Raw genomic sequence first — 72,089 nt, 5'->3', positions numbered from 1 at the left:
TTCCTAGATACTGGGAAAAGAAAATCTCGCTGACATCTTACAGGAAGCGCAAAGCGCGGGAAACTTCACTAAAATTAAAGATGGCACCCCCGGAAATGAAATTCTTTCAAAGCGCATTGCACGCGTCTTAAATGCACTTTGTTTCATTGAATTTATGAGATTCGTTGAAATAGTACTGATACTAGTCTGTTCAAGAAACGTGTCTGTTTCACGACAAAATAATGTTTTCCAAGATCGTTTCAAAGTATTTAAATGAAATAATGATTTATATATTCCAGTAGATATTTCGAAGAACTTCTTTAAGTATTCTTCAACTCATATAATAGCTGCCTCTTACTACACTGATGAAAGCAGATTAATGAGCATTCCTTGATCTCGCTGTTTGATGTTTGTATAATATTTTGTTTTAAATTTTCATAGTGTAAATTTCATTAGCCTTCGTTTTGAATGAACCTGTTTTCTACATTATGATTTGATTAGATAAAATTCTTTTAACAAACAAACCAAAAAATTACATAAGGAAAATATTTTTGCTTCGCACTTGTTTATGATTTCTAATTCGAACTTTTGTAAAAAAAAAATGGTCCCCCATCAAAATCATTAATTTTTTTCGTTTTCAGGATTTAATTTAATTTAAAAATGCGGTTCTATTTTTGGGTTCACGTGGATAAAATCCAATGTTTCAATAAACTCCGAGTTTGAAATACCTCTTAAAATGTCGCTTGATACATCAAAGGTTTATCGTTTAGCACATCTCAGTAAGGTATGAACTGTTAAGCCTGTTTTTCCTTTCCCGGGATATGACTGAGAGGCACTCGCGACCCGTCACAAGCGATATATCTCTCCATCCACTGAGCCGTGGCAAACCACCCCCCTCCCCCCCTTGTGCTACCCAGTTCACCCGCAAGGGGGTGAGTGTTATTGCAATAGCCTCAACTACAAATACTCGTAGATGTTACAGCACATTTAATTTTCATAATCAAGTTGTATTTTTTGTGGATGTTTAAATTAAATGCACAATTGAAGATTTTGAGAAAAAAAAATACATGGCACATGGAAGAAACGATTGAAAAGAATAAAATTAAAATATTCTACAGTTGTTTGTTACTATTGATTAAAAATGTAAAACAATAAAAATAAAAGATCTTTCACTCTCTTCAAATATATTGAATTAATGACTTCGTTTTTTTTTTTAAATGAGATCATTAAAAATGAGAACATCATGGACTGATTGATAGAACTTGTAGTCTATTAGAAAGGTGTTATATAATATATATAAAGATCAGTTTAAATTAAATTTATTTTCTGAATAGAAAATCAATCCTGTCAGTTTTATGACAGAATGATAATAACACTAATAGAATCGATTTTTTGGTAATATCAACTTCCTGAAAATATGGAACGACAAACTGTTCTAAAACGCCAAAATCAAGATAAATGTTGTGAATAGTAAAATTCATTAAAGTTTTCTTTTATATTTTTAGGAACATCACCTTACATAAGAAATCGATAGCTGAAATGCGGTACAAATGCGTGTCGATGGCTTGAAAATTCACTAAAATACCATATGTGATAATATCCAGTTCATATAAGAAAATAATTTTACTCTTCTCGAATTTGATGATACACAACACGATAACACACTTTAGAATCATATTTCATGCCGCTCTTTCACGCGTACATTTCAAATGTATCTACATACATAAATTTAATACTACCTATAGAATAAAGTCATTATAAATAGATTGAAAATAAATTCTAAATATCTCCCAGCTCAACCCTTTAGTTTTCATCCAACTATTGTTTTACCAAAAGTGTGAATCCCGAGCCTTCATTTGCATCTATTTCTGAAAATCTAGACAGCTAGGAAATATAAAATAGTTGGTAGTTAGTTACGTCCCTGGAGTAAAAAGGATTTAAACTTTCGGGGAGTAACAAGAGACTATCTACCTACTTACTTCCTCCCGACTCTACCCACTCGCTCCCCTCCGCCCGCCGATGGAGCCTCCTACGCCCATCAAAAGCCACTCTTGCCTTTGAGAAGTGGAGACAGAATTAACGTGAGTCGATATCGGCTTTGTCGAACAGGGAAGTATAAATAAAACATTTTTTTCTAATATATATTTTTTTCCAATAGTTAACTTGAGAGGATATTTTAATATCATTCTAAGAGGCTTCATGGCAATTATGTTTAATATTTAATATCGTGAGGCGGCAAAAACTCAATAACTCAAGACAAGTAAATTTTCTACATTCTTGGTCCAATTAATATCGATATTTTTTTTTTTTTTTTGTTTTATTATCGTGTTCAATTTTATCGGTTCTCAAAATGAAATTTTCAGTTTTAGTGTAATAACATTCCAGACGTTTATTAAAATAAAAATAAAATGGTACATCCTCCTACGTTATTCACCGATAGCTTTCAAATTATGACTCAACATTGCATTCAGATAGGCGCGTGTTTTTTTATATTTTTTACCTGTGACGGGTCAAATCATGTTCTCTACAAAATCACATTTTTTGGTCGCAATATCAAACGTCATCTGTTGAACATAACAGTAACACTTCTTCTTCTGCTTGGTATAGGCCTTGTGGCCTATTTTTAAGAGGGATCAGCCTCCTGCGATGCTACATATTTAAAATATAAAATATGCGATACTAACAGTAACACGCGCTATACTAAATATTGCTCAAAGCAATAGCTGCCAAAATATTCAACGCACAAGCATCACATTAGAAATGTATGCTTTCACATTTCAAGTAAGCTAATTACGAAAAGTCCATAATATTAATTTATAGAAACCAGTACCTACATCATTCACTGTGTCAAAAGTCATAATATATGATCATCAAAAACCAAAAAACTTTATTCTTGGTCTGGTGTTAAGTTTGGTGTTATGACTCTATTAAAAATGTATTTTAAAGTACGCTTCAGAGTCCACCCCTGGCAGTCACTGTTAAAAGACCGAAGATCTTTAATGGAGTGAAGGGGTACTAGGAATAAAGTTAAGCACTGATGGCAATATATTGACAAGCGTATTAACCACCGACATTTCTTCTTTATCAAGCCATTTATATGAAAAGACATTTGTGGATAATAACTCTCGCAAATAAATACAGTCGTAATACGTTTTCTTATAAAAAGCCATCGGATTATATTTTTGGTATTTAAACATCACGTATCTGAAAGGTTCTTTTAACGTTTCCATCGAAACAATACAAATGGAAATCATTTATTCAACGTTTTGTTTATACTAACTGAAAAGTAAATAGAGTCAACAATGACTAGCAGTGTTCACTGCGTTACTGTTGGTCATGATGAACTTCTCGTCACGTCACTGCTAATAGAACCGAGAGTTATTGTCCACTGATGTGGACCGTATGATTACGGTTCTCTACACATCAAACGTTTGTCTTGCCATGGCAACGCTTTTTGAATAATTATACCCAAAAAAGTGTACACCGTACCGTCACACCCATCAAAATAACGAAATATTTTAATGCCGGTCATCATTTTTATATCTTGAATTTTATGTCTCTTATTCGATCTTTTATTAAAAACCTGACTCTAATCAACAACAAAAAATCGTCTTCTTTATCCCCTTATCCGCATTTAAATGATGCATAGTCCACCATATCGGATAGACACGAAGTTAACTTGATCGGTATTAAGACGGGATGATCAGTCCTGCACTCCAGATATAAGAGAGGGCTGGAATATATTTGAACTTATGCAGATGACATACACAGGAGCTCAGTGTGAAGTATGTAATTGGTAACTGGTGTATGGAAAAGTAAATAAATGAGGAGTAATAAGTTGGCAAATGATAATAGCAGCAATAGCTAGAGGAGTCAGGGTTACATACTCGTACTCATGCTCAGTTTGTTTCACTTGGACACTGGTGATGTACATGATTGCTTGTGGAAACATATAATGTGATCAAACCTTTAAATAAATAAAAATATATTTTATTTATAAAACATCTACAGATATATCCGAGGAAAACAGATCAATACCTTAATCTAAAAATTTGCAAAACAGCAACATTGTTGTGATTTATATCTGGAGTTTAAAATATTTTATGCTTTCTACCCAAATAAGGGATAAGTTATGATGATATAGGGGAAAATAATAAAATCTCCTTATACTATTAGACGGTCAGCGGTCGTAGGTCACTACGCACTACATTCGACCCAATATAATATGATAATATGCCCTAACTACCCCCTGTCACGAACACGCTGCGAGGGCAGTTTGAGGGTCAGAGTATCACAAAGTGGGATAAATATTCCCTGTTTATGTGCTGTAATATGAAGTTATGGGATTTAGAGGCCAAGATAAAAAAGGATAAAGTGTAGTAAAGTCCTTAAAGTAATGCTAAAATCGTATTACTTCAAAACGTTTTTGTAAGTACCTGAGTACAAACACGAATTAACTAAGACAAAAATACAGACATAACATCCCTCGCTTGGAGCGGTTTATTGGTTCCGTCGAAATTACAAACTGCAAACACAAGTGGGAAAAAATTATTTAAAAATAATAACAATTACCAAACAATGGTTGAAAAAAACATTCTCACTTAATGTTTTGATGGCGATGTCTTTTAAAATTAATAAGATTTAACAACAAAACAGTAAACACTGAAAAATTACTGTAAACAAACATGCCGACGTACATGACAGTTCTCAAAAGAACCACTAAAATATGGATTATCATGGACAATTACAGACTTCTTGATAAAAACTACGGAAAATCATTTAACAATCGAATGATGTCATAAAACGCGTTTTGCTAAATTTCTATTGGAAACGGTCTCTAAGTCTAAATACGTTAAGTAAAATATCTATATACATAAATTCAGATCTTAACGTGTCTCGCATCGTGTCCAATATTAAAATCAATAAATTATGAAAAAAAAAAGTGCAAAGAAATTTTGAATGTAATACCTTATACATATATCCCTTCAAACCCTTATCCACACCCCAATGGTGCATAGGGCACTGCATTATATAAACGTAGTGTTATCTTGATCATTAACACATGAAGGAAAGGGGATAAGCCTTCCGCCTCAGGTACCAGCCCAGGGTAATATTGAAAAAATATTGGAGTGAAAAAATCGCATATATTTATTTGACCCCCCTGGTAATCGAACCCGGGACCTCCAGAACGGTAGCAGAGCGTGCTGACCATTACACTACGGAGGCGGACAGATTTATTGTATATTATATACAATAAATAAAAAATTAATCTCTCTTTGCACTATATTATAAAAAAATTATTGAATGCATGAAATTAGTTATATTACGATACCAAAATGATATTGCATACTTGAATACATATATTAATTTCTACGCGAAGAATAAAGCAGGTAGGTATGTTGTATGATATTTTATTTTGTGGACATCTTTAGCAATGTAGGCTTTATCCCACCCCCGCCCTTATCTGCTTTCTGCGTCCAGAAGAAAATAAAATTCCACGTTACAAGGACTTTCGGCGGAACACGGCATAAGCCGCTATATATTTTGTCGGAAGGAAGTAGGATCTCCGTATTTCCGGTTCGGCGGTTGCCATTTTCTACGGCTGGACTCTTGACAGGAAATACACTGTAACTTTTCTCATTCTACGGTATTTTATAATGCGCGCAGGACGTACTTACAATATTGCTTATTGGAAATTGAAATAAAAGCTATTATTTTAATATAAAAATTTGCATTCTTATCATTCAAACCAATATTCAATTTGTCTAAATGACCCTGCTGCTTGTAAATACAATTTCTTGGTTAAATCCTTTTTTTTCATTATAAATAAAACACAAATATTGTTTTATCAACTTTTATTTTGGGTACTATTATATCAACCTGTTTTGACAATTCGGGTTTTTTCAAAGAAAATTTAGGATGTTTTAATAATAATAAAGTAAATCATAATTGCTTAACACATTTAAAAAATCATTCCTTTAATTAAAAAAGGGTATAAAAATATTGGATTAAAATCAAAATAAAGTACTGGATTAAAATCAAAACTAAGTACTCATTACATAATTTAGAGATTTTCTAAATTTAAAAAAACATTAAACAAAAATTTTAAGATCATTAAAACACCAAGTAAATTTAAGATATAGATAGCCCTGTTTTAAGTATTTTCTCTTTCCGAAGAAAAAAAAAACTCCACCCATCCCACTCCTCTAACATCAAACCTCACTTAATCAACCACTTCATTCTCTCACCTTCTCACCTTACTATTAATATTTCTCTGTTTTAAGTTTAGCACTTATCTATCCCTGAAGAAGGCAAGGTGTTTGTCGAAACCGGTTGGAAAGATAGTTCCAAAAACAAAAGTGGTTAAAAATGAAGTTTTCGTTTTATTTGTTTCATAAAGTTTATAAAATATGCTACAAATTGTTAGCGAAAAACATTTTTTTAATACATTATTTTCATTAGTCCGGTTCTGTAAAGACCCACGAAGGACCTACGACTTGCTCCAAGTCAGTAGAGTCGTATAGTAGTCTGTTTTCTCTAAAGCGGATCTGTCCGAGGGCAGATTATTCGTAAACCTACTACAAATAATGTCGGACATAATACCCAATTTCTAGGAATACATTTTCCATAATAAAATTTCAGCTTTCTATAAGCCGGTCAAAACATGAAAATCTCCAATTCGCAAAAATAAATTGAATTTACAATGGATATTCATAAACGAATTATTATCAATTCAGATGCGTTAGGGACAAAACGGTTTATAATATTTATTATAGTTATATCAGATTTCATATTAGACTTTAATTAAATACATTACCTCAAGGGACTCTCGTACGCATTAGATAATTACCAAAAGCGTGTACGAGTACGGGTTTGCAATCCCGAATGCCCCATTCATTACTTCTTTTCTTCTTTTCCCCACCACTTTTCCTCGTCCATAAGAGTAATATACTCGTACAAGTAATGTCCTTCACTCTGAGCTCCCCTACACTTCCGGGATTCCTACAAAATATATTCCATTCTTACAGAATGTGGAGCGCAGGACTGATCACCTTTCCTTTATATTTTATATGATCTATAATTCAGATAATATAACACCGCTTCGATTCGATACGGTGTCCTATTCACCATTGGGATGCGAATGGGTGTCAAAAAAAAGATTATATTAAACTGACGTCAAAAATAACTATTTAATATATTTTCATCGTGTTCCAGAAGTCACTTTGATATTTTTAATTTATTATTTTTTCTGACAAAAAGCCAAAGTCCTTTGTAAGTTAGTGAAATGTATCAATTTTTTACTGACAACAAAATGGAACAAGAATTTATCTGCTAAGATAGCACCTTTGTAATAGCTGCAGTGCTGAGTAACGGGTCGATGTCTACAAATTGTGTTACTTGGATTTGTTATCTGTATTGCATAAACCATGTTGAAGAAAACATTGCAAGTAAAATTAAGATTTTTATAAACTTATTACACGTATAGATGACCTCGTGACAAAAGGAAAACAAAAGGACATCACCATAGTAAAATGTTAGCAAATTGAGGGCGATGACGAGTACTTACAGGTATTCGCGTACCTGTGCGTGTACTCGTATGTTCATAAATACACATTCATTGTAGATAAACTTATCTACTTTATCTAGTATCTAATAAGATACCGGGATATCAGGGATGGCCCATTCTATGAATACTTATTTATAAATTATATATATATATATATATATATATATATATATATATATATATATATATATATATATATATATATATATATATATATATATATATATATATATATATATATATATATATATATATATATATATATATATATATATATATATATATATATATATATATATATATATATATATATATATATATATATATATATATATATATATATATATATATATATATATATATAAATAGCCTAACTATAAAGGAAGATATGTATACATGACATTGTCTTATGGCTCATAAATATTATAAGAATAAATCAACAAAAAGAAAACTTAATAAGGATAATTTGGATTGTTCCGCATTTTTATTGCATTGATAATACCATTATAGTTCATTAACAAAAGAAAACTTAATAAGGATAATTTGGATTGTTCCGCATTTTTATTGCATTGATAATACCATTATAGTTCATTAACAAAAGAAAACTTAATAAGGATAATTTGGATTGTTCCGCATTTTTATTGCATTGATAATACCATTATAGTTCATTAACAAGTACACTTTTGTTTGAGTACGGAATTAAAATAATTTAGTTGAAGTAATTTACATAAAAAGCTCTTATGTACACAATTTATGCATGCATGACGTTCAAAAACGTATTTAGTTATTAATAAAATGGGTCGTATCGTGGCAGCCCTATCCTTATCTGATATCCGAAGGTTTACGATGATAGGGACTCCGTCGTTTCGTTTTAGTAACACCCGAAATATTACGCTCGTCAAATCCCGAAAACTTTATTATCTTAGTATTCCGCCATGTTCTAAAAATCAAATCAATTTCAAATGTACCAAAATTAACTATAAATTTGGTTCCATCAACACCCGTTTAGTGTAATTTTTGATAAGGAGTAATATTATTTTGTTAAAGTGTGAAGATAAAAATAGATTTGTGATGTGTACGTAATGGCGGCAGTGAAACTCGTAAGAAATTTACTCAAAATATTTTCAATTTATTTTACCTATTATTACCTATTGCTGAAATGGAGTAAAGATTTTCGTAGTGAAATTATTTACAGTATAAAACATTACTTTCATACCTAAATACACCCCGGCAAGGGATTTTCATACTGTTTTGATTGCATATGAAACAAACTTGTGTTTATTTCTAATGAATTGCCAATCTAACTCTCATCTTACTCTTACTCTTACCTAGTTGAGGCAAACGTTAAATCTCCTTTAATGAAATCATATGCAAATATTTCATCGTATTTTGCATAGTATTTCAAGTGTTACTGTACACATATTCGTTCTGATAAGTTCCACCTCTACGAATTTTAGTACGAGTTTATTATGCATTTATTGGTAAAAATGTGACATTATCGCTCTTAGTATCTCTCAACATTACGAACAGGTAGATTAAATATAGATTATGGTTCTAGAATGATTTAAACCTTATGTTTTATAAATTATATGACCATAAAATCATGTGATTTTTTTAGTCATATAATTTATCTTACCCTTCAAATACCTTCAGCATTATTAAAAAATCTACTTTAGTTACACATTATTGTTCTGAATTGAAACAAATTGGACGAATAATTACTGTCGTAAACAACGTAGTTGATGAACTCTTTTATTCTAGAGTTTTGTGTTTAAATGTAGAAATCAAGTTGTGGTAGAGTTCGGTAGAGTTCTAACTCGGAGACCGGGATACTAATCGCGGAACCACAACCCGATTCATATTCTAAAATCTTAATCAATCAACAAAATATATCCTTGTTATTCAACCGTTATGATTATGATTTATTCAACCGTTGAGAGTACTTATTCTTCCCAAAATATTGAAATCGATATCGAATTATAAAATCACAATCTATTGACGGAGAGGTTTAGCAAGATATGGAGTTCTCTTATGAAACTAATAAATTAGTTGAAGGTAATTAATAAATTAATTAAGGAAGAAAAATAATGCAATTAGAAAATAACGATGCGACACGCATCCTTATCATTACTATGGTAGATGGGATAATAAAAGGGAAAGGAAGAAGATGAAGACCAAGAGGCAGCTGTGTAGAATAGTTAAAAGAAGGGAAAACGTCATGTCGTTTAAAGATTTGAATAACTGCTGTATATACTCGTATACTCCAACAGTCATTTTATATTTTAAGCGAAAAATATTTTTAGATTTAATTGAAATAAATGTTTTATAAATATTTTTTCTAAAGACAAGACCATAGAAAATATTATTCAAAATAGAATAAAGTTAGTCAAAATATTATATGTATGTTGAACTATAAGAAATGAAAAATACTGTATTATTAAAAAATGTATATTATTCATATAACCAAAAAAGGAACCAATAAATAAATCTTTAGGCAAGTCTATCGTAGTGTTAATTTCATGTTGCCATATTTAGTTTCTAGATTATATTTACTTGGGACATCAGCATTCAAACTGCCATCAGATCAAAAGTGGCTCCATAATATATCTACTTGCACTGCGGTATTGTTTAACTCGTGTATAATTATTACATCATAAGGACGGATGTTTCAGATGGTCTGATAATGAGGGTCGTGGTGCCTTGGCTGTGGGCGGCGCTGCTGGTGCGCGCGGCGGGTCAGCCCCTCCCCTGCCCCGAGGAGTGCGACTGCTTCCTCAACAGCCAGGCTTTGTACCAAGCCGACTGTTCTTCCAGGGAACTCGTATATCTACCGAATGGGTTGGATCCGCAGGTAACGGTTACTCTAGCTCGACTATAATAATTCGGCAATATATCTCAAAATAAAACTTTTTTATTTTACCCGCAGACGCAGATACTGGACCTTTCGGGAAATCTCTTAGAAACAATCCCGCAAGAAATATCACAAATAACATCTTTAGAAATATTGAACTTTAGCGGCAACCAAATCAAGACTCTCTCCGGCAGCTCTCTACGAAACTTGGACTCGCTAGATATCCTAGATCTCTCTGGAAATCAAATTTCTAAATGGAGAGATATTAATCCCAACACCCTCTTACTTCCCGCCACGAACTTGAGGATTTTAAAATTATCGAGAAATCCTTTAGGGGATTTGGTCAACCTTAAAAACACCGAAGTGTTAATAAGCAAGAGTCTTTTTACTTTAGAACTCAATCATTGCGGAATAACCAACGTCTATGGGAAATCCCCCATTTCCGGATTGACAGAAATACGACATCTCAGTATGAGTCACAATCCACTGAAAAGATTTCAAAATCTCGTGTCACCTACTCTGCGCTCCTTGGATTTGAGTCACTGCGAACTAACTTTCATCGGTTACGACGAATTAAATTATCTCCCTTCTCTGACACACCTCACCATGTCACATAACTACAGGATCGGAGTACAAAACTCCATCGACACCCTGACCTCTGTATCGCTCAAAACGATAGACTTATCGTATTGCAATATGGACAGGGTGGTTCTGGTGGGGTTCCCAAACTTGGAGGAAGCCCATCTGAGAGGCAATATGGTGAGGCATCTCAATTCCGGAGATTTCTCAAATAACTCGCGTATGATAACCTTAGACTTGTCGTCTAACGCGATAGCGTCTATACATAAAAATGCATTAGAAGGACTTACGTCATTGAGATATCTTAATCTCTCAATTAATGTAATTCCTGGAATAAACGATGACGTTTTGATCCGAACACCAAATATTACAAACTTAAACTTGTCTCGGAACTTTATTTCGAGTGTTGGTAAATTAAAATCGCGATCATTACGGTTTCTCGACATGAGCTCCTGCGAAATACAGTATTTTGATTCAAATTCATTAAGCGGTCTGCTATCGCTTTTGGAAATAGATCTTTCGAGAAACCTCATAGGCAACATTCCGGATAATTTGCAATCATCCAGCTTACAAATTATGGATCTAAGCTTCAATCGATTAAGTTCAGTGAACAATAATACATTTCATCTTTTGCCCGAGTTGACTACGTTGTTTCTATGGGAGAACAGGTTTACCGATACTTGGAAGTGGTATTATTTTACCGGAAATCCGAAGTTATCGGAAATATACCTAAAAGATAACACTTGGAGATGTGATTGTTTCGAAAAAGATATGAAGATATTTTTCGATTATTTAACGGATGACCCGTCTAAGGTTCAGAGTATCAACGACTTGATTTGTCAAAGTCCTCCAAATGTGTCAGGCAGAAATTGGCTGGAAGCGTGCTACTTTACATGGAATCCGGGGACAGTTCTAAGTCCTAACCAGCGAGCGTTGACATTTGTGTTCATGGTATTCGCTGGTTTTTTTGTTACGTGTTTTATTATAATGCTAATCCGCCGATTGATGAGAAAGCGACAGCAGGCCGCTCTAGAAGAACAGGAAAGAGTGGCGGAAGAAGCCAGGGATCGACTGAGACAGGCGAGGATACGCAGAGAACAAGAGCAACAACTGAACGCACCAGACCCGAGGGACTTGGTATCTCCGCCCAGTTACGCCGAGGCCCTGTTGATGCCCAAGCTGGATGGGTCATTCCACTCTCTGTCGGGAGTGGGGTTGGGCCAAGAACAAGAGAAAAAGCCCAGGCGGAAAGCGAGAAGGAGGACGAGGTCCAGTGGGGATATTTATGAGGAAGGACAAGGTTTAAACAGGATTCGGAATAGAAGGAGAAATTCCAGAACCCATCCGCATGATGAGCCTGAACCAGAAACGCCGACTGAAAACTCTGGTCTAACTGCTCACCTTTCTGATGGACATATGGATAACTCGTGTGCGGTACAAATTGTAATGCATGAGAGTGATTTGTGAAGGACTATTTTGAAAAAGACATAATTTTAAACAAATATTTGACATCAACAATTAGGTTTAGTAGTTAAATTTTAGGCATTTTTACAATATTGAAATAAATATAATAAAATATGTAAGAACATTAATTCTTACAAAATAAATTATTTTAACGTTGCGGAGTATTTGCGTTGTTACTACTCGTTTATATTTTTTTATAAGAAGGTTCGTTTTAAGGTGGGGACTGACCGGAGACATTTCGTCGTAACGTAACACGTAACGATGGGAGCATTCGTATAGTCAGTACAGCGAGCCGAGTTGCTCGCCGCTCGTATTCTCATTTTAGTTCTTGAAAGTTCTGCCCTTTACTGGAAACTACAGAAACAAACAGCAAACTATCTGTACATAAGGTCCGCTTCCAAAGTGTAGACGTTACCGTATTTGAATAAAGTACTGGAATATCTGGGTTCGATTACCAAGGGGGGTGAAATAAACATTTTTGAATTTTCATATTTGTTTAACCACCCTACTCTCGGGTTATTTTTAGGCATATTTTTTATAAACAAGCAAAAAAATCAACGTTTGTTGTCACAAAATATTGTCAAGTATGAAACTTGACAAAAATTTATCAGTGTATCCGGTACGCATCAAATATTTTTAGAACAGATATCTTTTCTCTCGCGCGTAGGTCATACGGGTTAGCGCGGAATGGTGAAGAAAAACCGCGCGTATCACCTACGCCGTCCGTATGTGAAGGGCGGTTAAGATAAACTTCCATTCACGTAATTAACGTTCAAGATAACTCGACGATTACATGCTGTGCCCTACGCTCCATTTGATGCGGATAAGGTTCAGTTCTCATTATAGGCTTTTTGTTCTAAGTCTTGGGCGTCACAGACAGAATGTTTATAAATGGGTACGTATGATAATACCACTGATATCGCTGCAACATCGATTTTAACATTATTAAATGTCACGTGTATCTGCGACCACAGACAACTAAATATAATTATTACTTGGAAATCTGGCTTTAAGTATATTTTTTTATGTTTCATATGATCGTACCTTTTTAATCTAACAATACTGTTTTGTATTAATTATTTTCTTAATACGAGTAATGGTAGGTACTAATGCTTCGGGACTAATAACTACCGAATCATTAGAAATGTAACATTTCAATTGAAGATAACATCATGCAATTGCACTTTTGCATGAAATAAGGCACAGTTGAAAATTAATACACTTTCTTATAATTGTTATTTTTTACCTTACACTCAAATGACTAATTTAGAAACAGCTGGTAAATCTCTGTTTATCATTTGTCTTCTTGGTGTGACAGTTTATTAAGCTTCGTTGCCTATAAGAATATGTAGAATGAGTCGAAGTTATATTCAATTTTAATTAATTTCGCTGTAATTTCATGAAGTTTTTCATTCGTGATAATCATGAGAATAATATAAAAATTTTATCGTCACCAATTTATATTGGTTCGGTTATTTGTTTCGGTGTTAAAACTGTGGTGTCATTCAATTGTTTGGCAATAAAACGCTAGATGTCGGTAATTCAGCGACAAAACAAAAGAAATACTAATATACATAAAGTGTTTCCGAAAATATCATAGATGTCACTAATGATGAGAGATGATTATTTTAGGTTAGGAATGTAATCTGACGGTATTCGTTTTATTTTCTTTCTACCAGTAGGAAATAAAATTATTAAGGCACCTATTGTGTTAATATTTTAAAATCGGTCTTGAATAAATGATTTCACCAAAGCTCCTCCGATTAGAAAACATTTATAAAATCCTCTTCCTTAGGTTGTAAAAACATCCACTCACTTTTATGTGAGAGCTACGTTTTCAAATTATTTTTTTTTTTTTACTGGAAGAGATAAATAATTTAATATCATATTGATATTATAATTTAATATCATATATTAAATGTAATAAAAATTAACATTGAAAGGTAATTTTTTTTCAATGAATTTTTAATTAGTTCTTCACTTACAATCATTATTTGCTACCACTTAATTTAGAGTTGATGACAAAAAAACTTTCCGCTCTTATGCTTTAAAATGATAATGTTTTATTCTGTAGTTTTTAATTTCATATTCTATAAAATATATGGCAGTAACACGTCCATGATTCAGAGCACTATTTGGAGTTGTTCAGGCGAGATAAAAAAGATTTCTTTCGTCAGTATGTGACAATACTATGTATACGCTACTTCACACCTGAATCAAAAAGATCATCAGCTGAGGGGACAGTAGCTGATGAGTCATCCAAAGCCACCAAAAACTCAATTGTTGATTGGCCAGAGGACCTTTCAAGCTACCGCCCGATTTTCAACCTTCCTGTAATATCGAATATACTTGCCCGTAGACTGACAATGCATAATGCAGAAAACAAATTATTTTCAGAGAGAAAATCAGCATACAGTTGATACTACTTTGCAGAGACATATTCTGCTGGAACCCTTGAGGAAGACTTACGGCATTTGTAAAAAGTACATGCATAGTTTTCCGCTTATCTTCGAGATTGTGAATATTCAGTTATTTAAGAAAAATGATCCTGTCATTCAGTCTCTACTGGTGTACCGCAATCAGTCCTATGTCCTCTTCTATATCTCATCTACAATAAAAATGTAGAAAACCTAATAAAATCATATGGATTATGGTCTCACTGCTATTCGCATGAATTTACTTCTATTATAAACAGATTAACATTGAATGTAATTTATATTTGAAGCACTAACTTAACATTAAACCCATCCGAAACAGAACAACTCTGGATAACACAAGACCCAAACGACAGAATTTAATTGATAACACTACCAGGAGGACCACTCAAATTGCTAGGTCCGTTCTTAGATTCTAATCTTTCTCGAAACCCAAATCAACAAAATAATAAGTACCTACATGGCTTTATCAGCTAAGGCAAATTAATTTAAGAGTAAGCGCTTATATTAAGATTTAAGAGCAATTGTAAGAATTCACCGGTTGATGCTGCCTGTCAATTGATAAATGCATTTGTAATATCTAGAGTTAATTATTATAACAGTACAGTAAGTCCTCTACTTACGCGATAAATTTGTTCCAAAGGTTTTAGTGTAAGTGGAAAAATCATGTAAGATAAATAAAAATATTTATGATTATTTTGATATAAGGTATATAAAATAATATGAGCTAGTTTTAAAGGATTATTCTTCTTCTTCCTAACCCTTATCCGCACCCAATGGTGCATAAGGCACTGCATCATATAGAAGCAGTGTTATCTTGATCGTTAAATACACGAAGGAAAGGTGATCAGTCCTCCGCTTCAGGTACCAGTCCAGGGTCATATTAAATAAATATTAAACTCAAAAATCACAAATATTTATTTTGACCCTCTTGGGAATCGAACCCGGGACCACCAACATGGTAGCCTAGAGGCTGACCATTACATTACGGAGGCGGATAAAGGATATAGTATGTGTATGTGTATATATGTGAAAACAGAATAGATCTGCATGCATATATTTGATCAAACATGATTATTTTTACAAGTTATTTAATCAGATACGTACATAAATCCGGGTCGGGTTATGTAGTCAGGTAAGGCACAAAATGGTCGAAATGAGATTTTTAAGCCACTTGAATAGATTTTTTTTTCTTTTTCAATGTGTTTGGTTCATATAAGTTTGGTTTATTTGGTAAGTCCTAAGATTCAATATAAGAAGTGTGCATAATCAGTCATGACACATTTTTTATCTTATGAGGAGTGTACACAGATACATCCTGTGCGTAATAAGGTAAGTCTTCTCTGGAAGGGACTTACCTTACTACTCGCGACAGTGACAAGAGCTTTCAACGTGCTTTTTTGTGATTTTACGTAGTGTTGTTGATAAACATGACTATTATACTGTTGATAATGGGGCTATAGAACATCCTCATGATTAGACGAAATTAATGTGTGATGCCGTGAAGAAAAATCCATTTAAGGTTACGGAAATGATTTTTTCAACTACTCGGATCTATAAAAAGGGCCATTGCAACTCAAAAAAATATATTCAGATGGAAATAAGTTTGTTCGTAGAGACATAAAGTGACTGCGATTTAACAAGAATGAACCGGAGATTATTGAGTTTAAGACAACTCTCGATAAGACAACTGCTTTAACAAAAATCATATTTACGTCGAGGCAAGATACTGGAAATTAAGCAAACATACGCAAGACCAGTACCGATTACTAAGAAAAAGAAAAAAGATTTGATGGACCTACTACCATACATATCCCCATATTACAGGAATTCTATAAGGCACTTGAGACATCTGAAACAGTAAGGGATATTTTACCCGATACCATCGAAGAACCTCACAATGAAGGTTAACATTTAATTTTTTAAGTAAAATTAAGTATTCTAAAGTAATAAAAAATGAATGTTTTTTTGTTTACAAATAAATAATTATGTGAAAAATGTGTTTTGTTGCTAAGATTTTTATGTATTTAAACTAACAAACTAACCATCACGCTGCTTCTCCACAGGGGAAGGCAGAGAGAATCGAACACCACACCACTCTGTCTTTGCAAACATTCTTCGCCTCTTCTGTAGAAGGATAGCATGGAATGTATTCATGAGGATAGCATGGAATGTATTCCATGCTATCCTCATACATACCCGATGATTATTACGACTCCTGACCCGGCCACTTTCAAGTATTTGACATACCTGATTGTGCCAAGTTTTCCTCGGTCTTCCTCTGATTCTTTTTCCAACTACATTCGCCTCATAAATTTGTTTAACCATTATTTCCTAACTCGTTTGAGTGAGGAAAGAACGGGAACGTATGTTCCACATGTCCAAACCATCTCAACACACCCTTCTTAATTTTATCGATAATGCTTGTCTCAGCCTTGCATTCATTCTTTATTTCATCATTCGAACATCTATCAAACATCATTTGCCACACATTCGTCTGAGGGATTGCATTTCGACTGCATTCAGTCTGCTTTCATCCTTCTTTTGCCAAATCCATGCTTTGCTTCCATACATAAGGGTTGGAACCAGGACTCGTTGTGTACTGCCAGTTTAGGTTTCGCTGATAGACTTTTTTTTGCTAAAACTGATTTTAGTGCACCATTCATTCTGTTCCCAGCATTCGCTCTCCTTTCTATTTCTTTATCAATCTTTCAATCCCTAGAAAACATACTACCCAAATATAAGAAATCATCTACTTGTTCCAAAATCTCCCCATTTACCAATATTTCACACTCAGATCTACATTAATCTCTTTCAAAAACCATGATCTTGGATTTGCTAACATTCATCAATAAATCACTTTCCTTGCACACATTATACACTTTTGTCACCAACGTTTGCAGGTCTTCTCTGCTATCGGCAAGAAGAATAGTGTCGTCAGCACACAAAAGGCAACAAACGGTCAAATTGTTTATTGTACTGGCATCGCAGGTTCCATTCACGACAATTACAAAATAAATTTAGAACGATTTATTTTCAACTGGTCTGGGAGTTTGGGATACGTTTTTCACATTTATCTTCCCTATCTTAACGATCTCTGGTTTCCTCTTATTGCCACTAGCCAGGTCAATATTTTGATCATCACCACCTTTGATTTTTTGGGTACGTAGGATAAAGAAGAGGGTTATATCTTTTTGAATGCAAACTGTGAACTACTCACCGCTTTTCCTTGTGTGCTTATAAAATTTTGTAATGCTCCTGTAGATGATTTTGACTATCGCTCACTCCTTTCAACAACGTCAAATATCAAAAATCGTCAATTTTCAGTTGTGCATGTTTTCGGAATGCCCAGAAAATATACTACACCCCAGAAAATGCGGGCATATTTTAAACTTAACCTGTCCGGGAGTATGGCCGTACATGTACGGCCATACCAAACTTTTCTCAAAGGAGTTTGGACGTACATGTACGGCCGATACAAAATATGATTTATGACACGATTTACATCAAAACATGTTAAAAACATGATTTATCGATATTTCGATAATTTTGATATAAATCATGTTTACTGATGTAAATATCTTGAAAGAGAAAACATGTTGCTTATAGCATCGACTATAATATAAAAATTTAAAAGTAAAAAAAAAACAAAAACAAATTCACTCCTCAGATACAGTTTTGTCCGGAGAAACTCACACCCAGACATGTTAATATTTACCCGCTACTGGGCATAAAGTGTTGTTTTTGCATTTTGAATAAAAGGTATTGTTTAATTATTTTTTTTTAATATACTAAATATTTTTCAAAAAAAGAAAAAACCTTCAGGTTTTACCTTAAAAGATTTGTTGCACAGTAAAAAGTTCAATAAGTGGCTTGATATTTATTTTTAATACATTTCATTTTATTCTTAAACATTAAAAACGATCTCCCGAAAATCCAAGTTTTTTGATATATGACGTAGTTGAAAGGAGTGAGCGAAATGTAATACTGGTAAACCGGTTATCGAAAGTGACATTTCGATTAATTTTTTAAATAGGCTGCGCTAATTTATCTATCTACTACATCAACAAATTGCTATGTGAAAACAAAGGACTATTTAGTCCTTCAGGCTACCTGCGTTAATTTCGAGGTTAACATTAGCATCCACCAGAGCAGCGGTCGTCACACTTTTCTGGTCAAGGGCCACATGGGACAATGTGAGGAATCACTGCGGGCCGCACACTTATGAATTGGGTATTATGTACGATAGCCGACTGTTACATGCTAGGTTCCAGCTCGAAGCTCCTATACATACTCCTAGCCAACCCCTACCCCTACAATACGTATTTTGACAATTTGAGACAAATTCTTCAAAAATAGTTCTTATAAGAGCAAGATTATCTACTCTCTTTCTTTCCAGGCGTGTTGTTACATCATCAAAACGTAAATAGCTTTGTAAAAATAGAAACACGGTGAAGACATGGTCTTTCTCAAAAATTTCACACCAGTGCAATGGCACTGGTGTGAAATTTTTACTTACTTGAGTGACTTATAGCAAGCCGATGGGTTTGCTATAGTGAATTATAAGTCACTCAAATTTTGACAATTAGAACAATTTAGCCCAGCTGCGTATAAAAGCTGAACAAAGCCAATAATTCATCCTATGATGGTCTCTTTTAATACGTAAGCATGTGAAGGTGCTTTGTCAGCTAATTGCCACAGCTTTATCTCTTAGCATTTGTATGGGAAAATATCTGTTCCATCACGCCATCGGTGATAAATAGTCTCCAACATTATATTTCATTATTAGCATCACAAGCAGCTGCCTTTACGCTGGGTTTATCAGCTATTATGTTTTCTGGCCTTGTACAAACCTTGTGACCTTGTTGGTCCGAGAAGGTTGTGAAGTCCATTTATTTACACCGTCTTTGCAGGTGTAATTGCTAGTTTAAAAATTTTGTAATCATAACTGATTGTTGTTTAATTGTTCAAAGTTGCCTCTTCAATAGCACTCGACTTGTTCTGTGTCACTATTTTGACTACGCTCGGAAACATGGTCAACTTGTTACTCATCATCAGAGCTGGACTCTTCATCTTCACCACTTAAGACTTTTCAAACGAGGCTAGAACTCTTTTCTCCTCGCTCTCGTAAGACATTCTGTTGTGATACAGTGAAAAAATGAGGAAATATTTGCCTGAACGAAACAAAAAACAATATGTTAAATTTAATCAATATTACGTGGCCATTGTGGTGGGGTATAACTGACCTGTACGCTATTCACACGCGTGTAACTCTCACAACTGACGCAGCAACACCGATTTGAGCAGTTAACGCGGTCATAGAGGTCAATGACTCCAGCTACTGTGAGCATCCAACCATAGCTCTACGTTATTTTAATGTTAAGAAATTTTAAAAAAATGTTGGGTATCGACTACCCGGCCACAGCACCGGCGCCGAGATAAAAGTAAAGGCTTTGTGGAATAATACGTTTAAAAAAAAAAAAAAAAATTAATTTAAAAAAGAATCTCGAGCGCAACACACATGTAACTTACAAGGAAGAAATCTGAATGACTGAATTCATTAATCGCGTCCTATGGACACTCAGTAAAGACGGAGGGGGGGTGGCAAGGCATGTGCCAGTGCCGTTTCTCTTTCTCTCCCTCACTATCTTTTCCAACACAATAGTTTATGTAAACACCAACAAAAAGAATAATTAAATTGTGCAACTACAAATTCACTTAAGTCGAAATTACGTAAGTAGAGGACTTACTGTATATACGAGGGTTGTCTGAAGAGTTTCCGACCTAACAATATACAAGTCTTTGTTTTTTCAAGTTCATTTTTATAAAAACACACCACTCTGTCTTTGCAAACATTCTTCGCATCTTTTATATTCATGCATCTCCTCATACATACCCGGTGATTATTACGACTCCTGACCCGGCCTGGCCGCTTTCAAGTATTTGACGTGCCGTTTTTTTTTTTTTTTTTCATTATTGTACATAATCTCTTTTTACATATATACACTTCTCCCAGCGAAGCTCCCATCTCTTTAACCCGTCCAACTAGTAGTTGGCATCTTCCCCTGCGAAATAGTAATTTACGAAGGTGATATCCTCCTCATTCCATGAAAATCTCTGTCCTCCGAGCGCAACTTTTAGCTTAGGGAACAAAAAAAGTCCCTCGGGGCTAGATATGGTGAGTAAGGAGGGTCGTCAAGCAGTTCAAACCGTAGTTCGTGAATTTTTGCCATGGCAACCGCTGAGGTGTGAGAAGGTGCATCGTCTCAGTGAAACATACTTTTTTCTTCTGCAAATGTGGTCGTTTTCCCGTAACTTCTGTTTCAACTTATCAAGTAATGATGCGTAATATGCTTCTGTAATAGTTTTTCCCTTTTCTAGGTAATCTATGAAAATAACTCCGTGACTATCACAGAAAACAGTCGCCATCACTTTCTCAGCCGAATAAACAGTTTTTACATTTTTTGGGGCCGATTCCCCCTTTCGCAGTTCGCTGTTTGGACTATATTTTTGTTTCCGGAGTAGCAAGGTGTATCCAAGTTTCATTAGCAGTTATTATATGGAATGCTCTTCCTTCACCTCATCTTATTCTCACTTCTTCATAGAAAAAGTGAGGATAAGATGATCTTTAGAAAAAACTTGTTAGAAAAAAACTAATGTTTTTGCTACTAAATCATTTCCACGATCTCCTTTTCCCCAATTTAATCACAGTGAGGCAACCTAACCCTTTAGCTACCGGGACTTTTGGGGTGACTGTGCCAGAAGTACCGCGATTTTAACATAAATAATTCAAAAGTAAAATGTACTTGATAATTATAAACACTTCGTTAAGTAAAAATTTCACAGCCGGAGTAGTTGTGATACGGGGTTACTAAATGTATGCAACCTCATACAAAATCAATTAACAAATAAATACTGCTCGCTTAATGTCCACCTCATTTTTATGCCATGTGCATAGTACTGAAAATCAAACGACAATATCTGGTATGAGACAGTCCAGTTAACAAAAATAGAGTAGAAGTATGAGTATGAGTCATTATTTGTTTATAGTTGTACAATAATACTATAAAAGAAACATTGTAAATATTAATAATAATAATAATAGATGCACTCATTTTTTACTTGGTATGTTTAATTTTATAATGGGACTGACCGGAGTCATTTCGTCGCAATGTAACACATTACGATGCGAGCATTCGTATAGTCAGTTCAGCGAGTCGAGCTCTTTCCGAGTACTCCATCCCATGTTCGGATGCTCGCCATGAAATGCTCGGGTCAGTACCCACCTTAAAAGGTTCTGTAATACTAATGTTCCTGTAATACCACTTAGAAATAACCCTCCTCTTGTTTTTACTAATTATACACAGAATTCATATTTATGGCAAACTTTCAACAATTTTGATGCAATCTCGAAAACTTTTAACATAGACTTGTTCAAAAATAATCACATTAGTGTGCGACGCTTGCTCTCCGAATAATGGTGAATTTTGCATATGTATGTGTATGTATGTGTATGTATGTGTGTGTGTGCGCGTGTGTGTGTGTGGGTGGGTGTGGGTGGGTGTGGGTGTGTGTGTATATGTGTAGAGTGTGTCCATGTGAGCGTATGTGCATATGTGTGTAGTGTGTCCATGTGAGCGTATGTGCATATGTGTGTAGTGTGTCCATGTGAGCGTATGTGTGTGTGTTTGTTTGCAAATTAATGTTTGTTATATACCATGTATCTATTTGTGAAGACCTATAATTGACTTTGTGTTAATTGTTTTGTTTACTGTCATGTATTTGTAGCTGATGGTTTTCCAAAAAAAAAATACAATTCATATATTTATATATTACACATTCTATAGGTCAATGTTACTTAAGAAAAATTAAAGTCAGTTTTAAATTCAGTGTTAAAATCAATGTTAAATTCAGAGTTGGGCTATTATTTTGATTAAATATTTAGTTACTGCATGTGTCTGACAATAATAGCCTTTGCTATAATTAATATCTTTATATTCTGTGCATATTACAAAAAACATGTACTTAAATAACTCTGTATAGGAACAGAATGGCAATTTGCAAACGCATTAATGTATTAAAACATTACCAGTTGAAATAAATAAAACAATTATAATTTTATAAGAATAATTTAATTCGATAACATTATATTAAAAGAGCAATAACATTATTTATGTAGTCTAGAATCCCATATTATATAAATTTATGTTTATTTTTACAAATACAATTTGGATAAAGGCTGTATGCATGCGCAATAATTAGTCTGAAAACTAATAAATACTTGTTTAGCATTTGAATATTGCTAATTTGTTAAAGTAACACCATTCAAAATATACACATACATATATTTTATTCAAATATGAAGGAAAGATGTTAAACTTTGAATTCTTTACATATATTATAAATTATGTTCATCAATAATATACATTATAGTAAAAATCATTGTTCTTTTATATAGCTATACTGTTTTATTGAAATTTTTGCAAGCACTTTTCAAAACAATAAAATATCTTTTCATGTACTATGTACATGGTTGTGTATTAAAACGTTGATAATTTTGTGGCACAATGAATTATATATATAATATAGATTAAAAGAAATTGAAATTAAAATGTTTTGCAAGTATTTACAACTCCAATATGATTCACCATTAACCAACTTCAATATTGTTCAACTTTTCAGTCATTTTAAAGACAATAAATTATATACTATTTTTGTCAGTCGATTCACTAATTAGAGACAAACATATGGAAATAAGTATATTTATTGTTTTTATATAATTCTTCTAATTTCTTCGTTTACATAATTCTAATAGATTTGTGATTCTGGGTCAACGTTAAAGCAGAATATACCATAATACCAATGCATCGGTATATTATTGCTATAATTCATTGTTATAATGTACTTTCTTCAAAAGAAAAACTAAACTAGTATCTATTAAAGTCATTTTCTAACATAATGCCAAAAAATATACGCATTTAGCTCCTTTGTTCAATATAAAGTAGTCATAGAACCATGATTTCATTACTAAAATTGACTTCATATGGAACTGGCAGAACTAGATTTTAGATGACTAAACAATAAAGAATATCACAATACATATTACAAATTTGAAAAGGAACTTTCCACATTAAACATTCATATAAAAATAGTATTTTCCTTATACATAGTATAACTAACAGGCTAAGAGTCACTGTGCATTCACTTCTTATAAGTACCGAGAGGTGGAATCCCTCTTTCGTGTTCCTTCTCATTGTAAATATTCCTTAAATGGTAATAATTTCACTTATCCATAAAACATAAATAAGAAATGCACCTTCAACTCGAACTGGAAGAATACAGAATAAGCGTTCATGTAAATAGTGTCTCATCAAACTGCTCAGTAACTGTGGATTAATCAATTATATTATATAAAATTTAATATTCTTTAAACAATTCCAAATCTTCATTACAATTTCCTTTCACACGGCAAACAAAACTTCCAAATAAAAAAATGTTCAGGAATATTATTTTCCAATTAATAAAAACTAAGGCACTCATTAATGCCATGGACTACAAACACTTTGGCAGAATAATCAATATACAAAAATATATTATATATAATTGTCCGAAATGACATTCACTATGCATACGGCTGATATGAAATGTTTAAGTCTCTCACTAAAACATTATCACGGCCGATGAAAGCAATAACACAAAGATCTGTGTCGGATTATCAAGTTGTGCTCTTTGCTGGTGATATTGGCTCAGGAGAAGGAGTGATGATGATATCACCGGCATTCGACCGACTTCTTGTGACAAGCACTGGTGTTTTGGGTTTTGGTGTTTCGGTTAGTTTAATTCTGACCCTTCCCGAGTCTTGATTATAAACAGGGATATATTCACTCGGTGGGGGTAACAAGTTGTTATCCGGATATGCGGCACCGTTTGTTACAGGACGATCAAAATCTGAACTGTATGGTAGGTCTTCTACAGTCGATTCATCTACTTGAGGAATACTCTTGTTTTCATTCTGTGTTCCGTATGGTTTGATGTTTGTGTTAGGACTTGGAGCAAATTGTAGTGGAACTTCAGATTTTTTAGTATTTTCATCTATTCCTTTGTTACTATCTAATGTGCCATTTTTGTGAACTATTCGTGGGTCGTGTGTCGGCACTAATTCGTAATTTCCGTTACTCTTCTTTGGAGCTTCAGTCGGAGAGACTACTGGTTTCCCTAAAAGTGACTTATTCATATCTACCATTTCTTTTCCAGCCTTCTCGACATCTTTCTTTTGCTGTCTCATAAGTCTGCGATCACGCCTCTTACGGGATTGTCCTCGGATAATTGTAACTCCTATTAAGCAAATTAGTATAGCGACAATAATCCCAATACAAATGTACGTACCTAATGAGCTCTTCAAGGTTTGTTTAGATTCTTCCTGTAAATCTTCATTTAACGATTCAACGTCACCTTTAGCTAGTTGGATATTGCTTCTTTCTAGGTCATTGTTACTTTCAGACTTGACTATCGTTTCTTCGACTATGGCTCCTTCGGTGCTCGGCTTTTCTGACGGTTCGGCTTCCCAGTCTACACTTCCTTGGAACACGTTGAGTTTATCCGGTATAAAGGGTTCCTCTGAAGTTGAAGAGTTCATCTCGAAGCCAGATTGGAAGAATGGATGAAACAGGCCAGTGATAAATGGCTCCGTAGTAGTTGTACTCGAAGAGTTAACATCTTCAAATCCGCCACTTCCTTCATACTCATCTTCGCCAAATAGATCGGAGGAAGTATCATTATAGAAAACATCGCTTGCGTTCAATCCTGAACCGAAATCTCCGGATCCTGCTTCTTCTGTAGTCGATAAAGACGGATCTACAACTAAAGGAGCCGATAAATCATTGGATTTCTTTACTTCTACTTCTTCACCATTAAAAATGTCAGAATCACCGGAACTTTCAAATATATCCGGTTGTTCAGTAGAAGGCATATTAGAATTTTCAGTGGTCACTCCGAGAAATACTTTATCATCGTCATTTTCTTCTCCTCCTGACCCTTCCCAAACTTCTACGGCATTAAGGTCATTCAAAGAGGTGAGGGGCATTGATTTTCTATTAACCGTATCTTCAGCAATATTTTCAGTTTCTAATGGTTGATCACCCATCATCATATCCTCCAATCGACTATTAAATTTTTCAGAAGAATCTTTCTTTTCTACGCAGATTTCTGAAATTTTTATTTCAGTCCAGCTGAAACCTTTTAAGTATAATGGCTCTATACACTGTACATCGTCGACTGTGACTCCCTTACTTCTAAGGAGATTTAAATCCTCGATATTGCCACAAGTACAATGAAGGGGATTACCCTTCAATACTAAATGCTCTAGATTCTGCAACATAGCCATATTTGTAGGAACATCATGGAGCATATTATGACTAACATCCAGAGAGCTCACGCTGGATGGCAATACGGATGCGCTAAACTTCTTCAGTTTGTTGTTACTCAAGTTAAGGTGAACCAACTTTCTGGACGCTCGAGGTAGTTTCAAATGAGAAATCTTATTTGAAGAAAGATCAATGGATACGACTTCCGTAAACCTGTCGAGTTCGCCACTGATTTTAGTAATTTGAGCATTGGACAGATCGATGATATTGATGTTGCGGTGTTTGTTCCTGAGTGCGTACTTCTGGAGGGTGAGTAGGCTGGAGCAGACCGCCTTGTGGAGGCCCTCGGCGGTGGTGAGGCAGCGGCAGGCAGGGGGGCACGCAGGGGATGCGAGCGCAGGAGATGGATATGCCACCCCCAACATCACCATTAGTAGTAACGACCGCAGGAGCCACATTTTGCGTTCGCCAATCTGAAAATAAATAAAATTAATCATTAAATTGTTATCCACTAGACTTATTTGATAGTAATTCAATGTGATCCTATTATGGTATGTGAAGTTCCATGTGTCCAATTTACAGTAAAAATCTATGTTTTGCCAAAAACATCCATTATTTCATCAACGCTTTTTATTTAATATACCTAAATTTTAAGTTATCTACATTAAGTAGTTAATGTGTTATCTACATTAAGTAGTTAACCGTACATAATCTTGGCTCAGGGTATCAATCATAAAGTGCAGTATATGCGTTAACTCCTTATATAGATAACTTTATCTTTACCTCTCCTGATTAATAATAATATAATATTTTTTTAAATACATAGTAACATGAACTTTCTAACTTAATCTTCAAAATAAAAGTTCGGAAGAAATGTCATAATTGTGAACACTATGCAGTCAACATGTTTGGAATCGATATTCAGCGAGTAAAAATATTACAGAATTAAATTATTACTAAAACTTACAAGAAAACCATCAAATTCGAGCAGCATTATTTTCCAATAAAATTATCACAGTGGTGTACTAATATGCCGATGATCTACAAAAACGCTTATTGAGGAACAATGAGTTAGGATCTATTGATTTAGGTCCCAACATCGGCTGATTAAAAAAGGCAATGGAATTCTCACTTAATCTAAGAAAAATATAGCAACCCATAACACTACGGCAATACGAATCCTTATATCACGGGAATAATTCAAATTATTAGTAAATATGTGATTGTTTTCTTACATTTTTGTTAATAAAATATATTATGTTAATATGATTAGCAATTTATATTTTATTACTTTAAAGTTGTGTTGAAATTTAATGTTGTGCCTGTCGACGCTAACGCCATCTGTTCCGCTGTGTATAAAGTTTTTCGTAAAAGGTGAATTTAAAACCAATGCTGACAAATTCTCGAAAAAGTTTATCTGAAAATTATATCGTACTTACTCTAGCGATAGTAGTAGTAGTGGATAGCAACCAAATTACTCTATGATTTTTGCAAAAAAGAAAAATTAAAACGAGAATATAGGTACATTGAATTGTTGAGGAATAATCGTATTTATTTTTCAAAGACTCGGTATATAATTTACGCTACTTTAGTATGCAACTATGCAAGTTAACATCCGCGCCTATCCGACGCGGTGCCCTATGCACTATTGAGTGCTGATAGAGGTCAGAAGAAGAAATAGTTGGTTTAGAAATCGATAAATATCGAACATTTTCACAACAGACAATAATTGTTGATTTTGGCGCCCATTCGCGATTGCGCCGACGTTAACCAGACAGGCCAGCCTCTCACCCTCTCACCCGCCCGAGAGCCAAATGAAGTGTATCCGTCTCCTAAATAAATAAATGTATCAGTTCCGGTGGGTTTCTAGCTCTTATCAGTTTGTTCGGTTTATTCTGCAGAGATATACTGTAAGGTTTATCTGCGGTCTGCGCGTCTCGCCTCGGTCCTTCCTGGAATACGCGCCGGCCGGCGCCAAAGGCCGCGAGTGGCGGCCACCGGCAACCGGCAACTACTCTACTCCGTGCCACTCTGCGGTCGCTAAACCGCCTAACCACAATATGGCTAGTAACCAGGTACGCTAGTACGCTGGTACGCTGGTACGCCGGTTCCGGGTTTCCACTTCCTTCAGTTGTACAGAAAAGACAATTCGTCGCGGTCAAATACATGTCTGGCAACCGGCGCGCGGCGGTCTAGCTGTCTGCACCAACCAGACAACCTTGGTCGTCCAATCGGCGAGAAGTTCGATTTGCAAATCAATGGAGGATGTCGAACATTCCTTATTGCGATGAATGAACGATGTGAGGTTTTTTCAAACATAATGTTAGTTTTTTTTTTATAATTATAGTATTTTCAATACAACGTCAAAAGTACAAATGTTTTAAAATAGTCGAAACCAAATCTATTCCAGAACAACCAGCACAGCTTTATGCTTGTTCGTGATTATTTGGCCAAAAACAACACCGTGATCATGCCTCAACCACCGTATTCACCAGATTTGGCTCCCTGCTACTTTTTCCTATTCTCGAAACTGAAGAGACCAATAAAAGGAAAGCGTTTTGCCACAATTGATGAGATAAAGAATCGAAGAACGAGCTGATGGCCATAACGAAAAGCGCATTCCAGAAGTGCTTCGAGGATTGGAAAAAGCGCTGGCATATCTGAAAGGGATTTCTGTGAAGGGGAGAAAATGGATATTGACGAAAAGATTAATTCTTTACGAAAAAATTCAAAATTCACCTTTTCTTTTGAACAGACCTCGTATTTCAAAATCACGGTTGGATAATACGTCGATCGGCGACAGTTTTATACTCACAGTGTACCTACTTATTATATTTGTAACTACTTAAAAACAATGGAAAATATATTTAATAATACATCTTACATCCATAGATACATATTTGAAGGCGACACCTTCCTTAACCAGAATCAGTATACGAGTGTTATTTATTAACTTTAAATAGTAAATTTCTGGAAATGTGAGCATGATTGTTATCTACATATCATAGTCTTATAAGACTATAGACTATGTCTACAGACAACTTCTTGTTTTATTATATTTCATTGGTAATGTATGTATGTTCATACTCGTAATGTATTATGGTATGTTAATTTAAAGTATAAAAAATACGAAAATCTCGGAATAGAAAACTATTATTCCCAGAATTGTAATTTGTACCTGTGTGGGGCGCGTGGGCGCGAATAAAGGAAATTATATATTTTTATTCGGTAAATACTTTTAATTCGTAATGTACGGAGAAGGTATTTTTTTTTCATCTACACTAGGTCGTGGAACGCTTCTCAGTGAAAAAAGTGAATAAATCGTACGAGTGAAACAAAAAACCATTTTAAATTAAAATTCATGTTCCTATACAATATTTTTTATCTTTCCTAAAATGGTTCTCGCGGTAAAAATTAGTAAAACCAATGACACTACACAAATTTACATAATCCAGCGGGCGTTAAACAAGGTAATTGACGCAAATGAAAACGTAATATGTAAAAGTTTCATTGTTATTACCTCAGACGTCATTAAAAGATTCACGGCATATCTGCAATTCTCCTCGCCTTGCAGTGAACCTAAACCCACTCTTTTTCCTTGAATAGTCAATTGAGTTTAGATAAATGGGCCGAGACAAATCTTAGCGGAATTAATTTGTCCGCCGGGAAATTTACAGTCAGCGCATTACGCAATATGCCCCTAAAGGTCAAATTACAACGCGGTTAATTACTGGATATAAATATTAACCGCGATATATTGAAGATAAATATAACATAATATAATCGAGTAGATACTTGTTTATAAATTTTACGTACCGGCTTGGATGATTAAAAAGAAATATCGAGTTACGAACAAAAATCCCGACGAAAAATAATCGTGATTTGTGAACAAAATTGCAAGCAAATGGAAATAAAAGCAATTATTGGTATTTAAATATTATAATATAAAATATAATTTACTTATAACCAATAGTAGAGAATTTCATCTAAACAATATTTCACGACCCGAGAATAAAACATGTTACTAATTTTCAGCACATAATATCGTTAGTTAAAATTAAATATTACAACATATGAACATGCAAGAATATGTGACTTATTTATCATTTACTAGATGAAGTGTGTTGAAGCTAATGAGCTGTGTTTTTTTTAATGAAATTTTGACCACAAACAAATAATTAGGGACATATATATGTCTAACTAGATATATTTTATGTTAGTAAAAATAATAAATCATACTTGTGCATAAGGATAATACGATAACCGATGAATCGGAATAACTATGCTACGAGAAGTAATATAACTAATTATACCATATTTATAAATAAGTCACAGGTTAACTCTCTAATGACTCCAAAGATCCCTTATTCAAGGATTTGACTAGGAAAATACGTTGCAAATTAAAATAATTACTTATATTTATTAATATATATAAACATATAAAGTAGCGAGCACTAAAATCTTTCCAGACTGAAGATATCACTTTTTTAAATAATATTTTTTGTTATGATTTCTTGATAGATTTTCAGTCCAAATTATTAAACAACACTATTTAAAGATGATATACTACAAAAATGCGTATTTAGCGACCAAAAATTTTGTTTTTCATAATTTTATAGTTAATTTTATATAATATATTCGTTTTTTTCTTACAAAAATCAAAAATGCTCATATAATTTAAAAACAACCACATATTTATTTCAAATAAAATTATATAGGTACATAACACTCACAATTATCAAAAACCAACAAAACCAGTACCTAATTGTTGATCCTCCTTATTTTATTCCTGCTTCAACCCGTTTTGGCATGGATTTTACCGTTTCCTTGCAGAGGTTCTAAGAAATGGTTTTCTCAGTTGTTTTATCCTTTCTTCTACTTAAATCGATAATCCGATCATTATCAGTGAGAATAATATATTTAGTTTTATTTAACATTCCAAAGACTTTTAGATAAACTAATTGTTGCATAAAAGTAGTATCATCTTAATTTAAGGTATAAAATTTCATTGAAATGAGGAAATAAAAACAAAATATAATAGAAATATATTTATATTTTCAGTCTCGTATTGACGGACTTGGCAACTCGTTAAAATTTTACTACTTAACATGTTTATGTTTTTCCCAGAAACTTAACTATGTAAAAAATTAATATGTACATACATATACATATAATATAATAATACCTAATGTAACGTTCATGTTACTTTTTCCTTATACATGAAATATGACGATACAATATTGCTAGTTTTCCTCTTTTGAGCGTAATATTATTTTTAAATTGTCCAAAGATTAAGATACTTATAAGAGTTTAACAAAAAATATTGATGGCCAAATAAATGTGGACTGAACAAACTGTGGCGTTCCGCCAATTTGTTATCGGTGCTTTTATTCGTCAAAGATTACCAAAGACGTTATAGATTTTTAATAATAAGCGGAATGTGAAAGTTGCACAGGGTATGAAGTAATCACATAAGCCAGCCAATGCCAATTCGTAAACCAGACTTTAATATTCTCTTCGTACTTCGTAAATGATGATTTGTATCTGTTGAGACACCTACATAAACATTATGCATCATCTAAATTTTATTTATTCTATTGAATTAGACAGGTTAACTCTGGACAGGTTGACTGGAGCGAGGGGCTGATCACCCTTCCTTCGCGTGTTAACACGAAGGAAAGGTAACACCGCGTTTATATGATGCAGTGCCCTATGCACCATCGGGTGCGGATAAGGGTTAGAAGATTTTATTTATTTAGATCGTATTTGATTACCTACAATTAGTTGTTGTCAAGTAGAGTGTATATTTCAATAACTGTTCGTTTATGCGTCATATTCATTAATATTAGTATCTAAAAAATAAAGTCTATAAAGTCTTAGTATCTAAAAAATAAAGTCTATAAAAACTGCATTAAATCCTTATGAAGCTGCTTCTTACGAACGGTCTGCACGAAAACGGGAAGTCAATTATAATCTCGGTTGATTCTGCTTTCAGAGACACGATCTGATAAACTCGCTTTGCCAATCAGTCATTTGGCCTTTGCAATCATCTGCCAGCTTCCTCGTCCTGGAGAGAACATTAAATCCCGACATTGACACATATTACCTTGAACATGTCGCATTACTTACTGAACAATGCATTTATGCGGGTGCCGCCCTGAGATCGGGAAACATCTCGAGCAACGGAAAAGGCGTGGACTTCTATATAAAAGGGCTGTTCTATTGAAAAGGTTAATCTTATAACTTCGATGCTATTTTATATATCCGACAATGAACATAATACGCGGTCATCATTCCGAGCACGAAAGTAAAGCTTTACTTCTATTTATTAAAAGTGTTTTTAAAATACCGGATAGGTCATAAAATCAACGTAACATTAATAACATTATCTAATAAACATTCGGATAGTGGAAACAGTTGGCTTAAGATGTACAAACGTAGTTTCACGATGCATTTTAAGATCACATAGCTATTTACTATTAAATTAAAAGTTAGCCGACTGAGTTAGAGTTCTTCAATCTAAGACACTACCAATAATTAAATGTGACTTTGTATCCACTTTTAATTTAAATTAAAATCACTCAGTAAATACCAATATTTCTTAAAAATCTTACGAACCCATCAAAAATATTTCACTCTGATATGTAAGCATACGGAGTTTAGGACTTTGTGAAATTGAAGGGCGAGTTGCACCCTGTCAACCGAGAAACGGCAAACCGCCAAAAGCAATCACGAAATTCGGGAAATAGTGAAATGGCGCACGGAACGGCGCGGGCGGGATGATTCGGAAGGAGTTGCGAAGGTCGCCGGCGGTGACTGGAGCTAGCGGGATATGGAGTACTGCCACTGCTGGAGTCACCGCTAGTACGTAATGCGTCCCATCCGGCAATTGCAGCAATTGCTCCTCCGTGAATCCTGACAGGAAACCTCGGCCATATTGTTACGATGGCGATCATATCGACTTGTAACGACAACAGTATTAAACAAATGGGATCCAATTATATAATGCCTATTTATTAGGTTAATTAATCTGCGTTTGAATCAAATACGAATTTATTAACAGAAGATTAAATATGATTATTTTTACACACAGCATTAACATATTGACATACATTACATTAGGAGATGCGAAGACTATTTGCGAGGACAGATTGACGTGGCGTTCTATTCACTCTGCCTTCCTCCGAGTTACTTAGTTTATGTCCAGACACTTAAGACGAGGAATTCTATACGTATTGTTAACACCGTCGAAATGATTAGTTTGAAGTCGTAAAAACTATATTTATATTTATTTTTGGCAGACGGAATTTCCCGACTGAAAGATTAGTGCAGTAAACGAGAAAAAAATTGCAGTTGTTCATTTTGTGCCAGTATTGTGTATATGTACTGCAGATTGTAGATATTACACCAGCCTCTAGCAGTAAACACGGATAAGAATACCACCTGACAAATTATTTCAATGCCAACTTGAAATTGAGCCAAGTGATCCCACATACTGAATAACTTTTACTAAATCTCACAAAAAAAAATGTGTGCATTTGTTTCTTTAAATCTTTATCGCAATAGTTAATTGATGCTACATTAATGATTTACGTCGGCACAATTATTTTATTATTTAAAATATTAAGAAACCTAATTATAAATGTAAAGGCGAACTTCTTTTATCTGCAGTAATCAGTCGACAATTTCTGACGATGAACGAATGTCATAACATAGCAAGAAGTGAGTACAACACAGTACGGCATAATAACTCACGAAACGGAGCGAAACAGGAAACAGTATGATAATCAAAAACATGTTTTGTCTATCATACTTTATATTTTGTGTAAAAGCATTTTTATGGTAATACATAGATCCGATTTACTTTTCCTATGGGATATCGACCTATTACGTTGAATCGACCGGAAATTTTGGATACTCTTCGCTAGAAAAATTTTAGATCGTATTGGAAAAAAACATTGCAGAAGTCCGATTCCAAAATCTGAAATTCATGTATACTCGTATTTAGCCTTTTACATTTGTCTAAAAATGTTTTACTGTAGCGAAATCCTATGGTGTAATTGAAAACGAAATTGAATATGTAACATAACTGACACGTATGAAAGTGTTATAGTTTTTAAACGAATGAAGACGTGATGAAGATGTAACTATTTCCTGCAAAATTCTATAAAATTAATGATTTTGTCTATTGATTCCTGAATCACATAAAATATAATTTTACTCTAAACTATATACTGTATTCTAATTCTAACAAAGCTTAAACAAATCATGTCACCGATGTAAATACGAGTAAGTGCACAAGTGAATAGGATCAGGTAGCACATCTCGTAAATGGGAAAAATAAATAATAAGAAACGATAACACAAAAGAGTGGTTGTATAACTGAAATGTGAATAAGCCAACACAAAATAGAGGAAGAGAGCTTATAGCATAAAGGAATACTTAAAAGATTTTGGGGTAGGATGGTGAGACACAACGCAGACGGGAAGGACAAAGGAGGACCTGTCTGGGAGGAATAAGCACAGGCATCCCCCGTTATCAATCACTCAATGCCGTGGATGTCGAAATAGCGGATAGGAAGTAACATTGTGATTTCTTTGGGTAACCAACTATTATTATTAATCTTCGTAGTATTATCAAAACATATTCATAAATAGTTAATGTTAGCTTAAAGACCTGATACGATTTAAATTCAAGCTGAACAAACTTAACTAAATTTAAATTCATAATATTTGAAATTACACAAACTTACAACACTGAATATTTGATGAGCGTGAATAATAAATAATCAACGATTCAAAAGTACGTAGACTTACTCCATATGCTTTGTTTTTTAGAGTGAGCGTTTTGTAGCAGGAGACGTGGATAATTAGAAGCGATTTGCTCATGAAAGGGTGAGGGTGGCGAGAAACACCGAGTGAAAAGGGACTATATAGAGAATGATAAAAGATATTCTGTTTTGTGTGAAGAGATTTTTTATCCCAAACATAGAGAGGAAGGGGCTCGTTAGTTAAGCGTATGACCTTGCAGGCGGCTCCCGTAACGTCATTCTTCATTCAGAAAACGCCACGCAATCTTCGCAAATGAGAAGAGTGCTCTTCCCACGTAATATTCTTTAGTAATAGACTCGTGAACCAACAGCACCGCGTAACAATTCATCTATTTATATTAGTTTAATCATTTCACATTTGTGAAATTTGGTATTTACCAATCATAAAATTCACCATAAAATCGTATTAAAACTAGTTTCTTATCGATTGTAAAATATTAGAGTGCTATTTTTTCACTAATATTAGCGCAACGAATATCGTTTTCACTTTTACGAGTGAAGATACCCCGCGAGAACATTCGTCATTTGAAATTGTCATTATCATTTTGCATACTCCTTGTTCATAATAGAACCGGAGACAACGCTGTATTGAATAAAATATAATATAATATAAAAAACGAATCGACGCCTAGTTATGTATAAATGAGTATCGTAGATCTGCTGCGCCCTTTGTGAGGTTATTAGCCCACTATCGTTCAAGGCATACGACCTGTTGACCCTGGACTTGCGTAGGGCGTCATTACGACATTATAAACACACGTTATTTGTATATTAATGAGTACATTTCACATAGAATAAAAAACCTTGTGCGCATTACAATATTTTTTGTTTAATCGATTTATTTTGGTCTTATTGTACGTTCTATGCATACTTTGACACTTTTTTGCTGTTTTGAGATCGCTTTAATTAAACGTCGAGAGTAGATTTGTACAGATCTCAGCGTGTGAACTGAACTGGTACAAAGAACCAAGAGTACGTAGGAAGGAAAATAATAAGCGGACCATTACTCGTCTCTCATCTTAACGAGATTGATGTTTCAACCACTTCTCGTACTGCTAACTATTCACGGAACGTGACAACAAAATGTTTAACGGTGTGATTCGACCTAACGTCACAGAACTTGCCTACTACAATGAGGTGTCAGTTCTAATCCAAATTTTTGGAATTTATAAAAAATATGAATGAATTAATGTAATAAAATATCTTCTTCTTCTTCTTCTTCTTTTTCTAGATAAGGATCTAAGGTCCCAAGGGGGACCCTTAGGAATAAAAAAAAACATGAGGACAAATTCTGGTATGTCAATAAATGAATGGAATTGGCTCGATCGTTTTACAGCTCTATTAGACGAAGTCACAACATTTCAGTATGGCGCCAATATCGCACAAATCAAAATAAAGGTAAAAGAACTGAAAATAACGTTTTAATTCCATTTATGAAGTTTGCCGCCATAGCACCAAATGTAAATACACATATCCTGTTTTTAACAAAGACAATGAAGTTTTGTATTTATGCAGAAACTTCCAGGTACCGGTTTCATCGATTTGTTGTTCTAAGAAACGCGGTTCTGGATTACGAGGAAACTTTAACATCGTAAGAATTGAAAGTTATATTTAAGTAGGTATTCAAACAAAAAATTAAAACAAGCATAAAATAAACAAAGAAAAAAATCAACACTGGATTTGGAGAAACATGACACGATTTATTATTTATATATTTTAAAACTAGTTTCGTATTCCTGTTTCTCCCCCGTTTTCTATCCCATATAGACAAAATGTCCTTCAACCTAACCTCCTTCACTTACATCACATGTTCTCATCAAATCAACATATTCCATTTCTAGATCCAATGAACTGGAGTGCCGAACTGTGACCAGCCGAACGTATAAAAGCGAGGTGACCCTCGCTTTTATACGTTTTATTTTGTGATCTTAAGAAAAAACTTCAACTGTTATATCTTTCCATTAAGTGTGGAGTTATGTTTATTTGTTTCAGTGTTTCAATAATTAAAATGTGTTATACGAGTATGTACACCTCAATTATGGCGTCTAATGTATTTTTTTAAAGAAATAAACCGCAAAGCCTATACCCGTACTTTAAAAGCTTGTCTCATGATAAGATAGTAAAGATAGAGAAGGCAGTATTGAAAAATACGTCACCAATACCCAGACCCATTGAAAACAAATATTTCTTGAATTCATTTAGTTATTAGCGGGATCGAACCCGCGACGCATTTTACACACTCGAGAATCTACCCAACTACGTTGCGGCGTCTGTCGAATTAATGATAGTTACACTCTTTTGATTCGATATGGAGTCCTATGCACCACCTGGATAATTGAAAAAACAAAAATTGATAATTTAAGAATAAATTATATTAATTAGATACTAACCGTTTTTTAGCGAAAATGATGATTAGATCCTTATTGTCACAAAACTATTAATGTTTCACAATTAAACACTGAATTTAATCGAAGATTTAATTAAAACAGTCGTTCGGTTTTCGTTTCGGTTATTTACTAATCTATTCTTATTGTTTAAAATTCAATCAAATTGGAAGAAGTTTAAATTAATAATTAGTAATAATAATGAAAAACGTATTGCGTTTAGTGGATCGACAGTAGAAGGAAGCGGGTATCTACAGTATGCGTAGGTCGACAACAATATTTGACGTTTTTAAACGATAAATGAAAACGTATATTGAGCTTCACATAATACATAATATAAGTTATCTTATTCTTCTTCTTTAATTCTGACATCAAACGACGCAAAACAAATATTATTATTATTACTTTTTTTCATGACTTTCGTTTAGAGTAATTTTCAGTTTATTAGCACGACAAGGTGGTATTAAACTACGTGCTTTTATACGACCCTTTTGATAAATAAATCAGAAATAATATTTACTTATTCCGATTTCTCCAAAATTGACGTTATTGATTTTCATAAAATAACCGAAGCGTATTTATTTCATTATATGGAAGTATTTATATCGTCATAACGACATATAATCGTTGTGAAAATATTGTTAAGTTTTATTTTCAAATTTTGGCAGTGAATTTATTTTTATTTTAATTCAATTCAATTATTTTAATTTTCGAGATAAAATTATCTTATGACGCTAAAGTTTGCAATGATTATGCGATTATAATAGCTTTGACTTATATCATTATCGATAATTATATACCGTTACTAAGTATCTATCTTTGCTTAAAATCAAAGTTCAAATAACAAGATTATCACGAGTTACTATTGTAGGTACAATCATATTGTTTTAAATTTTGGATTACGCATGATATTTCAAATAATGTTTTAATGAGTCATAAAACACACAAGTTTAACATAATTAGTGCAGAGATCTTTTTCTTTTCTGATCTAAATTCTGATCCATTGAATATTTGTATATTTAAAAAAAAAAACAATAATAAATTACAAAAGAAATTCTTAATTAAGAAGGACCTAATTCGAAACGCCTAATAATGTTTTCCCGAAGATAAAACTGTATCTGAAATCCAAAGCTGATCATCGCACTTCGGCTGTCCAAACTTAAAACACAGTAAGGGACATTTTTTGTAGTACGTTTTTTTTGCATTTTTGGAGTAAGTAGAATATACTTAGTCCAAAAATGCAAAAAAAAACGTACTGCAAAAAAATGTCCCTTACTGTGTTTTGAGTTTGGACAGCCGACTTACTGACCTTACTTTTACATACTTTTTTACGGTTTAAAAATTTGCAAATTAAGAACTTATTGATAATTGAAAAATAACATTTCTTCAAACAGGTAGGTATCATAAATTGTTAACATGTAATTACATATCTGTATTTAACGCGTTTGGTTATCGTACTAGTCCAGAAATATATTTTATTTTAACGTAATATTTTTTAAGTTAACGTAAGACACTCGAAGCGTGGATGAATTACCTTCCTTTAGTGAGATTACTGGTCGAGAAACATATGGAGTTGATGTTGTGCCCTGGGCACCATTAGGCGGGGATGAGGGTCAGAAGAAAACGAAGGTTCGGTATTGAGATTTCTTGCCGAAGCTACATTGTCTCGGTTTACACAGTCGGCGTCGTTATATCAGTGTGACTGGTAATCAATAAAGGTAAATTCGTGTCATTTGGCATCGCGAGGTAAGTCAAGCGTAATGTACAAGTATGTAAAAATAACTATGTTCATATTCGTAATATTAATTACACATTGCGATGGTGACAAAGCAGAAACTTGTTACTGTCAGTTAGGTCAAGATTATTATTATAATTGCGTAACTAAACAATACATTGTTTTTAAAAAAATACACCCAAATAGTTGTCTGCCCTAGGGTATTACATGTAGAGCTGCATTTTTTTCAATAGATAAGTATGAAAAATTCAGTGTAAATACATCATTTAAAATATTTTAAAATGATGTATTAACGAGTAAATTGATGAATTAAAAAATACTAACATCATAAACGACACCACACATTAACTATTTGAAAACACTGCACTGTTTTCTTTAAATATCAGAAATAACAGCGCTATATTTAAATTGAAATACATAAATATTAGATAAGTTAAGGTAGGGTCACACAATCGAGCAGAAACGCGATACGGCTAGTCGGCTAGTAGTAGGAACGCGACCGGTATAGATAAGTGTCCGATTACGAATGAACTTCAACTCTGCGATACAACACGAACAATATACGCTCTGTGATTGGACGACGAGAAAATATGTCTTGGCCTAAAAATGTGTGCAGTTTTGCAACTTTTCAACACGCGAATCTGTACTTATGGTAAATCCCAAGATTCATGTCAAACGACGTGACATCCTGTTTTTTTACTGTGTTTTTCTCAGATAGGTACGAATTCATGCATGTGTTATCCCACTATACGTAGTTGGGTAGACGCTCGACTGCGAAACTAGCATCGCATGTTCGAATACCGCCAACTTCAATTTGAATTTTTCTTTTAAATATTTTTTGTCATTTGGTCTGGGTGTTTGTAGATTATTTATATCTAAACATTTTTTTATTCCTTACTGTCTTACTAAGTACAAAGGTATTTATTTTACTATAAACTTTTTTACTTTCGCATGAAATTTGACAAAAATAAATTTGTAGATCCTCCAAAGGGCATAAATGAGCATATACATAGATATGTAGGAATCTCCCATAAAAGTCACAACCCAACTTATATTCATAGCATGTTTTTGAATGAAGTAAATAAGTGAGTTGATAAAAAATAAAAACATGTTTTAGTTGATCGAAATATTACTTGTTTGACTCGCGCTATGTCCCAGTGGCTTATAACTGCATGTCCACAAACCAATACTGGTATGCAAACCCGAGTGCCCTAGTTATTGCTGCCACTCCTCTTCTATTATCTTTCCTGAATACCAGTAATGTCCTTCAAACCCACCGCTCTCTCATAATGATGACATTAAAGGTAAAAATATCAAAAATTAATGTAAAACAATACCATATCTCGATATATTTTTTGGCGTTTGCAAACAAATTGCACCTATGATTATTCTTTTCAATGTTTCATTAGAAATTGAGAACGCACCCATTGGCAAAAACAAAATAATTGAAACAAATTAAAAATAATATATTTATATTACTAAGACTCGCATCCTAAAGCATAGACAAAACCACAAATAACCCAACTAAAAATTAAAATAAAAATGTCACCAAAACGGTGTGAAGAAAAATAACAGTTCGTTTTTGGCTACATGATACGATTTGAATAATTGTATTTGGTTTTTCGCAAGAATTAAAATAAATAATGACTAAATTATTATCATGTGAATATGATGCATGGTGAGTGGGGAGTTAGTTGTAAAGTTCATAGTCCTAGATAACGTACGTACATATTACAATAATGTACCTACTCGGTCTTGTTGTCTATGATGTCATGACATGTGTTCCAAAGATATCAAATATCATTTTAGCATCAATATACTCGATATAAATGTTGACCGGATACTTGGGATGTATGTTTTCTAGGGATGGAAAGACTGATAAAGATATAGAAAGGAGAGTGAATGCTGGGAACAGGGTGAATGGTGCACTGAAATCAGTTATAGCAAATAAAAACCTTTCCCCGAAAGCTAAACTGGCAGTACACAACGGAGTCCTGGTTCCAACCCTAATGTACGGAAGTGAAACATGGAGTTGGCAAAAGAAGGATGAAAGTAGACTGAATGCAGTCGAAATGTGATCTCTCGGAAGAATTTGCGGCAAAAAGGTGTATGATAGATGTTCAAAAATTAAAATAAGGAAGGAATGCAAAGCTGAGATAAGAATTATCGATAAAACTAAGAAAGGTGTGTCGAGATGGTTTGCACATGTGGAACGAATGAGTGAGGAAATAACGGTAAAACAAATTTATGAGGCGAATGTAGTTGGAAAAACGAGCAGAGGAAGAGAGAAAAACTTTGCACTATCAGGTATGCAAATACTTGAAAGTGGTCAGGTTAGGAGTCGAAATAATCGGCGGGTATGTATGAGAAGATGCATAACGTGGAAGAGGCAAAGAATGTTTGCAAAGACAGAGTGGTGTGGTGTGGTGTGTTCTATTCTCTCTACCCACCCTCCGGGGAAGCTGAGTGATGGTAAGTTAGTTAGTTAATTTATGTATAGGTTCTGGGGCAAATATAATTTTTTAAATTAGATTGTACCTACTCTATTATTTGGAGAAAAAAAATGAATTTGATTTTTGATCCACTCACTTTTTTTTATCAAAAACCAACTCGTTTCGGCAACAACCTGTTGCTCTCTTCAGGGTTTGTTTTATAACTAGTAAACTAGTAAACTTATAAATACATAGTTATAAAACAAACCCTGAAGAGGGCAACAGGTTGTTGCCGAAATTAGTAGGTTTTTAATAAAAAATAATAATAATAAGTGTGTATCAAAAAACAAAGTCTTTTTATTTCTCCAAATAATAAATTACAATGATCCACAAAGTTAATGCTTTCAATATTCAAATTATAGATTGTACTCAAACAAACCCGGATCTTCTGCTATCGTGGTAATAAAATGTTCCACAGAATCTGCGAGATGGTAATTTTACAAAAGTTTTTTTACAAATTTATATTTACCTGTGTCTGGTTATTTGAATGCTGATTCGTCTACGTCAATGGACAGATATTGTAGCTTCACTGATGATCGGAACAATCTGGAATTAATAAGAGAAGTTAGTACTTTGTTGCACTTCGAAGAGTCCTCCAATGCGTGTGACTAGCTGCGAAGCCGCGAAGAAGACGTCAGTCTGGGCGAGTTCATGATGGTTAGAAAAGGTGAAAATGAGCAGCGGAAGAAGGCTTTTCCCGTGACTTATAACAGGAAGAACGACGAGAACCGATAAACTAGAGGTTACACAGTCACGAGGGGAAGAGCCAAGAATAAGTCTTCAAAATAATACGTAGGTAAAAGAAAGCAAGTATGCTCGCCACTCCAACCTACATTATTGATGTCACTAAAAACTAAAGCCAATATTGACCTTAAAATCACCTAATAAGTTGAAATGACGAAATATTGGGTAAAGTTTTTGTTCGAATGTCTGGCTTTTGGAACATTTTTGGCTTCGTGCATAATTCTTTCCTAGTGAGACAATTAAATTACTTTGACAATATAATCCGGTACATTACTAATATGAGGTATGCATAATAGTGTATTCGACTCTGTCCGATACCGCAGGCAAATCAACTGTCAAAAGATTACGCAATTCTGGACAAGGTGAACAAATATCGCAGTATTCGTATAACAAAGTGTCTGACGTTTCCGCGAATACGGGTTGTGTATTTAAATAACAAAATTCAACGAATCCAGTGAAAGTATATATCGAATATTAAAGCCAATGGCAAAGGTTAGCGGAAAGTGCTAGTCACCGTTGCTCATTGGGTTTTAACGGTATATTTCGGGGTAAAAATATCACGCGCAAGTTGCAGCATTATTTTGTAAAACGTCTACATGTTTGGATCCGTATCCGTTCCCTGTTGCTTAATGGGTACACGGTCACATGTTATCGTCATAAGAAATTTTCGCTATAACTTAGCATTAAAGTATGGTTACTTGCTAACATAAAATAATAAAACAACTCTATAGTTCACCTGACGAGGCAATAACTATTATTTGGTGAAGAAGAGTTTTTGAATGGAATTACACAAAGTGAACGATGAATGATAAGGAGAGTGTCGAAACAACAACTAAAGTTTTAAAACGAGTCTGATGATGTCGGTAACAACTATGTTATTTTAGATATGAATTAATTAGCTGCGTAAAATAAAATAGAATATTAATTCTAGACGTTATTTTGATAATTTATACTAAGGTGTAATCAATCGTGTAGTGCGAAAATAAATAGAACCGGGGCGCCGTCTATTTCAGTTGACACCAACAAGTTTCACGAATGAAAATTAATAAATTATTTTTATAAAACATTCTCAAATGAATGTAAAACGACATTAAACAGCTGTCCAAATAAGAGCCTTTTCGCAAGTGCTGAACTACACTGAAACGATTCTTTGGTCTTTGATCTAAAATCTGGACTGACGTCTGGTTTTCGGTATAACAAGTGGATTTATCTGGTCAGCACTAAAACAGGACTATGTATTGTTTTAGTCAATTAAATGTTGCGCAGTGGAATACACTATAATCGAATTCATATATGCATTTCAATTTGTTTAATTCAATCTTAATTTGTATATTATTACAATCAGATTAATTGCTCCGCCTCTCAAATGAAAGACTAATCTTTTTTTGTTTTTTCCAAGCGCTGCGATGTGTACCTACCAAAAAATACACATAAGCCAATAACAGTAACCTAGTTACCGTAAAAATGATGGTACCTATTTAAGAAGAAACATACAGTGACAAGTGTCGCGGCAATTTGTTAGCTGATACGCTATAATTGACATATCGCTCACTCCTTTCAAGAACGTCATAAATCAAAAAAGTGATATTTCAGGAGAACGTTTTTAGAGTTTAAAAATATAACACAATGCATTAAAAATAAATATCAAGCCACTTATGTAACTTTTTACTGTGCAACAAATCTTTTTAGGTACAATCTGAAGGTTTTTTCTCCATTTGAAAAATATTTAGTATATTTAAAAAAAATAACTAAACAATACCTTTTCTTCAAAATGCAAAAACAACACTTTCTGCCCTGTAGTGGGTAAATATTAAGTTAAAAATATGCCTCTTTTGCTGGGATATAGTACATTTTCTGGGCATTCCGAAAACATGCACAACTGAAAAATGACGATTTTTGATTTATGACGTTCTTGAAAGGAGTGAGCGATATGTATGTTTATTTATGAAAATATGACAGGATCGTTTCATGCCACACAAAACCTCGACAACTATCCACAAAACTACACGCGTGTTTTGTGACTAGTGTTGATTCGGAAAAAATGATACACACATCATTTTATTAATAGGTCTTAACTTAACAAAGTGGATTTTATCCATAAATACGAATCATCTGTATAATAGCATTTCATTTGCAATACTTTTTTATTATTCCTTTCATTTAATTATTATTAAATTAGTAAATAATTGTTTTTTCGTTGAAACGTTAATGCAAATCGTAATTATGTATTATATATCGCTTATTTTCAATTGACATATTGAATGTATTTGCTAAAGAAAACGATACCCATTTTGTCGTTGAATGGAAACTTAGTGATCATAACACGAGTAACTACAATCCAATAAGATTAAATACAAAAAGAAATTTAACTGTTTTTGTATTTACGAGTTGGTTAATATCGGCGTAATGTGACAAAAATTTATACCAAATAAATAATTAAAATACCCACAAATAGCAAAACTCGCATTGTGTTAAGTGAGCTGTGTTATGTGAAGTTATGCAACTCCGTCCACGACTGACTCGGTGGATAACATGACCACCCTCCTATGCAGTAATTATGCATTATTATCCAACGCGAATTACGTGCGATTCTTACGTTACTTTGATACTTCGCATTTCAAAATTATGAAGTGAACATGACAATATTATTGAATACACACACAAAAGAACTTGTTTTAAAGTAGGTAATCAAAAAAGGGATCCTACAAGGTCCTGTAGGACCTTGTAGGATCGACTGATTTGAATTAATCTTAATATTTCTACAAAAATGAACATTAATTTCCTACTTTTATTCACATCGTATTGATAACTCTTTATAATGCATAATAACCTTAACCGGAAGCCCATTAAGCTTTACATTGTAAGATTACTCACGATACGTCTGCTGACACATTTGCGAAATGATATTTAAACGGCGATGAAATGTGTTGAAAGTTGAAGCTTCGGTATTTGGGGTTAAATGAACACCTGGTAGCATAAAATGCCTATTCTGAACGTGTTGAATGCGATAAATCCGATCGATCGGTAGATCACACTGAATACTTTCGTTTGTATACTGCGCAGATTTCATAGCAAAAATGTATGCATGGATAAATTTAATAATATCCATACCGCATTTCTCAGTTGCACAGCGACGCTTTGCAAAGGTTGCAAATCTATCAACATGGTAGTAAAATATTACGAAAACAACTACAGATAGTAAAAATGAATTCTCGCAGGTCACAGTTGTTGAAATAATTATTATGAATTATGAATACGTTGACTTCGGTGTTATCACGGGTTAAGTACTAGTATTATTGCTTCGCTCTATTTTCTCGCCAGTGGCATTATGTACTTTGCAAATAAACTATAACCTAATTAGCGACAACTACTGTTAAAAAGCATTTTATGTCTCCCATGGAGGTTCGGAATCATTATCGACTCTTAATTAAAATCTTTGATTTGTAGGCAATCGTTCTAATATAATATTTTTTAACAGAACCAGTCACGCAAATTATAAAGAAACGAGATGCATTTTCTTCTAAAATAGCGAATCGGTAAATATTCAATCTCTAATCATTTTTCTGTATCGTTATATTTCAATGTCTATCATTTCGAGTCGATGATGTCCAAATAACTAACTTATCATTTTGGCATTTAAATATAGATGAAGAAGAATATGAAAGTCTAGGTATTTACAGGGTTTATAATCTGTCATAGGCTAGTGAAGTGACCACTTTACACACTTGAAACATTCACCATTTCACCCATGATTGACAATCACACTACTCAAATTTTTGTAAATCAATTAATGAGTAATTATACGTACTTATATCATAAATCTCATGACGCTTCAAAGTGTGGACTAACGGCAGCCATCTATTGTTGGTTTGAGAAAGCTTTTATTTACCAGACACCCTTTTATTTGAAATGTAAAAATATAACAGTGAAAAAAATTACTATAATAAAATATAACCGTGTAAAGATAACTCCTAAGTGTAGAAACCCAGTGAACAAGGATTTGGATACACCCAAAATGTTGCGAGCTAACTTATCGACTTTTTCTCGGAAAACCTAAACATTGTTCGATCCAAATCGCTCCGAAATGCACGATTGTATCCAAACTATGCGTGTATTTATTATATGAAGATTTACTAAAACCCTAACTTAGGTATATACAGCTATACATATGGGAGTATATTGCCGGGAAAGTAGGTAGGTAATACTGATAACGGATATATCCGTGATGAAGTAACTGGGCACAGAAATAGCTATTTATTATTATCACAATCAAGATTAATATTAAATGAAAACACATATTCATGACTTAAATAAAGATAAAATATCGTGCGTATTAATGTTAAATAACTTTATAAGTATAACATATATGTATTACAAAAGTTTATAGACTTAATAGTATAATTTGAAAATGAATAGTATTTTCATATCACAAACAAAACGCGTTGGGTACACATGCACGTTTACACTCTATAGTGTAAACGTGCATGTGTTACTGTAATTGTGTAATGAATTTATTCATATATAAAATCGTTGGAAAAATCTTGATGCGTTAAGTCAGTAAATGTGCGCTAACTATGTAAGTATTTATATTATTTTAGGAAGAGAACGACGGAAATATTCCGAGGGTATTTTGTGTTCGTCGTGCGTAAGAACTGGAACTGGTCACTTTATGGAGGTTCATGAGAGAAACCGGTCATGGAATAGCCGTGACCGCACCCGTGGCGATATTACTCCATGATTTATAACACCGTGTCATCCACAACTCTCAGCTGTCTCGAGATATGATACCGATACCAGGGCTGGGATTCCATACGGAAGTTAACTGTTTGACTTCATAGTGTAATGTAACAATACATATAATATCTACAAAGATAACTTTAACTTTTCTTCTGGGCTTTCATTCCTAACGACATAAGAATTTTTAATAGGTCTTCGATCAGTATTGATAGAAAGTTGATGATACCGATGAAAAAATGAATGAATATTCGTTTTTTAAAGAATAGAAGTAATGTTAAAGTTAGAAATACAATGAAGCTAGCTCGTTATCTTCCGTGTGGAATCTCAGCACAGATACGCACTGCGATGGAATTTCAAAAAACTAAAGAAAAGAAGAATATATTTTACACATTATCATGCTCGAAAAGTTTACATTGAAGTTACACACCTCCATAATAGGAAAAGGGATAGCGTAACGGCGCTCCTGGATGACCATTTCCTTTCCAGAATTTTAACACGAACGCAGATTTTCCGTTTTAGCTAGAATGTTCGACAACTGAGCATCTACAAATGGAAAATTATAAAACAATAAATGAGAGGGATATGAATGTAGGTAATGTAGGAACGAGAGGGATGGATGGGCGCGTAACGCGACGAGCGTCACGTCATAAGTTACAAAACTTTTTTTAATTCATTAAATTCAGGTTACACTAAATTGTTAATCTGTTATGATACATATTATATATTATTTAAGTACAACATTTTGAGTGTGTCCAAATACTTGTTCACAAAATCTGGATTATCTCCAATTACAGGAGTTATTTTCATATTATTTTTGACATCTCATCAAAGATGAAGAAGAATACTAGAACTTCTTCTTCATCTTTGATGAGATGACAAAAGTAATATGAAAATAACTCCTGTAATTGGAGATAATCCAGATTTTGTGAACAAGTATTTGGACACACTCAAAATGTTGTAATAAGCTTAATAATAAAAATGAAAATGGTATTTTCTGGCGTTTCTCATGTGTGTGATTATAATCCAGGGTTCGGACCTCACATACTAATATAAGAGTTTCTGCTTAGTAAAAAGCTTCTTTACATCTCACCAATAAATGTCTTTAGTGAAGTCCTAGTGATTCAAGAACAAGGTTTCTAAATTGGTTCATATATATAGAACTTCCAAGAATTTGAGAAGTGTGGTTGTCAATAATGGGTAGAATTGGTGAATGTTACACGCGTGTAAAGTGATAACTTAAACCAGCCTATGACGGTCGTCAGCCCCGTAAATGCCCAGACTTCCATATTCTTGTTCATCTTTGATGAGATGTCAAAAATAATATTATTTAAGTAATGTCATTTGGTATTTGATACTACTCTTTCACATTCTGGGCCTAAATTATAAAAATATCATAACATTACATACGTCTAAATTATTTATATTCGACCTAGATATGACAGGGCTGTGATCGGTCGGATTGTGCATTAGTCATACCTTATATCTGTCACCATTACAAAGAATCGAAATGTTGCACTATGAGCTTCGTTTACCTGTGACTAATTGCCGTAAGTTCGGTTAGCTAAGAGTGGGAAGGATTGCGCAAGAATATCTGGTAAACTTACCACCTTCATCATATACGAGAGTAGGTCATAATTAATCCAGATTTTAAAAAAACGCAATGTCATAACTCGGAATTTCATCAAAAACACAATCTATTGATCGCTGGAGCACTATAGTTCTTGGCCAGTCCAATATTCAATCAGTAAGCATTAGCCTATTCTTCATTGCTTAAACGCGAAACTGGCAAAAATATTAAACCTCTATAATCAAAGGTATAACATATACATACAGCAGTATACAAAAACACAAACCCGATGCCCATAACCACAACGGTGGCGGTGCTGCCGTTAAAATAAAACTCGACGGGAGGAATTCGGTGGTCGTAATTACGGCGGCAGATCAGTTTAGGTAAGGAATTCCCAAACGAGATTGAAGAAAAATTCTTCTTTAATAAATGCTGCATCAGTTTGAGAAACAACAGCGGAACAATATCATCACCTAAGTTCACCCCTTAGATGCTGCGTGCTACTTTATCGGCACGGCCATAAAAAAAAACTGCTCGTGTGCTTTATCGATATCAATTAAAGTCGTCATAATGCAGGGAACATTTGTTTTATCACCTACTTATATATTTTAAATTGAAAAAAAACGGCCACAAATATTTTCGCAGTTTTATACAAGCGTAGTGCGATACGGTGTTTATACAAACACGACGCTTTATTTTTTCGTGTATTATTTGAGGATATTTGTAAAATTGTCGGACCTAAAGGGTTTTAGCTCCGGCAATAAATCTATTTTGATTGCCCACATTATGAGGTTTGAATGTGTTTAAAAACTGATAAAACCAAAAAATTGAGGAAAAGTTAGTATTTCCATATTCTGATTTATCTACAAGTTTTGCGGTACGGTCGAGTTGCGGTACCGCGGATATCACAGACCCTGAGTCGGAGTTTATAGGTTCGACCCCACTCTACCACAACTTGATTTTCAAACGCAAGCTGCTTAGTCTTATCTGAAAATAATGTTGATTTGTAATATAAAAATAAATGTACATTTGTCATACGAACATAAATCTTGCACATGAAATCTTTCATGCTATGGAATGAAGTTGAATAAAACAACATTTGTAAGTTTTACGCTACATATAGTATTTACACACTTTACCGAAAACCTTTGACATAACTGCTTAAATCTGATTGTACAAGAAGTTTAGAAATTTAGGCCCGGTTTGGAGTTTTAACAATATTTATTTTACATAGTCAGAATACAAACAGGAAAATTAATCAAGATTTTGAGAAAACTGACGCACATCGGTTCTATACTATGAACATTGTCAACTTAACTATAATAATCTTAGTTGTGCGTCAATCGAGGAAATAAATACCTGTATTATGCGGGTAGGTACAGTGGTTTATTTACTTTTAATATTTTACGTAACAAATGTAGCGAATTTTTGAATATATAAAAATTAGATATATACGTATATTAATGATATCAATTCGGCATTTAATTGTTATCACGAAATAAATGACTACTTATTATACATATACATATACATATACATATGTATTATAAGTAATAAAAATCGCACGTATTCAAACATTCATGCCTACTGAATGACTGAACGAAAGGCTCGAAAGGACACATACGTAAAATAGATGGTAGAAAATTGTTACATGGCGATTTTATGCAACTGTATTTTTATAAAAGATTGAAATTTGGATTGAAGATTTAGTATTTTGAGTAAAAATGATATAAACTTTAATTAGAGTAGAAAACAAATATTAATAATTCAAATTCACAAGTAAAATTTCCTATGTCGAATTGTAATATATTTTCATTTTAGGTATAAAAAATAAGTGTACCGGTTTCCGGTGTTGCATTACAGCATCTTCAATAAGTTGAATAATATTTCCAGCACCACAACATGCACTACAATGCGACAGAATAACTTCAGAGGACTAAACATTTAGTGCTGCGATACACAGTGTGCTATCTCCTATCTGCAATAACTAGCCGCTGTTATCTCTTCTGGGTAAACTTAATAATGATACGATATCAGAAGATCAAACCTGCTTTACCAATAACGAACTTAAAATTATTTGTTTTCAATTTGAATTTTACTTGGCAGATACCGCTATTTTTTTAAATCTATTGAGACACTTCGATGCATTCCGTGTCATTTGAAACACGTGTCATAATATATTTTAAGAAAAAAACAAGTAAAACTAAAATTAAAAATGTATAGATATTACCACAAAGTGACTGCCGAATCAATTAATGAAATTAAAATATTTTATTGGCATTCGTTAGGCTATTTAAAATTCTGTTAAGGTGTTTTAAATAACGTATTGATATGAATATAAAATTATGTAATAAAAATACATTGTTTTTTTTACTGTCGAGTGTCTGAACGTTAGAATGTTATGGGCTTATAAACGAATGCTCGATGTATTCCAATCATTAGATTAGGATTACTCAAAAATTGATAGATTTGGATCTATCTAGATTATTCCATTTCGGACAATCCCACAAAAATATTATCGGCAGCATAAAAGCGCAAAGTTTTAGCTATCATCCTGGTAATGTAAAACATAACTGGTTTATTTTCTCATAAATGCAACAGTTTAAAGGTTCCCGTGATAGTACTATAAGCTGCCGAAGCCCTGATTCCTAATTTTACAATTACGTATTGTAATCGAAATTCATTACCACGCTACTGCGAGTGGGGATTGTGTTGAGCTACTATTGTAATCGAAATTCATTACCACGCTACTGCGAGTGGGGATTGTGTTGAGCTACTATTGTAATCGAAATTCATTACCACGCTACTGCGAGTGGGGATTGTGTTGAGCTACTATTGTAATCGAAATTCATTACCACGCTACTGCGAGTGGGGATTGTGTTGAGCTACTATTGTAATCGAAATTCATTACCACGCTACTGCGAGTGGGGATTGTGTTGAGCTACTATTGTAATCGAAATTCATTACCACGCTACTGCGAGTGGGGATTGTGTTGAGCTACTATTGTAATCGAAATTCATTACCACGCTACTGCGAGTGGGGATTGTGTTGAGCTACTATTGAACACAAAAGGTTTCATTAAAAATAACTAAAATTGGTCTGTGCTCGTAATAGACATATTCAGTATATATGTTAAGCGTATACCTACCGAATACCTAACACCGTGCTAATTGTACTTCAAGCGTTATTATGAGTCGAGAATGAGGATTATTCGTCAGACAAAATTTTCAGAAACGATAAGGAATCCATTTCTAACGCAGCGAGTACTGTTTGTAAAATGACGAGTGTTGGCTAATTGTGTCATTAATGGTATCCGGTAAACAGCATACCTGGAGTTGTCGGTAATGTACATAATCAAAACATTCCTTCGTGTTTTTAAAATGAAACGTGTAGAGAGAATTATAAATTATTAAGTAAACATAACGCATCGGGTTTAGGAATTTTTAAATGGGGAAAGCAGCGTTAAAACATAATATTATACAAAATATTCAGTTTTATCACATGAATCATTGCCTGAAAATGTAAATTGGATCTTTTACTAAGTACTGGGTTCATTAAAGCATTTCAGTACCAAAAAGTGAATTTACAAGTCAAATTCCCAAAACTACCTGCCACCTCTTAACAAGGAAGAAGTAAGTAGGATGTATTTTTTGTGATCGGGTCGATATTATGGCAAATAAATGCATAACAACGAAAGTTGAAGTGACAGTGCACAATGGAGTCCTGATACCAACCCACCGCTATATAAAAAGTGAAAATAATATTTGCAGTTGATGTATTTTACAGGATTGTCATTGTGGTAATTAATTTGTGTCAGGACCATTTGTAGAAAATGCAAATTAGCGTCAAGATGTAAATATTGTCTAAGTCGCGCGGTGCAGGCCATGCAGGCTACGTGACCCCCATCTGCCGGCCTACTCTACATTGTTCCTGTAATACCCATATTATATAGCATCATCCATAACTTATAAAAAAATAGATGTTCAAAATGTCAGCCCTATTAATATTTACCAAATATGATCTTGCAAGTGGTGTAGAAACATCCGATGAAATATGTCTGATGTAAGCGTTATTCTTGGAAATTGGACAAAAAAAACATTGAGGTTTTCCCATACAGTCTTAAGATAATCGTGGTTTATAGCTCACACTAGGATACAGGAAAAAATGGTCAAAACATCGACTGATCAATGTCAAAACAATGCATCGTAAATAGGAAGTATGTACATCATTTTGACAACAACCACGATTGGTTTAAAATTTAAACGATCGATTAGTTCAAATAAAATAACAACTAAGTATTTAATTTTTTTCCACATGAATTTTATTTGACCAGCAACCTGGTTTCGTCGTAACCGACATCATCAGACTGGTCTGATGATGTCGGTTACGACGAAACCCGGTTGCTGGTCAAATAAAATTCATGTGGAAAAAATTACGCAAGTACTTGTTATTATATTTTATAAAACTTAGCTCCATCAAGAAATGTCAGTACGAAACTTAGATCGATATAACTTGTACATAACGACATATCGCTCACTCCTTTCAAGAACGTCATAAATCAAAAAACTTGATTTTTCATGAGATCGTTTTTAAAGTTTAAAAATATAAAACAATGTATTAAAAATAAATATCAAGCCACTTATTGAACTTTTTATGGTGCAACAGATCTTTTTAGGTAAAACCTGAAGGTTTTTTCTCGATTTGAAAAATATTAAGTATATTTAAAAAAAATAATTAAACAATACATTTTCTTCAAAATGAAAAATTACATTTTCTGCCCTGTAGCGGGTAAATATTAAGTTTAAAATGTACCTCTTTTGCTGGGATGTAGTACATTATCTGGGCATCCGAAAACGTGCACAACTGAAAACTGACGATTTTTGATTTATGACGTTGTTGAAAGGAGTGAGCGATATGTAGAAGTTACAAGCAATCAAAACAATACATTTATTGATATCTCAACATAGATTAAGAAATGATTGAGATTGGAATATGAAAATATAAGTACATATTTATAGGGCTTGCCTATGACCTTTGTGTAACATTCAGCATTCTACTCGTGATTGTCAACCCTATTAATAAATTCTTAAAAGTTATATGTACTCGTGCCTAGGTATATGTATATTTCAAGTGACTAAACATTTCATACTTTTCTTACGATTAACTGTAAATAGGTACATACAAAAAAATAAATAAAGAATGGTATTAATGTTTATAACTTGCAAACTTTCTGCCATGTACTGTAGTTGTAGTTGATAGATAAAACGGAGTCGTCCAAGAAAATGAGAAGAAATGTTTTCTTAAAATTAGAATTATTTTTATTCATAATTACTCTGCATTCTTAATCATATCAACTTCTCGTTTCATGTAAAAGGCATGTTAAGTTATTTTAAAAAAAATATTCCGTAAATTGCAAATGATTTACGTGAGAATCTGTATTGGCAAGGTCATTCAAAATCATCATCACCTCAAATGTTTTATTATATACACATAATGCTGGCAAATGGCCAATACTGCTTCCATCTGGAAATGCATGACATAGGTTTTGGTAACGGTCGCAGATACGACTGCTGTTAGCGGAGTGTTAATATAAGGGCTAGTTACCGCCTTAATATCTTATCTTAAAACCTTATTTATCATCAACTCATCCGTATATTAAATTGTGTGATTGTTACAATAACTGAGCAATTCCTGTTCTATGACGTTTCATATTTCGATATTTCTCTTATTTCAATAGTATGTTAACTGTTCTAAATATATGTAATTTAGTGAACTCTAAAAATCGGTGTTTGATTTAAATATTAAATATATAAATTAAAATGAAGTTCTACAATTTAAACGCCAAGTTTATAAATATCTATAAGCAGTCATTCGTGGGTAAATATAAGATATTTTGGATTATAATAGATTGGTTAAATATTAATTTGTATGTATTTTATTATAAGTTAATCCTTTAAATTATAAGTTTAGCCTATTTTAAGAATCGGCATATGCCAAAGACAGATTTTTAACATAACGAAATTATTTTAAATGCATCCACCGCCTGTTATTAATAGGTTTAACTTTGCTTCTAGACATATTTCTGGCGACTTTGTCATTTTGAAACCGATTGTCCATCAGTTTTGTCAAAAAGTAATGTTACCGAAAAGACAATCAGTGAATATATTTATATTTGTTTTTCACCGAACTTAAGTAAAGTTAAAGTATTCGAAACTATGACGTTAAAACGTTAACTTCCGCATGTGAACATTAAAAATAAAAATCACAGTATTGTGAGAACAATAAATTAGGGTTTTTTTCAATTCGGCTCGCCACAACTGTGTATTTAAATTTATAATATAATCTATTTATATAAATAAAAATGTAAATGCTAGTTTCCTTATAATCGTAAATCTTCCAAAATTATTCATTGGTTGCTTCGAAATTCTGTCACAACGTTGCATTCGAATACGCGCGTTTTTATATTTTTTACCTGTTCTGTGTTTTACCTGTAAAAACATGTTCTTTTGAAAAGCTGTTTTTTGTCACAATGGCAGCGTCTTCTGTTGAACTTAATAGCAACATAGGCAAAATTGCTCAATCAGACGTTTTTCTTTGGTTTCTAAAATATTATATATTTACAAAAGAATTGTAAAATTAAACATACAATATAATATATAGTATATTAGAAATGTGCTCTGTCTTTTCTTTCTTTTCAGTAAAATTTTAACAGTATTACCGAATACCGGTTATTAAAAATTTAATTATTTGCCAATCACTCAAAATAGGATGCTTCTACTAATGTCGTGTAAGAGTTAGTTATATTTCCAAACAAAATTATTTTTTTATTTGCAAAAAAGTAAAATTCCCATTTTCAATATATTTAGCTTAACATTTTTAAAACTTACGGGCGTAATTCTAAAATTGGTATATAAAAGAAGAGTTGAATTCGTGCCCGCATTAAGTTAATTGGGAAGTTTTTCTTCTCTGTTATGAGGAGACAATGAAATATTATATGATTTTCTTAATGATAAATTTATAAAGAGAAGGTAATGTTGTCGAATCGTAATGTTTAGTTCGATTGAATCCAGATTCCTTTCACTGGTCGCCAGTTTCGAGGAATCGTAATATTCAAATCAAACTTCCCACCTCCGCGGCTCCGCACTAAAACGACCGGTTGCGCATAACACAGGGTTGTCAATTGGCATTATTATTAATTTATCCAAAATATTAAATTACAGTCTGAATAACAAACAAGCGTCTTAACTAGTGAACACATATGTTTTCCCTGTTATTTTACATTTTTTATCTTAGAATTTTAGTTCAACCCCAAAAGTTGTTTTTCCCATACCGATGATTCAAAATTATACTATACTCTAGCAGCTAGCATACTCGCGTGTATTACATCTTATTACGAAATTACCTACAGTTCGGCTCTACAACTAAAGGCATTAATGGAGTACAAATGTGCAATGTGTTATTGCAACACGTATTATTTTCCTATCTGATATTGTAAAATTAATATAGCAATATAGTGATTGTGTAAAGTTGTATTAGCTAAAATTAACCAAAAAGTGAATTGTTTTAAACAATTGCTACCCTGTTGTGTGTGCGCCCACAGAGAGAAGATTTGCTCCCACACTGAAACAGGTACGGTAAATACAGGATTCGATGCAAACAGGACATTCTAAGAACGTAGTAGGTTCTTATAACCACTTCACCGATGAATGTTGAAAGAAAAATAATATGTGTGAAATACCCATAAAGTGTGGGTTTTTCTGATCTTACTAACTATAATTGTATGTAACCGCAAGTTAGCGTTATTTTTAGTTTATGAATAGAATGTATTTGCACGAAGCAGATATCAAAGTCAATTATAGAAAGATATCGAGAGATCAAGAGGCTGTTAGTATCTGTGAGAGAATCACGTGGGGTATCAGAGGGCAAAGTCTGCAGTCAGAGCGATTAAAGATAATGAATAATAAACCATTACTTTAAAAAATAATTATATTAGAAAATTTACAATATATTGAAAAATCTGATTGATTAGATTTTTTTAAATATATGTACTTATATACGTTGAGGAACAACCGTAATCACAGATATAACCATCTCAGTTTACTTAATAAACACATACTCAGGTATTTGTACTGTATATCCATGTACCCCTAAAGGCTCGAACATTACACAACACGTCGTAAAATTTACAATTATAGATAGGTTTGTGATAGTGCTATTACCGGGTCTTTGATGTACTTCCTTAAAAATGCAATTCTTGTTTGTTAGTAGACAAAAAAATAAAATAAAAACAAGTACCTACATGCTCGTATTATGAATATTTGCACAGTATTAACATTTAAGAATGCACTGGGTACAATGCACTTACGTCACAACTCTGAAAAGAAGTAGGCGTACATACTGTCATTTTTTACCTACACGTAAGCTCATAAATATGTACTCGTAAATGGGTTTATATTCGATCAAATGGCAGAAAGGCATCCGTTTTTATTATATTATGCGCAAGTAATGTACGACCCATTTACTTTAAAATTTTAAGTATAAATAAATCGTAAATAATATTATTAGCCCACCGACTCATTATATTATTTCAATTATTTGTTTATTTCAGCGTCACAATTTGCAAAACAATCGATGTATCTACATATACCTATGGGTGAAAATGATTCTGAAAAACAAAAGTAGCGCGATTGTCAATCATGTATAGAATTGGTGAATGTTACATGTGCGTGTCCAATTAACCAAGGCTATGACGGCCGTAAACCCTGTCAATGCCCAGACTTCCATATCCTCCTTCATATGTTGAGATGTCAAAAATGCAAAAAAGTTCATATCACCTTACTAAATTTAAAAATCGTCTGAATTCAAATAGTAAAATGCTAGCCGAGTTTAACGAAATATTAATTGCGGGTCTATACCCGCATTATGCTTGAACCGACAGAATTCAATTGATATCACTGTACTACCCAATACGCAGAATTCCATCTCACCGGCTATTAAAACTTCTGGACATGTATTGAAATTAAGACCCATTTTTTAAATCGGCAAAATATCGGCATATCTATTAAATATCACCCTGGGTTGGTACAAGAAGCGCAGGATCGATCACCTCGGTTTCATCCATACGATGCAGCGCTATGCACCAGATAATGTGGTAAGAAGGAGAAAAGAAGGAAGTGATCGCATAAAATTTGGCGGGCGTGCCTCTGCTTCTGCGGGCGCGATGAGATGGAATGCTCAGCTACCCGCAGTTAGAAATAATGAGTGAGATGATCTTTTGAAAAAAACCGATTTGTTTGCAAAATCATTTTTAAAAATCTTTCCCATAATTTAATCGAAGCGTCCTCGGGGTAAAATACTTACAAAAATGGTGCTATACACAATAAATTAACGAAAGTTACTATCTAGTTATTCTTTTTTAAAGGGGGAATTTTTATTTTATGTAACTATCTAAAGGGTCCGCCAAATAACTTTTTTTTTTCAAAAACAGGGCGCAAAACATCGAGTGTAGCTTCGGCTGTGTGGCACGTAGCGCCGTCCTGTTGAAACCAAATGTTGCCAATATCCTCCTCTTCAATTTTTGTGAACAAAAATCCGTTCAACATGGCCCGATAACGATCGCCATTGACTGTAACGGCCACTCCTTGCTCATTTTCAAAGAAAAATGGCCCAATTATGCCTCTGGACCAAAATCCGCACCAAACAGTGACTCGTTTTGGGTGTACCGGCTTTTCAATGTATGCGTGCGGGTTTTCTGTGCCCCAAATACGACAATTTTGCTTGTTTACATACCCGCCAAGATCAAAATGAGCTTCATCCGAAAAGATGATTTTTTTGGCAAAATCGGCATCTTCTGTAAGTCGATCGCAGGCCCACTCAGCGAAGCGAAAACGCATTGGATGGTCAGTTGGCTTCAACTCCTGAACCAATTGGACTTTGTATGGCGTCATACCAAGGTCTTTATGCAAAATTCGTCTCAATGATGTCTCCGAAATGTTCAATTGTTGAGAACGACGGTGAATTGATGTTGATGGCGCTTCACGCACACTTTCTGCCACAACATCGATATTCTCGGGTGTACGCACTGTTTTTGGCTTTTCACGCTTTGGTTTATCGATGAGGATGCCAGTTTCTTTCACTTTTTTCACAAGATAACGAACATACGGAGCTGACGGTGCTTCTCTTCTTCCAAAAACCGTACGCAATTTTCGCACACATTCTGCAACATTACCATGATTTTCAAAGTAATGTCGCAATATTTCCCAGCGTTGTTCAAGCGTATACACAACCATATTCGCTCAGCGGAAGGATAAAACTAATTATCTGTCAAATCAGACATGAGCTAAGTGTTACCATTCACGAAATAAGCACTAGTTGAAAAAAAAAACTTTAGATGGCGGACCCTATATATCATACTTACTATATCTTTAGAAAGCGAATGCATTCAAATTAATTTAACTGTATGATATTTTGTGTCAATGACAAAAAAACGTTTTTTCTAATTTAACTGTTATTACTTGAAATAAATTTATGTGGATATTAAAAAAATATTGGCAGACAACGGCGACCACAAACCGGACTGTGCTCAATGTCAGTAGCGAAGATAATTGAAATTCGATCGTGAGCCCGAGATTTAAATACATATTTCAATAGCCAACTGAAGAAATAGACGCGACAGATGTTATCAAAGTGCAGAAATGTATTTGTTTCAATATGTCAATGGTCGCTGCTAACATTATTATATAAGCATAGTAAAATATGATTAAACATGCAGTACTGATTAAGTACTCGTAGATATATGTGTTTGACACGAACATAGGAATTTTTTATAACCATGTTTATTTTCACTAATTCAAATGATTTACAACATTTTGAATGTGTCCAAATACTTGTTCACAAATCTGGATTATCTCCAATTATAGGATTTATTTTTCTTTTTTTACATCTCAACAAAGATGAAGAAGAAACTACGACGGTCGTAAGCCCCGCAAATGCCCAGACTTCCATATATTTCTTCATGTTTGTTGAGATATCAAAAAATAATTCAAATGATAATTATTACTACTGGTTACATTCTTATCGTAGTTGTGTTAAATTTGTAATACTTAATAATTACACACGTACAGTTATCGTATACATATATAGTCACGATAAAGTAATATCTCACAAACCAATTGATAAAAATATACAGGCTGGGTAAAAAACTGAAAACTATTTTAAAATGTTTATTTGTTTAAGAAACGTCACTTTGACAATTGGATTCTATAATTAGTGCTAACAATTGCTAGAATTTTAAAATTTTTCTGATTATAATAAGATTAAATAAATCGTACTTTCTGCAAATATTAAACACATACTATAACTTTACTAAACATTTGAAAAGTGACGAGACAGTAACAGATCGAAGACCAAGGACATAACAAGTATTTCGTAAAATTATAAGTTGACCATTTCAATATAATAGACCGATGAATATGTGAGTTGAGAGTCCCTGTAGAGCGGAAATAACGTGCACCGACGACATTGAAACCATATTGCAAGTGAGAGAATAATCTCCAACAAGACAATTGATAAAATATCTCGGAAACTCTGCCAACATGTTTGCAACATGTGCGATCAAAAGAAGAAAACCAAAAAATAAAAAAAATTCTTTACAGAATAGCAATACTCCTGCTAAACGATTGGCTGACTATCTTTTTCTGCTGCAAAAATGCGATTTCAGTTAATAGTTCAAAACATTAATCTGAAGTAAATAATATTATTTGCTGTTATATTATGAAAATATTCAAATATGATGGATTTTGTAGTTTCTTAAGAAAAAAAATAGTTGAAACAATTTAAAAACATAGAATATCAAAGAACTACAATACTTGAGACGATACGAATAGAAATTACAAAGCAACCGGAACAAAAACCGTAGTGGACAATATTTATAAACTTTATAAAATAAAACTCTAACTTTGTTATATAATAAGTATAAAACAATGAGTACGGTTGAGGTAGTATGATGTGTTGATTTGATCGTGAATTATTCTAGGACGAGGTGACAAGAATTGCGATATGGCGATCGTCGTATGGCGTCGGAAGATATTGTCATAATAGTGAAGCCCTCGAGGTCGGTCGTCTTGTGGTTCGGGCGAGCCGCTAGCGGAACAGCTGATGGGCGGGCAGCTGCCGGTGCGGGAACACGGGAACACGGGAACTCTAGAACATGCCACGAGGCGAGAGCGAGGGGAGACGAGCGATTGTTGCATTCAATAACAATTTCAAGGAGGTAATCGTTGCGGCTTCTTTTAGTGAGCCCTATCCAATATTTGCAAAGATTTAGTTTCGTGTAGTTTATTATCCATTAAAACAATTGAAGAAATGTATAAGTCATAAATAATGTCTGAAAGACTCGTAGTGCACTTTGTCTACGACTGTAGCAAAATCAATTTCTGACACAATAATAGGTTGTAAGCCCTATGAATTCCCAGCTTCTATATTATCTCAATCGTCTATAAGACGATAGAGATAATACATATATCGCCCTCAGACTGTTACTGGTTTCGAGGACACAATTGCTGTGTCGTTCACGGGAATAATTTCGTGACAATCTGACTTAAAATCTAATTGCTCGTAATTTAAGATACATACGAGGTATATCAAATTACGAGCATCGCTTTATTTACAGGTGAACAAGTGCACGTATATGGCAATTATCTTGTTGGACGATTCATTTATTATATTGCCTTTCCACTAAAACGAACCGTAGCAGAAGTAGCAAATAATACATCAACGAAGCACTACATATTCAAGCAGAAAAAGCGAAAAGTTATTTTTATTGATTTCGAGTAAAAATAATTATAACGACCTCATGCATTACACTCGCTATCTGATTTGTAGGCGTACCGGACTTAACGGGCGCCAACTCAGACTGCTACAAGAAATTATCTAATTTATTAATAAACAAAATGTAACTATTGTTTAGAACAGTGTAAATTCAATAATTGGGTCATCCAAATGGCGTTGCTACCCATATAATACACAGCAAGTTCGCGAAATGTAGGTATGCTTATTTTAGAAGCACGCAATACGTACCAGTATTTTGCTGTATTATCACTAACGAAATTAAAAATATGTCAGTTGTACTTACTCCGAGAATTAAACACGAACATTTGTAATATAAGCTGCGATAGTGAAATACTATTTTTAAGTTTTAACTGTGGAGCATTATTTCTATATAATGTAAATAAATAAGATAATTTTACTATAATTCCGTAATTTCTTCGCAAGTTTACGATACATTAGTATATAATGAAAATAATAAGAACGCAAATTAATAACCCTATTTACACGTTTAGCTAATTAATATCTGCTGTTCTTAAATACGACACAGGATTTATATTTCATCTAATTGTTATTTATAATAAAATACAAACTATCACATTATATACACAACAACGTTTTTAAAACAATGTACTATACCGCAACAACATACTAAAAGTTTATGTTTCTCAACTTCTTCAAAAATAATTGAATAATTTCTAGTAACCAGACGCAATATCGAAAATATAAAATACTAAATGTTTTAGTTTAGCAACATTTTGAGTGTGTCCAAATACTTGTTCACAAAATCTGGATTATTTCCAATCACAGGAGTTATTTTCATATTATTTTTTGACATCTCATCAAAGATGAAAAAGAATATGGGAGTCTGGGCATGTACATCTGTTTTGCACCAATAGATGTCTCTAGTGAAGTTCTAGTGATTCAAGAACAAGGTTTCTAAATTGGTTCATATATATTGAACTTCCGAGAATTTGAGTAATGTGGTTGTCAATAATGGGTAGAATTGGTGAATGTTACACGTGTGTAAAGTGATCTCTTAAACCAGCCTATGACGGTTGTCAGCCCCGTAAATGCCCAGACTTTAGTTTTGTGTAGTATCGATATCAATTTTCATATTATTAATCATATTTCAAGCACATGTTATCTCTTACCCTATTTTTTTTATTCCTTTTGTGATACTTTTTTGTAAGTTTTAATTTTATGTTTTAACCGATGTTTTAAAGTTTGAACTTCTAAAAATCTCCATTATTACTTGATATGCCATATTATTACTATATTTTTATTACACTCAATATTTGCTATTATATACATAGGTACTGAATAAAGAACACAGTCCTAAAACTAGTAATTCCGAATACTGAATCAAAACACAATGTATGCACTTATGTATTTATTTTTTAAACGTTTGATTATGGACCTTCATAGATCGAAATAAGAAGAAGCGTTAAGGACGTTTTTTTATACCGTGGCGTTAGTTATTACACAACATTTAAAGGTATTTTTTGTAGCTTGATTGGTTTGAAATAATGAAACAAATTATGTTCGAGTATATTACGTCTCTGATGTAATGCCTAAATCTTTAGACATAATTTAATAATAAGTACATCCGTGTGGTTTACCAAACATAAAAAGTTAAAAACAAATAATAAAATTAAAAAAAAATACAAATATATATCGCTATATGAATGCAACACGAACAATATCAGTCAAATTCAACATCGTTACAGGTTACAATGGATGTATTATAGTAACAATCCAAAATACTTAAAAAATATCCAATTATAGTGGTTGTACCATATTCTCGTATAAATTGTATGGTTATAGTTATGTAAGTGCGGAAGCAAGATGTAATATTATTATAACGTTGACAACGAATGTCTGGAATAAAAGGGAGAAATAAGTAGGAACACGTGTTTACAAGTATTATATCCGATGAAAACTGAATGGACAAAAGTGCGTTCTTAAGTATTCGGTACTAGGAGACTTCGTAATACTACCAGATTATTTACTAAGTACTCCAGAATATATGAGATGTTTTGCTCCTGAAGCTAGAGTAAATTGAATGGTCCAAAGTGTAAACATCAGATATATAAGTATATTGCCACTCGTATGTATTATACATTTTAATACAATAACATGTATATTTTGGTTTTGCCCACCTCACAATCGCCTTCACCTATATTTCCGTCTCGTGATGGTCCTTCAGCTGTAAGCACTTATCAACTACATACTTTTTTATTTCACGCCTGTTTACTAACGCTTCACACTTATAATGACGTCATCAGCCTCCTTCAGCTTTACCTTCCAAAAGCTATTTTAAAACATTACAATTTTACGCATTCATTGACCGTTCATTTTACTAACTAGGCAGTTATGTGGTCCGAACCTTCCGGAGTTGTTGGGTAGTGTATCGTGAATTCCGAAAATAAAGTAATGTACAGTTGTCGCCAGTCAACCTTTCCAAACTATCATAGGGTGACCATGGTGAAAAAATATAAATACATTACAATTTATTTTTAACATTATTTACTTTAGGTTTTGATTGGAACATAGGCACCAAGATAATACTGCAACAGCGTAATAGACGTCTGATTTTTAATTTATGTTTTACTTAAACATCACTATTTCGTAAAATCATTGTGACACGTGTTTCGATGTATTCCGCATCATTTTCAAACACTGTCATTTTTAAATACGGTAATATTAATTATAAATCAATAAATAATACATAAGAAAAAACTTATATATAAGTCATAAGTGGAAAAGTCATATTTAAAAGCATTTTTTCTTCATAATACAAATATAATAGTAAACCTAGTATTCAAGGACAGTTTCAGAACTATTTCAAGGATAGTTTTTTGTATATATTTTTTAAGTATAATAAAATAATAAAACCCTTATCCGCACCCGAATGGTGCATAGGGCACTGTGTCATATAAACGCAGTGTTAACTTGATCGTTTTTACACATGAAGGAAAGGTGATCAGCCCTCCGCTTCAGGTACCAGTCCAGGGTAATATTGGATAAATGTGACAGTGAAAAAATCACTTATATTTATTTTACCCCCCTTGGGAATCGAACCCGGGACCTCCAGAACGGTAGCCGAGCGTGCTGACCATTACACTACGGAGGCGGACAATTTTTTAAGTATTGAGGAGAATATTATAGACAGATAAGCGCGTATCAAGCGACAACATTAAATATTTGCCTAAACTTTTATTTTATCAATTTTCACTAACACAGTACATACAGCGAAATAACTACCTGTCAAGAATTATATTGCTTCTATTGCGTCCCAATCAAATGAACGACCTTAAGTTCTTGCAAACGGATGATATATTTGTGCAGCAATTCCCTCCCAATGAATGTCAATTATCGCTTTCTTTACGTCAAAATATTTTTTTTTGCCACCTGGAAACGATCGATAATATTATCAATGTTTACATCACTTCTACGTCACTGATGCGCATGAATGAGCGGATTTGGAAATATGCCAGTCGGCCCTGTAATCGGATAACCATAATGCGTAATGTATTATAACGAATAGTGACTCTAATCACGTACTTTGACCCCGAGTAAAAGGTTTAATTTATCGAATATTTAATAAGAATGTCTATTGTGATTATGTAAAATGCTGCAAATGGATAAAATTATCACTAAGGTGATGTAATTTAAATATATACCGATTTTGCTTAGCGAAGTTTCAAATTTAAAATGTAGGTACATACTCATATAAAATATGTTCATATATATATACATTAGAGTGGGCCGTTGATGTATGAAAAATATTATTTTTTTAGATATCAAAGACAAATAGGTCTAAAAAGTTGCATTTTGAATTGCACATAACGTAAAAAATATTTAAAAAAATATTCCATACTACTTTTGGCCCTAAACCAGAGTTCAAAGTTTTCTGAAAAGCTATTTTTTTTGCGCTTTACCAGCTACCATTTCGTATTTTAGTAATGTAGGCAGTTTAATTAAATGTTAAGATATGTAACATACCTTCCTTAATAAGCACACAAGGTCATAAGTTGCACTTTTTGTTGTTATAAATCAGTAGCGTTGTTTTAGTAAGTCATTGTTTCCATCAGTATTAAGCCGGCGCGCGGCGCTCAAAGGGATTGGTTGCGCTCTACGTGTTTTTTCTTATATCCCGGTACTTTTAAAATGTGTTATAATATTAAGTGTGATTAAGTATAAGTTAAAGATTATCTTTATGAACAATTAAAATTATTTTATATACATTATGTTAATTAAAAACGATAAACCAACCAAGATTGAAATTTTTACATTTTGATATTTTTCAATGAAATTCTCAATTCTCACAAAATATAAAATTTCACGTTTATAAGAAAAAAATATATTTATTAATAAAAGAAAAGTCATTCAGCAAGAAAAAAAAATATTTAGAAATTTAGAAATTGGCTTTATATTTATTTTTCAAACCATAAAAATGACGGAATTCACAGATTTTTCTATATAAACCAGAGTGCGAAAATAAAAGTAATTTTTTTATTCACACTATTTCTTACTATCGAATGATGGTATTTTAGTCCTGTACATTATTTTAGTTCGTATAACACCATCTTTTGCTTTCTGGCCAGTTACTGTTATCGAGCCTTCTGTCACCATTTTAACGCAGCGTTCCACAAGGCCTACATCTTACAAGGGATGGAGGATACAGTAAAAACTGATCTTCGATTTATTAAAATCATCTCTTAAAAGCTGTCCGATATTTTAACTAAGATTGGTGGTTGTGAAACTTATGATTTAGCCCTAATAATTATTTCTATGTAGTTGGTAGCTTAAAAATTAAGCTTCGGTAACTTAAATAACCTTAAGGTTAGCATCTGTCTTCTTCCGAGTTTCGATGATTCTTCTCAAATTAAGGTCCCGATATGGCTTCTGGTATCCGATAACAATGTTGAAACTGAGTTTATAGGATGAACAAAAAAGCATTCCTTTGAATGACAGGATCTTTTTTGATTTTAAATCATCCCCGAAGCTCCGGATAAACTTATTATTTCAATTAAATAATTTGCACTATCCTATGGTTTTCTTATTACAATTAACCACACTGAAGCGTAAACTTTGACAATTATTTGTGGATTTTAAAATAAACAGTTGTCAGTTATCGAGAGTGCCATTTTTCCAGGTTGTTGATTTACGATTTCAGGTTAACAATGTTCAATAGTAATAGATTGACACAGATGGTCCCAGCTTAGGGTATGTAGTAGGTTTACAGGTACAGTCAAAATCATAATAGATAATCATTCACAAACCTTAAAGCTTTTCCAGTTGGATTAAAATTTCCCCGAAGACCAGATGTAAGACCATCATGAGTGATAAATGTCAAAACGATAATGCATTAGAATTTAGGTAATTGACAAATAAACCATTGTAATGGTTTATTTTATATTTATTACCAATGCCGACTCGCTCCATTTTTCAGCCCGTATTAAATACAATCCTATCGCAGCTTAGGCATTGAATATTTTCAAGCTCCAAACTTTTGCTCAAAAAATCATTAACGATTGAATGTGAAATATATTTTCCAGTTCCAAATATTGGTGTAGTATGGCTTGTAGTCTTTTAGAACAACAAAAGTCAAAGTTGCAGCCCATCGGTCGGAAAAACCAAATCGTTTACACACACTTGTTATAGTTGTAAAGTTTTCCTCTTGGACGATGAAGGTTCAGGGAATGATTTTGAACTCACTGATACTGTAGTTTCCTGTAAATATTTATTCCATTTTCATTTAAACAAAGGTGTTGTAACCTTGTTTTGATATGCGATAATTTTTCAATTTATTTTTGAAGTACGGCTGTTTTTCCGATGAATTTTTGAAGATTATTTTAAGTCAATAGTGCCTATCATCATTTTTATATCGTTTCGAACTCATTTCGGTTTAAATTAACATAATAATGTATTTAAAATAACTTTAATCGTTTATTAAGATAATTTGTAACCTAAATTATAAAATATTTTAAAATCTAACTCGTTTTTAAAGTACAGGGATCTAAAGAAAATTACGGACAGCGCAACTGATCCCTTAGAGCGCCGCGCGCCGGCCGAAAACTGATGGATATAAAGCCATACTAAAACAACGCTACCTATTTATATCAACGTAAAGTGCAACTTTTATCTTTATGTGCTATTAAAGTAAAGTATATTACACATCGTAACATTTAATTAGACTGTCTATATTAATAAATTACGAAATGGCAGCTGGTAAAGCGTGAAAAAATGGATTTTCCGAAAACTTTGAGCTCTGGTTGAGGGCCAAAAGTAGTATCGAATATTTTTTCAAATTTTTTTCTCGTTATGTGCAATCCAAAATGCAACTTTTTAGACCGCTTTCATTGCTAAATTCGCAAAAAAACGTCATCGGCCCACTCTAATATACATACATTCCGGTAAATGATACGCACCACGTGTTTGAATAATTTTATTATGATGCGGCTTGTGAGAGAAAGAGTATAAAATATTGACTGTCGTTTTACCAAGATGTTGGTAAATAATTTCACGGTTAATCCGAGGATATTCCATAATATAATATACACACATATATATATATATATATATATATATATATATATATATATTTAAATATATTTATATATATATATATATATATATATATATATATATATATATATATATATATATATATATATATATATATATATATATATATATATATATATATATATATATATATATATATATATATATATATATATATATATATATATATATATATATATATATATATATATATATATATATATATATATATATATATATATATATATATATGTACATATGTACATATGTACATATGTACATATGTACATATGTACATATGTACATATGTACATATGTATATATATATATACATATATACATATATACATATGTACATATGTACATATGTACATATGTATATATGTATATATGTATATATGTATATATGTATATATGTATATATGTATATATGTATATATGTATATATGTATATATGTATATATGTATATATGTATATAACGTGGTAATATTTTCCTTTTGAAAATTAAGTGTAAATAATATGTAAAGTGGGTGTATAATAATAAAATAAACAATGTGTTGCTTTGTAATTAAAGTTTATTCTCAATTTATCTTTATAATAATTTTATATCTATCTATCTATCTATCTATCTGATTCTGACAGTTAATAATATTATCGGAAGTCTTTTGTTTTATTCTGAGCTGGAACTGTTTTGTGTAGGTACTATTTGTAAGTACTTAATAAAATGTATAGGTAGGTACCTAGTTATTTTATTACATCTCCCCCCTTGGGGATGAAAATTCATAGTAAAATTTTCACTCGTCCTCCGGATCATCTTCTTGTAGTGAATGGACTGGTATAAGTTTAGTGATATGATATTTTTTTTTTTTTTTCTTTCTTTCTTTTTTCTTTCTTTTTTCCTTCTTTTTTTCTTTCTTTTTTTTCTTTCTTGTTTTTTTTTCTTTCTTTTTTTTTTTTTTTTCTTTTTTCCGTTCTTTTTTTCTTTCTTTTTTTTTGTATTTTTTTTCTTCTTCTTGACCCTTTTAAAGTAGACACAGTTTTTTTTCAATCCATTTGTTTTTTTCTTTTGAATTCCTTCATTTTTATTCTGATCTCTTAAAGTATCTTCTAATTTAACCAAATTTATAACTTTTAATTGTTCATCTGCATTTTCATTCGATTTTAATACTGGATTCCTGCTTAGACAATCTACTTCTAAATTCTTCTTTCCTGGAGTATATTTTATTTTATCTTTCGTAGAAGTTTTTTCTACTTTATTTTTATTTTTATTTTTCAAGCACTGTTTCTGTGTTATTTGTATGTCTTCATTTTTATTCTGATCTTTTAAAATATCTTCTAATTTAACCAAATTTACAACTTTTAATTGTTCATTTGCATTTTCCTTCGATTCTAATACTGGATTCCTGCTCACACAATCTGCTTCGAAATTCTTCTTTTCTGGAGTATATTTTATTTTATATTTTGTAGAATTTTTTTCCACATTATTTTTATTTTCATTCTTCAAGCACTGTTTCTGTGTAATTTGTAAATCTTCATTTTTATTATTAATCTTATCATCCTCCTTTGTTTTAAACCAGCACGTTGCTTCAGAGTGATATCGAGTTCCCTTATTTAAATTTTCACAAATCTTACATGGACTTTTATCTTTAATTTTATCACTAGTTCTTAGATTTCCACGTCTTCTTTGATTATCTTCTAATCGTTTTCTTTGATCATCTTCTAATTTTTCTCTCTCACTCCGAACATATTGTAGTAATTGTTTTAATACATCTAATGTTTCATAATCCATTTCCAATTAACAAAATTGTCGTTTTATAACGTGGTAATATTTTCCTTTTGAAAATTAAGTGTAAATAATATGTAAAGTGGGTGTATAATAATAAAATAAACAATGTGTTGCTTTGTAATTAAAGTTTATTCTTAATTTATCTTTATAATAATTTTATATCTATCTATCTATCTATCTATCTGATTCTGACAGTTAATAATATTATCGGAAGTCTTTTGTTTTATTCTGAGCTGGAACTGTTTTGTGTAGGTACTATTTGTAAGTACTTAATAAAATGTATAGGTAGGTACCTAGTTATTTTATTACATGTATATATGTATATATATATATATATATATATATATATATATATATATATATATATATATATATATATATATATATATATATATATATATATGTATATATGTATATATGTATATATATATATATGTATATATATATATATATATATATATATATATATATATATATATATATATATATGTATATATATATATATATATGTATATATATATATATATATGTATATATATATATATATATATATGTATATATATATATATATATGTATATATATATATATATATGTATATGTATATATATGTATGTATATATATATATATATATATATATATATATATATATATATATATATATATATATATATATATATATATATATATATATATATATATATATATATATATGTATATATACATATATATTTATATATATATATATATATATATATATATATATATATATATATATATATATATATATATATATATATATATATATATATATATATATATATATATATATATATATATATATATATATATATATATATATATATCGTCCGTTTTATAAAATGTTTGTAGATAATTTTATTTTACGTAGTGTAGGTAACCCTAGGGGTTTAAATGTGAAATTAAAATTTAAATGAAAAATGTTACCCGCATTTCTGACAACATAATGCGCAATTTTAAAATAATGTTTGTAAACTTACCAAGAGCGAGAACGCGGAAGAAAATAATAGCCGACTATTCCCAGGGGGTTATTCGTCCTTCCGAAAGTCCAGGTAGACGAAAAGTAAAAAATAAAAACTGCCAAACACTATACGGAAAATAATTCGTATATAAACAATCTACCATCGAAATACGATCCTGACACACCTTCACTAATATTTTTGTCTGAAATCACTTCAAAGGATGCCGGCATGGATATATCGCGCGATCATCAGATTCAGGTAGGTAGACTCTCCAAATTCTCACTTTATTGCAGCAAAAAATATGTACCTATAGTAGAACACAGACAAACGCACATAACAACCGCCGACGGCGGCCGCTCGCACCGGACTGACGACGGAGGACGGAGGAACGTTCAGCCTGGCGCGTCGGTATCGCCAGGCGGCGAGATAGCGGCTAGCGGCTAGCGGCAGTTGTTCACTGCTAGCTGCTGCACTACACGATGAAATAAAATATATTATAATTTATATTATTTTTTGACATCTCATCAAAGATGAAGAAGAATATAGAAGTCTGGGCATTTACGGGGCTGACGACCGTCATAGGCTGGTTTAAAAGATCACTTTACACACGTGTAACATTCACCAATTCTACCCATTATTGACAACCACACTACTCAAATTCTTGGAAGTTCTATGTATATGAGCCAATTTAGAAACATTGTTCTCGAATCACTAGAACTTCACTAGAGATGAAAGAACAATAGATTATCCAGATTTGTGAACAAGTTTTTGGACACACTAAATAATATTATAAGTTAATATTATATTCAAAATTGGTTAAATAATGAACACGGCCACTCACAATACGATCAGTCTCCAGCGTTCTCTATTCGAGACTAGATTATGTTTTTCCATAATTTTATTTTGATTGTACATATTACTATAAAGTAGTAAGTAATGATAATAATAAACTTGGGCATCTGACCACAAGGAAGTAATCAATGTAAAAAAAATATATAGAAAATATTTACAAAGACTCAATTTTTTTACATTACATTGAAAAATTATAAACATATAAATGTATACATATCGCATATCGGATGGAGAAAACATTGTAACCTAATGAATTGACAATATTTTACAACATAATTTGTGCAATGCTCACAAATTCTAAATATTAAAGGAATTCGAGTTAAAA

General features: G+C 32.8%; 2 protein-coding genes across 4 annotated transcripts; one reads left to right on the top strand and one right to left on the bottom strand.

Annotated features, from left to right (window-relative positions):
- Positions 1 to 8,383: 8,383 nt before the first annotated feature.
- On the top strand, positions 8,384 to 12,595 carry LOC148313758 (podocan). Its single transcript, XM_088277888.1, has 3 exons — positions 8,384 to 8,646; positions 10,219 to 10,397; positions 10,473 to 12,595. Exons 2-3 carry the CDS (start codon positions 10,230 to 10,232, stop codon positions 12,441 to 12,443), a joined length of 2,139 nt encoding a protein of 712 aa, XP_088134014.1. The 5' UTR covers positions 8,384 to 8,646; positions 10,219 to 10,229; the 3' UTR covers positions 12,444 to 12,595.
- A 10,396-nt stretch (positions 12,596 to 22,991) lies between these two features.
- Positions 22,992 to 71,312, bottom strand: wdp (Leucine rich repeat protein windpipe). Of its 3 annotated transcripts, none has more exons than XM_088278236.1 (3): positions 70,931 to 71,312; positions 42,149 to 42,225; positions 22,992 to 26,711 (listed from the first exon to the last, which is right to left on the bottom strand). In XM_088278236.1, the coding sequence occupies exon 3, from the start codon at positions 26,694 to 26,696 to the stop codon at positions 24,591 to 24,593; it is 2,106 nt and encodes a 701-aa protein (XP_088134362.1). In that variant the 5' UTR covers positions 26,697 to 26,711; positions 42,149 to 42,225; positions 70,931 to 71,312; the 3' UTR covers positions 22,992 to 24,590. The 3 variants fall into 3 exon arrangements, with proteins under 3 accessions (XP_088134362.1, XP_088134371.1, XP_088134353.1); XM_088278245.1 differs by lacking the exons at positions 42,149 to 42,225; positions 70,931 to 71,312 and adding exons at positions 37,459 to 37,594; positions 39,512 to 39,715; XM_088278227.1 differs by lacking the exons at positions 42,149 to 42,225; positions 70,931 to 71,312 and adding an exon at positions 39,512 to 39,715.
- Positions 71,313 to 72,089: the final 777 nt, after the last annotated feature.

The sequence above is a fragment of the Brachycentrus maculatus genome, unplaced genomic scaffold (assembly GCF_059751285.1).
Source record: "Brachycentrus maculatus isolate JH-2025_06_01 unplaced genomic scaffold, ASM5975128v1 h1tg000005l, whole genome shotgun sequence".
Lineage (NCBI taxonomy): Eukaryota > Metazoa > Arthropoda > Insecta > Trichoptera > Brachycentridae > Brachycentrus > Brachycentrus maculatus.
This window is presented reverse-complemented; position numbering and strand designations above follow the sequence as displayed.

What these genes read in the sequence shown, in the direction of transcription:
- LOC148313758 (XM_088277888.1), top strand. Translation starts at nt 10,230, where the DNA reads ATGAGGGTCGTGGTGCCTTGGCTGTGGGCGGCGCTGCTGGTGCGCGCG. An exon ending in CGAATGGGTTGGATCCGCAG is followed by an intron (nt 10,398 to 10,472) that starts GTAACGGTTACT and finishes TTTTACCCGCAG; the next exon opens with ACGCAGATACTGGACCTTTC.
- wdp (XM_088278227.1), bottom strand. Translation starts at nt 39,532, where the DNA reads ATGTGTGGTGTCGTTTATGAT. An exon ending in TGTGTGGTGTCGTTTATGAT is followed by an intron (nt 26,712 to 39,511) that starts GTTAGTATTTTT and finishes ATTTATTTTCAG; the next exon opens with ATTGGCGAACGCAAAATGTG.